Raw genomic sequence first — 72,089 nt, 5'->3', positions numbered from 1 at the left:
AGAGTACAAACAATGTTTATTCTTATGAGCTAACTTCCTTTATTTGAATAGCCATTTGTGATTTATAGCATGAAATAACAAATATCTTGTTGTTTGTTTCAAAATGATTCAACTATTCAATGTCAAAATATAAATAGTAGAAATAACAAACAAAATGTCAGCTACTGTCTTCTTGTAAAACAGCAATGAAAATGAAAGTTAGCATTTAGACAGGCTGTACTATAGCAAACATGTCTGCCACAATCATGTGTGTTCTTAAAGGTGTATTCCACCTCTTCCACTTTTAATTTTGGGCTTACATGGTAAACAAGTCAAATTAATGTTTTATCATACATTTGTCCAAATGTGGCCAACGTCGTGGGTTTCCTGGACGTGGTCTACATGGCTAACAGAAACATCTAAGGAAGAGAATCTCTCTGCCATCTTCCACTTGTTTTTTTAAGATATACATTTTGAATATTCCCTCTTCTCTTCTCCGACTCTCGTCGTCATTTGGGATGTTTGTTGTGCCCTATCTTGCCTCTGCTAATGTTTTGCCCTAATCTTAACCAATGGTGACTCATCATAGAAACAATCATGGATGTTCATATACGTAAACCAACCAATCATCATTGATGTATAGTTTGTCCCCATGTTCCATTTTTAACTTTATAATTTTTACTATGTCTGTTTCAGTCACTATATTATTTAGTCACTACAGTAGTTATGTTCACATCCACAGGAACCACATGGGTTAGCCTACTCTATACAGTATTTACAACCTTACTAGTGTCCACTTCACAGCCACAGATGGTTCATCTACTTATTGACATTATTTACACATTACTATGTCTGTTTCAGTCACTATGTTATTTAGTCACTACAGTAGTTATGTTCACATCCACAGGAACCACATGGGTTAGCCTACTCTATACAGTATTTACAACCTTACTAGTGTTCACTTCACAGCCATAGATGGTTCATCTACTTATTGACATTATATACACATTACTATGTCTGTTTCAGTCACTACAACTTGTGTTCACATCCACAGGAACCACATGGGTTAGCCTACTTTATACAGTATTTACAACCTTACTAGTGTTCACTTCACAGCCACAGATTGTTCATCTACTTATTGACATTATATACACATTACTATGTCTGTTTCAGTCACTATGTTATTTAGTCACTACAGTAGTTATGTTCACATCCACAGGAACCACATGGGTTAGCCTACGCTATACAGTATTTACAACCTTACTAGTGTTCACTTCACAGCCACAGATTGTTCATCTACTTATTGACATTATATACACATTACTATGTCTGTTTCAGTCACTATGTTATTTAGTCACTACAGTAGTTATGTTCACATCCACAGGAACCACATGGGTTAGCCTACTCTATACAGTATTTACAACCTTACTAGTGTTCAGTTCACAGCCACAGATGGTTCATCTACTTATTGACATTATTTACACATTACTTTTGTCTGTTTCAGTCACTATGTTATTTAGTCACTACAGTAGTTATGTTCACATCCACAGGAACCACATGGGTTAGCCTACTCTATACAGTATTTACAACCTTACTAGTGTTCACTTCACACCCACAGATGGTTCATCTACTTATTGACATTATTTACACATTACTTTGTCTGTTTCAGTCACTATATTATTTAGTCACGACAGTAATTACAACTTGTGTTCACATCCACAGGAACCACATGGGTTAGCCTACTCTATACAGTATTTACAACCTTACTAGTGTTCACTTCACAGCCTCAGATGGTTCATCTACTTATTGACATTATTTACACATTACTATGTCTGTTTCAGTCACTATGTTATTTAGTCACTACAGTAGTTATGTTCACATCCACAGGAACCACATGGGTTAGCCTACTCTATACAGTATTTACAACCTTACTAGTGTTCAGTTCACAGCCACAGATGGTTCATCTACTTATTGACATTATTTACACATTACTTTTGTCTGTTTCAGTCACTATGTTATTTAGTCACTACAGTAGTTATGTTCACATCCACAGGAACCACATGGGTTAGCCTACTCTATACAGTATTTACAACCTTACTAGTGTTCACTTCACACCCACAGATGGTTCATCTACTTATTGACATTATTTACACATTACTTTGTCTGTTTCAGTCACTATATTATTTAGTCACGACAGTAATTACAACTTGTGTTCACATCCACAGGAACCACATGGGTTAGCCTACTCTATACAGTATTTACAACCTTACTAGTGTTCACTTCACAGCCTCAGATGGTTCATCTACTTATTGACATTATTTACACATTACTATGTCTGTTTCAGTCACTATGTTATTTAGTCACTACAGTAGTTATGTTCACATCCACAGGAACCACATGGGTTAGCCTACTCTATACAGTATTTACAACCTTACTAGTGTTCACTTCACACCCACAGATGGTTCATCTACTTATTGACATTATTTACACATTACTTTGCTTCATTCACACATTACTTTGGCATTTTTGCTTCGATGGCTCTGACATGAGCAGCTTACATTTTCCTGTTTGTTTCTGCTTTACTGGATTCTGCCTTGGATTTTATAGCCAATTTCTGTCTCTTTGACTCCCTCTCCACTTTGAACTGCTCCAAATACAAAAATCTTAAAGAGTACAAACAATGTTTATTCTTATGAGCTAACTTCCTTTATTTGAATAGCCATTTGTGATTTATAGCATGAAATAACAAATATCTTGTTGTTTGTTTCAAAATGATTCAACTATTCAATGTCAAAATATAAATAGTAGAAATAACAAACAAAATGTCAGCTACTGTCTTGTTGTAAAACAGCAATGAAAATGAAAGTTAGCATTTAGACAGGCTGTACTGTAGCAAACATGTCTGCCACAATCATGTGTGTTCTTAAAGGTGTATTCCACCTCTTCCACTTTTAATTTTGGGCTTACATGGTAAACAAGTCAAATTAATGTTTTATCATACATTTGTCCAAATGTGGCCAACGTCGTGGGTTTCCTGGACGTGGTCTACATGGCTAACAGAAACATCTAAGGAAGAGAATCTCTCTGCCATCTTCCACTTGTTTTTTTAAGATATACATTTTGAATATTCCCTCTTCTCTTCTCCGACTCTCGTCGTCATTTGGGATGTCTGTTGTGCCCTATCTTGCCTCTGATTGGCCTGTTTCTAATGTTTTGCCCTAATCTTAACCAATAGTGACTCATCATAGTAAACAATCATGGATGTTCATATACGTAAACCAACCAATCATCATTGATGTATAGTTTGTCCCCATGTTCCATTTTTAACTTTATAATTTTTAATGGAAAACCTTACTTTTTACCACTGGATGATCAAAAACCCTACTAAATAGGGGAAAACCGTAGTCGTTGGCAGGTATGGCAAAGAGATGGATCAAGATTTTAAACACACATTGTAGGTCGGAAAAAACTAAAAATATTTTTTTCTATTTTTACAGAGGTAAAAAAGACGGATTTCCGACTTTCGACGGAAAGATCACATGCCTGGGATTGTGACGCCATTCATTTGTCTCACCTGAATATATTTTCTCTGCGTTTCATCGTTGAGGACGTGGGCCACATGCTTGGAGAAGATTTTCTCTCTCCCGGTACGGGCGTGGATCCCCACCATGGTCACGCCGATGGGCCACGGGGCGTTTCCTATAGCCATCTGCAGGTATGAGTCATTTGCCTTGACAGAGAAAACAAGCTTATTTAGATATTCAAAAACATGTGCTGTTGTGTGAGGGAAGAGGCAAGAAAAAAACTAACCTTGACGTATTCCCTCTCCAGCATGAATTTGATGATGTCAGTGATTGATTCTTTGATGTCAGCCGGTAAATTCTAAAGGACACAGCACAATTTCAATGAATAGTTAATGCAGAAATTATCGGAGGACTCTTGAGCAAAATTGGTTAATATTATACAATACAGCATTTCATAGCAATCCACAGTTAACATGAACATGTGAGATCTATTTGGATGATTATTTTTGTTAGAAAATATGACATTCTGTTCACAACTTAATTTTCCCATATCAATCGGCACCAATATATGCAGCAAACCAATGTCAGGTCACATCTCGCGTGATGATTGAACACCTGCTTCCTTTATTGTGATGCCACTCAATGCATTTCCATTAATAAACACTGTACAAAATAAGAAATACTGCAACGTAAAATAATCCTTTACAAAAATCATGACCAATGGACAACTAATTACATGTTCTCTTCCTATCAACAAGAAAGACTGGTTATTTTTGTAATACATTCATAAATTAGAATCCAATTGAATAAGATCGGAGATGTTCCAATACCGATCGTTCAAGAGTGACATCACATGTCCATCCAGAGTTTTATATGGCTTATCCTCACTAGGGTCACGGATAAGGAGAGGCTGCTTTCCGTGCATATTGTAAAAACAAGATAGCTGAAAAAAAGATCCGGCCAGAGAACATTATCAACATGGACGAGGTTCCACTGACTTTTGATATTCCTGTGAACCGCACTGTGGATACAACGGGAGCACGTACGGTGAATATTCGCACCACAGGGAATGAGAAGTCATCCTTCACTGTGGTTCTAGCTTGCCATGCTAATGGCCAGAAACTTCCACCCATGGTGATATTCAAAAGGAAGACCTTGCCAAAAGAGACCTTTCCAGCCGGCGTCATCATAAAAGCTAACTCGAAGGGATGGATGGATGAAGAAAAGATGAGCGAGTGGTTAAGGGAAGTTTACGCGAAGAGGCCGGGTGGCTTTTTTCACGCAGCTCCGTCCATGTTGATATACGACTCCATGCGCGCCCACATCACGCTGGTTTTTAATATATTATTAAAGTTTGACTGACCTATCTGACTGTTTTTTTGACATTCCTTTAGCGCAGTTAGATGCGGCTTATAACACGGGGCGGCTTATAGGTGGACAAAGTTTTGAAATATGCCGTTCATTGAAGGCGCGGCTTATAACCCAGGGCGCCTTATGGTGCGGAAAATACGGTACATTTAAACCAGTGTGGGTGGCACTCGGAGCAGCTGGGTAAAGTGCTTTGCCCAAGGACACAACGGCAGTGACTAGGTTGGCGGAAGCGGGGATCGAACCTGGAACCCTCAAGTTGCTGGCACGGCCGCTCTACCAACATGCAAACTCCACACAGAGATGCCCAAACGAAGCTCCTGACTTTGTGGCTTACATGCTAACTACTACACCACCGTCACATGTATGACCTGTATTTTCATTTTTGAATCTACAGTATTTGTGGTGAGTGCTAGTGACAATGTAACAACTTCAACACAATATTTAAACTAGGTCATTCAGCACAATTATAAACTAGGTGGACCGACACCAGCAGATGACATGGCACCCCAAACCATCACTGATGGTGGAAACTTTACACTAGACTTCAGGCAACGTGGATCCTGTGCCTCTCCTGTCTTCCTCCAGACTCTGGGACCTCGATTTCCAAAGGAAATGCAAAATTTGCATGGTTGGGTGATGGTTTGGGGTGCCATGTCATCTGCTGGTGTCGGTCCACTCTGTTTCCTGAGATCCAGGGTCAACGCAGCCGTCTACCAGCAAATTTTAGAGCATTTCATGCTTCCTGCTGCTGACCTGCTCTATGGAGATGGAGATTTCAAGTTCCAACAGGACTTGGCGCCTGCACACAGCGCAAAATCTACCCGTGCCTGGTTTACGGACCATGGTATTTCTGTTCTAAATTGGCCCGCCAACTCCCCTGACCTTAGCCCCATAGAAAATCTGTGGGGTATTGTGAAAAGGAAGATGCAGAATGCCAGACCCAAAAACGCAGAAGAGTTGAAGGCCACTATCAGAGCAACCTGGGCTCTCATAACACCTGAGCAGTGCCAGAAACTCATCGACTCCATGCCACGCCGCATTAACGCAGTAATTGAGGCAAAAGGAGCTCCAACCAAGTATTGAGTATTGTACATGCTCATATTTTTCATTTTCATACTTTTCAGTTGGCCAACATTTCTAAAAATCCCTTTTTTGTATTAGCCTTAAGTAATATTCTAATTTTGTGACACACGGAATTTTGGATTTTCATTTGTTGCCACTTCAAATCATCAAAATTAAATGAAATAAACATTTGAATGCATCAGTCTGTGTGCAATGAATAAATATAATGTACAAGTTACACCTTTTGAATGCAATTACTGAAATAAATCAAGTTTTTCAAAATATTCTAATTTACTGGCTTTTACCTGTATATCTCGATATTTTGCCTTAGCCTTGAATGAACACTTGATGCATATAATCACAGCAGTATGATGATTCTATGTGTCTACATTAAAACATTCTTCTTCATACTACATTAATATATGCTACTTTTAAACTTTCATGCAAAGAAGGAAATCACAACTAAAAAAAATCACTATTTTTTTCATACGGTGTTGATCTGGAAATGATTGCCTCGACATTTTGATGGTGTGGACGTGTGGCACCGAACAGAGGTATTGATGTGCGTAGTAAGCCCTCTTCCTTGTCTACCGGGTGACTTTTCAAATTATGCTACATACTAGCAGTGTAGCCGAGTGTCCTGGATTCGCCTATACAGTGTGCTTATCTAATAAAATAATAAACGGGAGACATTAGAGCAGGTTCGGTAGCCACCGCTTCTTTAATGTCAACATCACACACCTCCTTCCACAACCACACACACTCTACGTCACAGCCCTACGGCAACTCTGAAGGGACAAAACTCCTCCTCCTTACCTAACACACTCCGATAACTTGGGACACCCTGAACTGTTTGTTACAGCAGTAATGCTACTTTTTATAGCAACGCTTTTGCCCCACACTTGACAAATTACTGTTGTCTGTTCGACATATTCCCACTTGAAGCCAAACCACTGTCAGACGATGAAACCCTATGCTGTTTTTCTTAGGAATTGATTCTTCCTCCATTTGTTACCAGATTCGCACCTTCTTTCTCTTGTATTAGCGCTCGCACCACTCCGCTAGCACCACAGCTAATGTTACCTATGCTGCTACCTCTCTGCTCGGGGAGGGCGTATACGCATGTGACGTATGACGTGACAGTATGTGACGTGTGTAAGAAGCAGTGTTGGGTTAGTTACTGCAAAGCAGTAACTAGTTACAGTTACTAGTTACTTCATTTCAAAAGTAACTCAGTTACTAACTCAGTTACTTACACCAAAAAGTAATGCGTTACTGTGAAAAGTAACTATTTAGTTACTTCTTTTTTTCTTCTTTTTTTTTTTAAAGCTCCCATTAATGCCCTTTTAGCCTTCATTTCAGTACTGTTATTGCACTGGAGAATAATACAATGTGTTGATCAACTTGAAATACATTTGCATCACTGAACTCTGCTAAGCAATGTGGTCTACATACAACACACAAAGACAAAGATATGTTACAAAGGCCAATTTGTTTCTGGCCAGAACAAATTGACAAAACTATTTTAAATAGCTGCAACATAACGTACGTAAGTAACAAACAGCATAATAACAGCATAGATGTAAACCAAGAAAGGCACACACTACATACACAAAGCCTAACCAGGCATTTTCTTTACTGAGCAAAACTCTTTATTGTCGGCCATAAACACATCACCAAAACATTAGTAAAAAAAATGATATCTAGCAAAAGTGGTCATTTTCTGCAGTACAAACCAGACCAAAAGCAACTTTGTTATATCAACAGCAGCCGCTCGCTCTTTCTCACTTGCGCCAACACTTGCACATATGGCACTTAGCCAGTGATGCGTTTACAGCCACACAAAAAGTCGGACAACTCCAACACCACACATAAAGTGTAATTCCAGGTCGTTACACTATGATTTACCAATCAAATGTGTGCTTATTCTAGTGTCATTTATTAGGAATCTTAATTTATAAATATTAATCATTAAATGCTGTTAGTATATTAAATAAATACTAATACAAATATATTTTTTACAAACAGGAAGTTGCAGGAATGTACACATGATCCCCTGCTTACATCTCATTGTGCAACATGTGAATGTTTTAATGGGAACTAAATGAAAGGGGTACAAACTATTTCCAAAGCAGGACCTCCACCCAGACAAACAATACAAGTACACAGTTCATGAAAAACAATATTTGTTGTTATTGTCATTGTAAGTGGGCCTAAACACTTATATTAGAAATGGAAATGACTGCTGTCATTTGATTATAATAATAAGAGAATGTTGTCTGTCTATCTGTGTTGGCCCTGTGATGAGGGAGGGACTTGTCCAGGGTGTACCCTGCCTTCCGCCCGAATGCAGCTGAGATAGGCTCCTGCGACCCCGAAAGAGACAAGCGGTAGAAAATGGATGGATGGATGGAGATTTAACTTGTTATTTAGTCAGGTTTGGGACAGGTGTGCTGCTGGTGTAGCCACAGTGTGCACGTCTAAAGTTGCTCACATGGGCTCCACTCAATGCTCAGGGAGTTTTTGCGTTTGCTCACACACATGAAAAATTAGAGGGAACATTGATTGACAGAGTGTGTACCTTAATCCTTAAGTGGTGGAGGTGAAGTGGCATCAGAGTCTCTATCTCTCTTTACTAGCTTCGTCGAAGCATGTTGCTTATGTAGCTTGTTTCAGCAGATTTGAATTGCTGTTTTGGGCAGTAGATGGGATCTTTGATCCAAAGCACAATTTACATTTAACTAAAATGTTATTTTCTTTGTGCTCGACAAAAGAAAAGTAGTGAAAATATCTCCATGTTAGCAAACTCGACTTCTGGCTCCGCCATGATCAGACACGCCCCCCTCCCCTCCCTCCCTCCCTCTCCTCCCTCCCCACAGTCACACACACCCACACAGAGCGCATGTCTCTCTCTCTTCTCCGGCTTGTGACACAAGAAGAATCAGAACGATGACACAGCAGCGCTCCGATAAAACACACTTTATACTACATAAAAAGTAACGTAAAATAACGCAGTAACGCATCATGTAGTAACGGTAACTGAGTTACTGAATATAAAAAATAACGCGTTAGATTACTAGTTACCGCCGAAACTAACGGCGTTACAGTAACGCGTTACAGTAACGCGTTACTTTGTAACGCGTTAGTCCCAACACTGGTAAGAAGGTGTGCTTGCTGTCTGTGAGAAGGACAGACAAGACAGAGTGAGAAGAGCCTGTAGTGTAATGTCCGCAGCTAAAAGCAACTGCGTGAGAACGTATACTCGATATTGTAATTTTCTACATTGCACAGAGACAAACGCGCGATATATCGCGTATATCGATATATCGCCCAGCCCTAGTTTGATCATGTCAAGAATCCATACAATAGTTAATGTAGGATCATTATCGACACAACAAACACTGATATGATCTAACATGTACATTTAAATGCATTCATTATTGCCATTATATGCTAGCAATTATTTGACATCCTCACCGTGTTAGCGTCGTTCACAAACTCCCATTTGAAACCGAAACTGTAATATTTCAGCCTTGATAATTGATTACTTTTTTGGTACCTTCTTCCTGAGCTTCCTGAAGAGAGGTTTGAGGTAAGCCTCGGTCTGAGAGTGGGTGGCACTCGCCAGCTTGCCCTGAACGCTGCGCTTCACGTGGTCCTCACGACTGTTCAGATCTTTGGCCCACACGCCAAGAAGAAACTGGAAGCAAAGAGAGCGGCTGGTGACACCATCGACAAGAGGGCCCGAGCTATAATGAATAAAGCTGAAATAAGAGCACTCACACTGAGAAACTTGTCGATGACATCTTGGTCTCCATCGTCATCTCCTATGCCCAGAGCTCTGCCAAGAGTCTGCATGGACGACAATAAATAAATCATACAACATGTGAGTGTGCTTGACTTAAGTGTACCGCTTTAACTGGTTGACAACTAATAAGTTGTTAGGGTTTCCACTCGGGTTGTACGATATACCGGTACTAGTATAGTATCACGGTACTAATGAATCAAAAACGGTGCTATACTCTGTTTGAAAAGTACCGGTTTACCCATATTTTTTTAACGGTTATGACGGCGCACCATCGTCACGTCATGACATTGCTGGTTTTACGAGCAGAGGAGCATGTTCGGCAGCGCACACACAGAGTACTTACAAGCAGACACAGTGTGTAGACAGAAAAGGGAGAATGGACGCATTTTGGTCTAAAAATTTAAGATAAGGGTGAAGTTATAACACTGAAACACCCTCAGGAAGAGGGTGTTTCAGTGTTTCACTAGGCCACCTACTCAGTGGTTAGAGTGTCCGCCCTGAGACGGGTAGGTTGTGAGTTCAAATCCCGGCCGAGTCATACCAAAGACTATAAAAATGGGACCCATTACCTGCCTGCTTGGCACTCAGCATCAAGGGTTGGAATTGGGGGTTAAATCACCAAAAATGATTCCCGGGCGCGGCACCGCTGCTGCCCACTGCTCCCCTCACCTCCCAGGGGGTGATCAAGGGGACGGGTCAAATGCAGAGGACAAATTTCACCACACCTAGTGTGTGTGTGACAATCATTGGTACTTTAACTGAAACGCCCTCAGGAAGAGGTGCTTTAAGACATGGCTAGCTAGCTAGCAGCTAACATCCATCCACAGTATTTTAGCTACTTTTAAATCACTAATCCTTGTCTCCATGGCGACAAATAAAGTAAGTTTATTACAAGTATTATTATCACTGGAGGACAAGGAATAGCTAAACATGCTTCACTACACAACGTAGGAGGATACAATAGATCACCGGCGTCACCGCTAATAAAAGCTAGCGCTCCTAAATGTAAACAAATGCCATGGGTGGATCTACACCTGACATCCACTGTAATGATACCAAGTACAAGAGCATATCTAGTCGATACTACTATGATTACATCGATATTTTTTATCGTCACAAAATCTTTTTTCCTTTTTTAAAAATTCATATTATGTTTATAAAGTCCCAGGACACATGAGGACTTTGAATATGACCAATGTATGATCCTGTAACTACTTGGTATCGCATTGATACCTAAATGTGTGGTGTCATCCAAAACTAATGTAAAGTATCAAAGAAGAGAAGAATAAGTGATTATTACATTTTAACAGAAGTGTAGATAGAACATGTTAAAACAGAAAATGAGCAGATATTAACAGTAAATGAATAAAGTGGATTAATAATCCATTTGTACAGTTTGTCCCTCATAATGCAGACAAAATAATAGGTAGATAAATGACAATATGTTACTGCATACGTCAGCAGACTAATTAGGAGTCTTTGTTTGTTTACTTACTACTAAAAGACAAGTTGTCGAGTATGTTCACTATTTTATTTAAGGACTAAATTACAATAATAAACATACGTTTCATGTACCCTAAGATTGCTTGTTCAAATAAAGACAATAATGACATTTTTTGTGGTCACCTTTATTTAGAAGGGCTGCGAATCTTTGAGTGTCCTACGATTCGATTCAATATAGATTCTTGGGGTCACGATTCGATTATAAATCGATTTTTTCGATTCAACGCGATTCTCGATTCAAAAACGATATTTTTCCGATTCAAAACAATTCTCTACTCATTCAATACATAGGCTTTCAGCAGGATCTACACCCAGTCTGCTGACATGCAAGCAGAGTAGTAGATTTTTGTAAAAAGCTTTTATAATTGTAAAGGACAATGTTTTATCAACTGATTGCAATAATGTAAATTTGTTTTAACTATTAAATGAACCAAAAATATGACTTATTTTATCTTTGTGAAAATATTGGACACATTGTGTTGTCAAGCTTATGAGATGCGATGCAAGTTCATTTTTTATTTTTTTTTATTTTATGTCTAATGATAATGTCAATGAGGGATTTTTAATCACTGCTATATTGAAATTGTTACTAATATTGATACTGTTGTTGATAATATTCATTTTTGTTTCAACACTTTTGGATTGTTCTGTGTCGTGTTTGTGTCTCCTCTCAATTGCTCTGTTTATTGCTGTTCTGAGTGTTGCTGGGTCGAGTTTGGCTTTGGAATTGGATTGCATTGTTATGGTATTGCTGTGTATTGTTTTGTTGGATTGATTAATAAAAAAAATAAATAAATAAAATAAAAAGATTTTTGAAAAATGAGAATCGATACTGAATCGTACAACGTGAGAATGGCGATTTGAATTTGTATAGATTTTTTCCCACACCCCTATTAATTAGTATCGAAAAGTATCAAAATACATTTTGGTACCGGTACCAAAATATTGGTATTGGGACAACCCTATTTTGGAGAGGTCTTGAAGCTTCTTCTCCTCTAATCTTCCTGTTTTGTCCGCAACTCATACTTGCCAACCCTCCCGGATTTTCCGGGAGACTCCCGAAATTCAGCGCCTCTCCTGAAAACCTCCCGGGACAAATTTTCTCCCGAAAAACTCCCGAAATTCAGGCGGACCTGAGTGACAACACACAACAACAGTGTCTACCGTAAAGCAGTTCGTCTGCCGTAAACAGCAATGTTGTGACACTTTTAAACAGGACAATACTGCCATCTACTGTACATGCATATGTGACCCACCCATAATGTGTCACATTTTTGTGTTGATTTATTTATTTTATTTTGTGGTTTGAATTCGTTTTTGGAGCTGTCATTACACATTTATCAGTATTCACATTGGTCAGTAGGGGGCAGTAGGGCGTTTCTTCCCAATTGAATGCTATCACCTGCAGACCGGAAGTGTCTTGTCATTCTGATGAGCGCGACCAGTCTGTGAACAATTGAAACGTCCTGTGTGCTTTTTCCTCTTGTATAACAGGTTAGTTTTGGTGAATCAACTCACTGAATAATATCCATGTGATCTTTATAAGTTTAAGTACACTTTCTGATGGTGGAGCCTAACTCTAAAGTGTTTGTGAGTTGTAGTTTGTAAATGAACACTGAAATTCAAGTATTTATTTTATTTATATATGTATGTATGTATGTATGTACATATATATATATATATATATATATATATATATATATATATATATATATATATATATATATATATATATATATAGCTAGAATTCACTGAAAGTCAAGTATTTCTTATATATATATATATATATATCTTAACCACGCCCACAACCACGCCCCCCGCCCCACCCCCGACCCCCACCTCCCGAAATCGGAGGTCTCAAGGTTGGCAAGTATGCCGCAACTTGAAAAAATTGCTTAACTGTTTGCGTCTTTCGGGAAAAGTGAGGGTGGTCAATGGTGATATGCAGTACCTCCAGTTCTTCTATGGTGGTGTTCTCTTCATGCACTTTGAGGTCATGTTGCGTGTCCACCTCTCCAGGCTCTGTCCCGCCGACAATTTCATTTAAGTACTGCGCGTCAATCTTGTCCATGGCAGTCTTCAGGTCATTCCTCAAACCCTAAGAAACAGGAAGTGGCCAACAATACTGTGTAAGCTGATCAAAGGGGTTAACAGGAGTGGGGGGGGTTTTACGGAGAAAGTGGAACACTGCAAAGTGTCCTGAGGCCTACCTTGTTTACTTCCGGAGTCAGAATCTCAATCTTCCGCAGTCGTTGGAAGGCGTCATAGTCGGACTCTGCGTACAGTCTGACCGGCTCGCCTCGTTCTCTCAGTCGCCGAATGACCTAATCAAACACATTTGTTCACTGTTGACGACTAAACCATCTCACGTGGGACTGATTTTACAACCTTGACACCAAGATCCCGCCTTTAGGGATGACGTAAAGATAAACAGCATTAATGATAAATGCAGTACGTTTTAAATTAAAATGATCTAAAAAGTGATTGATATCACTTTGTAAACTCACGGACCAACTAAATTCTAACATGAATAAAAGACACAAAAATTCAAAAACATACCCCACGCTATACTGTTGGATAAGCTAAGAGCAATCTGATTTGATAAAACCTCATCGAGCTGGATGCAATCTTACTTGGAGGGGAGGTGAACGGAACCGTGCCCCCCCCCCCCTCTCAGTAAGCTGTGGAGTCCCCCAAGGCAGTATATTAGGGCCTTTACTGTTCCTAATATACGTAAACGACATGTCATCAGCATGCAACTGTGAATTGTTCCTGTTTGCGCATGACTCGGCCCTGCTGGTATCCGACAAGGACAAATGACAGGTGGAAAAAATACTCAGTGCCGAACTCTGTAGAATTTGCACCTGGCTCGCTGACGATAAGCTATCCATACACTTAGGTAAAACGGAATCCATCTTATTTGGGTCCCAAAATCAACCTTAAGAAAGTCAGTGACTTCACTGTTAAAGTGGGATGACATTGTTATCACCAGGAAAGATGAGGTCACCTACCTAGGCTCCATTCTAGAGGCTAATCTTTCCTGTGATAAAATGGCAACCAAGGTCATCAAAAAGGTCAACCAACGAACAAAATTTCTCAACAGAATCTCCTCTCTGGTCAACAAAAGCACCATGAAGATTCTAGCGGGAACTCTCATTCAACCCTCTTTCGACTACGCATGCACCTCCTGGTACCCTAGCACCTCCAAAACCCTCAAATCTAGACTCCAAACATCCCAGAACAAGCTAGTCAGATTACTTCTAGACCTCCACCCCAGATCACACCTCACTCCTACCCACTTCTCCAAAGTAGGCTGGCTCAGGGTGGAGGACAGAGTCAAACAACAATCTATAAAATTCGCTACACCTCCCTGATACCGAAGTACATGTCAAACTACTTCCATAACGTAAATGACCGCCATAACCACGACACCAGGGGGAGCTCCACAAACAACGTCAAGCCCAGATTCCGATCTAACAAAGGTCTTAACTCATTCTCCTTCTATGCCACATCAATATGGAATGCACTCCCAACAGGTGTAAAAGAGAGTGCATCTCTATCCTCCTTCAAAACCGCACCAAAAGAACACCTCCAGCCTAGCAACTACAACCCTAGCCTAACCCCCTCCTCCCACCACATCCACCTCCCCAGATTGTAAATAATCAAATGTAAATAATCAAATGTAAATACTTGTTCTTATGCTTTCTGAGCTCACTATGTTCACTGCTCGCTGTACATATCCTACAAAGTGAGACCTACACTGTTACAATGTCCATTTCTCTGATGATATAATTGTTGATGACTGAAGTATGCTGATAGCAACCCAACCCCTCCACTTCCCACCCCCCGGATTGTAAATAATGTAAATAATTTAATGTATATACTCTGATGATTAACTTGTGTGATGACTGTATTATGCTGATAGCATACCTGCCAACTTTTGAAATCAGAAAAACCTAGTAGCCAGGGTCTAGGGGCCGCAGGCCCCGGTAGGTCCAGGACAAAGTCCTGGTGGGGGGGTTCCTTCGCCCCCCGACGCAAAATGATTATTAGCATTCAGACAGGTTAAAATGTTGCTAAAACCATCACTTTTCTATCAGTCACAGTGACTTTTCAAAACAAAAATATTACAGCAAAAATCATATGGGTTGATTGACATGTTTATTCTGTAAGCTAACTTCAATAGTTTGAAATTATTTTGACAGTTAATGCCAGTTATCCTGTCAACCTTTCACAAGACTTAAATTTGTTAATTGAAAGTATAAACAGTATAAACACTTTTTACAGTAAACAAATGGTAAAACAGTACTAAACAATTCCATAAAAAAAAAATGGTGTCATTATTAACTTTCTGTCCAAGCTTGTATAATCTACTGCCTTGTTCAATTGTAAAAAATATTCTGTGCCTAAAATTCACATTTCTATCACAATTATCATACTGTAAACATGGTAAGCTAACTTCATTAAAATTAATAGTCCTGTCAATAGCATGGAATTACAATTCAAATGTAGTTTTTTTGTAAGCCTTTCAAAAGAATTCAAAATATGAAAAATGAATGAAAATTAATTTAAGCCATCAGACACTTGAAAAGTGGCACATCACATCTCTAATGTAATCATTTGAACTTTTCAACAGAAATAGCACTGCAAAAATATTAAGGACATACTTCTGTATTTTGGTAGTTATGCTGTCAACATTTAAGAAGAATCTGTTTGGGCGACGAAAAACGTTGAAAGTTTTCCACTTGTATCGCTAGCAACGGCATTAGACTTGTGTTTTTTTTTTGTCCCAACGTGGTCTTTTACATCGCTAATTCCTCCGTGTCCGATCGAAAAATCTTGTCTGCACAAGGTGCAATTCGCGTAGTTTTCACCCTTTTTGGAACGGATAATTATTCCCGGATAGGCTTTTGAATATTCTTCACGGAATGACTGCAGTTTTCTTTTCGGCTTAAGACTCGTTTGCGATTTTTCTCCGGCTGATTCCATGATCGTTCGCTCGTTTGGAAACAATGGCAACTGGTGCCTCGTGCTTGGCAGCGGTGCTATAAATAGCCTCGCGCATGGCATTCGGAATGGCTCGATAGGATGTTACGGGAAGCAGTGTCGATTGTCATTGTTGTTACGCGATTTCGTGAATAAAACTTTAAAAAAAAATTATTTTTTTTAATTAATGAAAAACTGTATTTTTTATCACTGCAACCGTAACCCGGAATAGGTTGATGAAAACCGTACTAATTACGGGAAAACCGGAGTAGTTGGCAGGTATGTGATAGTATATATTTGTACCATGAATTGATTAACATGAACCCCGACTTAAACAAGTTGAAAAACTTATTCGGGTGTTACCATTTAGTGGTCAATTGTACGGAATATGTTCTGTACTGTGCAATCTACTAATAAAAGTTTCAATCAATCAATCAAACCCACCCATCTGAAGTTGTATAAACATGTTGCTGTCTGAGAAAGTCAGCTATTCAATTGTGCTCTTTTAGCACAGACTGATTGTTAATCTCTCCTCAGAGGAATATGACACTAACAGAGGACGAAAACTCTCCTGACATCACTTCAAACAGAATCGTTTACCATTTTAAAAACACTCAAAAACCTTTACACATTAAAACAGAAAAAGAGAAAGATAATTAAACCACCCCACAAAAAAATAATAGGGCTCTTGAAGAGGAACTGCACTTTTTGGGGGGGAATTTTGTCTATCGTTCACAATCCTTACGTAAGACAAGAACATGTTTGTATTTCTTTTTTTTTACATATTCTAGATTGTAACTAAACGTTAGCAAAAGTCAGCTAACAATGGAGCCATTGAGAGTTGCTCTGTTAAATGCTCTAAATCAGTGGTCCCCAACCACCGGGCCACGGCCCGGTATTGGTCCGTGGATCGATTGGTACCGGGCCGCACAAAAATAAAAAATGAATAAATAAAATAAAAATATTTTTTATTTATTAAATCAACATAAAAAACACAAGATACACTTACAATTAGTGCACCAACCCAAAAAACCTCCCTCCCCCATTTATACTCATACACACTTATTCACACAAAAGGGTTGTTTCTTTCTGTTATTAATATTTCTGGTTCCTACATTATATATCAATATATATCAATACAGTCTGCAAGGGATACAGTCCGTAAGCACACATGATTGTATTTCTTTATGACAAAAAAAATAAAAATAAAAATAAAAATGTCAGTGTTTTTCAACCACTGTGAGACACAGTCTGGTGTGCCGTGGGAGAATATCTAATTTCACTTATATGGGTTAAAAATATTTTTTGCAAACCAGTAATTATAGTCTACAAATGATGTGTTGTTGTTGAATGTCGGTGCTGTCTAGAGCTCGGCAGAGTAACCGTGTAATACTCTTCCATATCAGTAGGGGCAGCCGTTAGCTAATTGCTTTGTAGATGTCGGAAACAGCGGGAGGCAGAGTGAAGGTAAAAAAGTGTCTAATGCTTTAACCAAAATAAACAAAAGGTGAGTGCCCCTAAGAAAAGGCATTGAAGCTCAGGGAAGGCTATTCAGAACAAAACTAAAACTGAACTGGCTACAAAGTCAACAAAAACAGAATGCTGGACGATAGCAAAGACTTACTGTGGAGCAAAGACGGCGTCCACAATGTACATCCAAACATGACATGACAATCAACAATGTCCCCACAAAGAAGGATAAAAACAACTGAAATATTCTTGATTGCTAAAACAAAGTAGATGCGGGAAATATCGCTCAAAGGAAGACATGAAACTGCTCCAGGAAAATACCAAAAAAAAGAGGAAAAAGCCACCAAAATAGGAGCGCAAGACAAGAACTAAAACACTACACACAGGAAAACAGCAAAAAAGTCAAAATAAGTCAGGGTGTGATGTGACAGGTGGTGACAGTACACCTAGTTTGACATAAGAGCTATATTGATGCATGCTTGGTTATGCTTTAAAGTCATATCCAACAATTGCGACAACGACTTTTTACTGTCAACTAAATTTCATTTTTTAATGATTTCTGCTGGTGGTGTGCCTCCGCATTTTTTCAACGCAAAAAATGTGCCTTGGCTCAAAAAAGGTTGAAAAACACTGCTGTATGTCATGTAGTACCGTATTTTTCGGACTATAAGTCGCAGTTTTTTTTCATAGTTTGGCCGGGGGTGCGACTTATACTCAGGAGCGACTTGTGTGTGAAATTATTAACACATTAGCGTAAAATATCAAATAATATGATTTAGCTCATTCACGTAAGAGACTAGACGTATAAGATTTCATGGGATTTAGCGATTAGGAGTGACAGATTGTTTGGTAAACGTATAGCATGCATACCTGCCAACTTTTGAAATCAGAAAAACCTAGTAGCCAGGGTCCAGGGGCCACAGGCCCCGGTAGGTCCAGGACAAAGTCCTGGTGGGGGGTCCAGGTTCGCCCCCCGACGCAAAATGATTGATTGCATTCAGACAGGTTAAAATGTTGCTAAAACCATCACTTTTCTATCAGTCACAGTGACTTTTCAAAACAAAAATATTACAGCAAAAATCATATGGGTTGATTGACATGTTTATTCTGTAAGCTAACTTCAATAGTTTGAAATTATTTTGACAGTTAATGCCAGTTATCCTGTCAACCTTTCACACGACTTCAATTTGTTAATTGAAAGTATAAACAGTATAAACACTTTTTACAGTAAACAAATGGTAAAACAGTACTAAACAATTCCATTAAAAAAAAATGGTGTCATTATTAACTTTCTGTCCAAGCTTGTATAATCTACTGCCTTGTTCAATTGTAAAAAATATTCTGTGCCTAAAATTCACATTTCTATCACAATTATCATACTGTAAACATGGTAAGCTAACTTCATTAAAATTAATAGTCCTGTAAATAGCATGGAATTACAATTCAAATGTAGTTTTTTTGTAAGCCTTTCAAAAGAATTCAAAATATGAAAAATTAATGAAAATTAATTTAAGCCATCAGACACTTGAAAAGTGGCACATCACATCTCTAATGTAATCATTTTAACTTTTCAACAGCAATAGCACTGCAAAAATATTAAGGACATACTTCTGTATTTTGGTAGTTATGTTGACAACATTTAACAAGATTTCTTCAACTTGGACTTGAAAGCATAAATAGTAGAAACACTTTTAACAGTATAACAGTAATAAACAATTCCAATAGATAACATTGGTGTCATTACCTTTTTGTTTGCTCAATTATTGCCTCCGTAAATAAAACTTTGGCATTTATCACATCCAAAGAATCTGTTTGGGCGACGAAAAACGTTGAAAGTTTTCCACTTGTATCGCTAGCAACGGCATTAGACTTGTGTTTTTTTGTCCCAACGTGGTCTTTTACATCGCTAATTCCTCCGTGTCCGATCGAAAAATCTTGTCTGCACAAGGTGCAATTCGCGTAGTTTTCACCCTTTTTGGAACGGATAATTATTCCCGGATAGGCTTTTGAATATTCTTCACGGAATGACTGCAGTTTTCTTTTCGGTTTAAGACTCGTATGCGATTTTTCTCCGGCTGATTCCATGATCGTTCGCTCGCTTAGAAACAATGGCAACTGGTGCCTCGTGCTTGGCAGCGGTGCTATAAATAGCCTCGCGCATGGCATTCGGAATGGCTCGATAGGAAGTTACGGGAAGCAGTGTCGATTGTCATTGTTGTTACGCGATTTCGTGAATAAAACTTTAAAAAAAAATTTTAAAAAATTAATTAATGAAAAACCGTATTTTTTATCACTGCAACCATAACCCGGAATAGGTTGATGAAAACCGTAATAATTACAGGAAAACCGGAGTAGTTGGCAGGTATGTAAGACGTATAAGATTTCATGGGATTTAGCGATTAGGAGTGACAGATTGTTTGGTAAACGTATAGCATGTTCTATATGTTATAGTTATTTGAATGACTCTTACCATAATATGTTACGTTAACATACCAGTTGGTTATTTATGCCTCATATAATGTACATTTATTCAGCCTGTTGTTCACTATTCTTTATTTATTTTAAATTGCCTTTCAAATGTCTATTCTTGGTGTTGGATTTTATCAAATAAATTTCCCCCCAAAATGCGACTTATATATGTTTTTTTCCTTCTTTATTATGCATTTTCGGCCGGTGCGACTTATACTCCGGAGCGATTTATACTCCGAACAATACGGTACATTCACAACCACATGTGTCATTTATACATTTTGCTCATTTTAATTATACGGCAGCGTATTCATTTCACACGCGTCACAAGGTTCGCTTTGTCCCTCACCTCTTGTCGCGACAGTGTCATTGGCAGCTTCTCTTCTGTCAGCTCCAGCTCCAGTCCTGGATTAGCTGAGGTGGACGCTTCGTCCTCTTCCTTTTTGTCAATCTTCGGGACAAATGGGGAAAACTCAAGTTAGTAGAGCAAAAGAGAGATTTTTATTAGGGTTCAATAATGCTTTCATTCAACAAAGTTCATTAAAAAGCAAATGTGTTCCCAGGATTGAAGAGGCCGTATTTTCCCAGTGATAAGTGGAACAGCACAGATCCACATGCATATCTTACCTGTCATGTCCAGTAGGAGGAGGACACAAAGTCCCAAATATTATAATGGTGTTTACAATGTCACACTTGTAGTCTTTTTACAGCACAAAGTACTTCATCATGCTTCTATAAATGCATGCATCACTGCTCTTTTAGCCAATCATGACAATTAAGGAACACAATCTCATTAAAAAAAAAAGCTTTTCAAATCAGATATATCAGTGTGTTTGCAAAGCGTGACATCCATCACAGGCTGAACATGGAGCAAAAGCACAAAAGAAAAAAAGCTGCAGTCAAAAAGTAGTTTTGTAACACAAATATGCCCCATTTCAATGTAGCACCCATGCTGAACAGCACACTGGAAATGTGTCCTCAGTTGGGTTTATGTCTTCTGTTCCTTGTTGTCTTTTTCATTGGTCTTCTTTGCATGTGCCGGGAAATAAGTTGTGTAATAATGTCAGCATCGTGTCACTAGCTCAGTACGAAAAGAATACACCAGACCTGGGCAAAGTAGGGCCCGCGGGCCACATGCGGACCATTAACATTTTCAATCCGGCCCGCCGGACGTTCTACATCATTTTTTTTTTTAGACCTTTAACATCAAAAAGTGTATTTGCCATTATGATGTTTTTAAATGACTAAGTCTTGAACTATAGAAAGTATTTCAATGGTTGAAATCTGCACTTTTGGGTGTTATAGGAGTTATTAGGGTAATCTAGCTCAGACCAGGACCAAAGCAGAGTGGGCGGGGCTTGTTTTCAGCCCCAAACACATGTGTCAGGAACAGATGTGGAAGCACATTTTTACAACTAATTTCTGCCTAATAGTGATAATATATCATATTGTTGGTGTTTATTACACATTGCATTCATATTTTGCTGTTTGTTACATTTTTGTTGCGTTTTGCTTGATTGTAAAAGATACCCAACTATGGAGGAGCTGGTCTGAGAAGTATAAGATGTTGTTAATATTCACTCTTTTATTGTTCATAGTTAATATCGTAAATCCCACTTCTTTATTTTAGTGTACATTTTGGGTGTTATTGGAGTTATTAGGGTAACGTAGGTCACAGCAGCTCAGACCAGGAACAAAGCAGAGTGGGCGGGGCTTGTTTTCAGCCCCAAACACATGTGTCAGAAACAGATGCGGAAGCAGATTTTTACAACAAAGTTCTGCATAAAAATGATAATATATCATATTGTAGGTGTATATTACACTTTGCGTTCATATATTGCTGTTTGTTACATTTTTGTTGTGTTTTGCTTGATTGTAAAATATGTCTATGGAGGAGCTGGTCTGAGAAGTAAAAGATGTTGTTAATATTCAGTCTGTTATTGTTCATAGTTAATATTGTAAATCCCACTTCTTTATTTTAGTGTACATTTTGGGTGTTATTGGAGTTATTCGGGTAACGTAGGTCACAGCAGCTCAGACCAGGAACAAAACAGAGTGGGCGGGGCTTGTTTTCAGAGCAGCCAGCCCCAAACACATGTGTCAGGAACAGATGCGGAAGCAGATTTTTACAACAAAGTTCTGCATAAAAGTGATAATATATCATATTGTAAGTGTTTATTATATTTTGCGGTTTGTAAAATTGTTGCTGTTTGTTACATTTTTGCTGTTTGTTGCATTTTTGTTGCGTTTTGATTGATTGTAAAAGATGTCTGGAGGAGCTGGTCCGAGAAGTAAAAGATGTTCATATGTTGTTAATATTCAGCGTTTTATTGTTCATAGTTAATCAGAATCAGAAATACTTTAATAATCCCCGAGGGGAAATTAAGATTTTCAAAATATTGTAAATCCCACTTTCTTTATTTTCATGTACATTTTTGGGTGTCCCGTTCAGTAAAAAACTGTAAAATTCAATTATGTTTTTTTGAGGTAGTCTGTCATAACTTTTGTAGAACTCTATGGGACATTGGGACTTTTGGTATTAGTGTTCCTGGAAAAAAAAGGGAGCCAAACACACATACTGTACAGTTAAATGTGTATATATCATTTATACACACATACTGTACAGCTAAATGTGTATACAGTAGGGGTGTAACGGTAAACAAAAATTTCGGTTCGGTACGTACCGCGGTTTAGAGGTCACGGTTCGGTTCATTTTCGGTACAGTAAGAAAACAACAAAATATACATTTTTTGGTTATTTATTTACCAAATTTGTAAACAATGGCTTTATCCTTTTAACATTGGTAACACTATAATAATTCTGCCCACGTTAATCAACATTAAACTGCCTCAAGTTGTTGGTCAGATTAAATAAAATGACAAAACTTTTCTTCTACATATAAAAAGTGCAACATTAGACAGTTTCAAGTCAACTCATCATGCTTAATTTATTACAGCATTTGGGAAGCCTGTAGTTGATTGTGATTATGTAAATGTTATATTTTTATCAACATGTGAGAGCAGGGACCCTGCCATTCAAAACTAGGCTGCTCCTATACTAGTGATTTATGTAACTATAGCTGAAAAATGGTACAGTAGCAATAGGAGAGACTATTCATCCCTGAACACCATGGAGTTCATATACCGGTAGGCTTTATGATGCACTTACATTATTATATCAACTATCAGAGACAGAAACTCTTCATTTAACATAATGTCATTTTTTGCTGCTTCAACACAGCTCAATCAACACAGAAAAAGGTAAAGTGAAATAACAGACAGACAGGGCTTTGCTGTCTGTAACACACACACACCTCAAAATGAGCTAACGTTACGCTAAGAGCGAATTAGCCTTCACCTCAAGCTAGGACTGCGAGCGAGCTGAGCTGCCGTTTTTGTTTCGAGAACGTCAACGGGCTCATAGTGATGTTACTAGTAGTTGACAGGGAGGTGTTTATTATAATTTGGGGAGAGTCCGCTACCTGATGCTTACCTGCTAAACACCTACCTGCTCGACACTGGAGCACTGACTCCATGCACTCTGAATATGCACTGCTGATTGGCTGTTACCGCTCTGTTTGTAACCAATCAGATGGTTGTGTGGGTGGGACAATGCTGGGTGCTGTGTAGAGGGCTGACAGAAAAAGAGGCAGAACGAAGCGGAGCAGCTTGTTAAGACTTCAGCTTATGCGGCTACTTAATATGTTCGTGTGGAAACTCGTTTGGTACACCTCCGAACGGAACCCAAACGCCCGTATCGAAACGGTTCTATACAAATACACGTACCGTTACACCCCTAGTATACAGTATATCATTTATACACACATACTGTACAGCTAAATGTGTATATATCATTTATACACACATACTGTACAGCTAAATGTGTATATATCATACCTGCCAACTTTTGAAATCAGAAAAACCTAGTAGCCAGGGTCCAGGTAGGTCCAGGACAAAGTCCTGGTGGGGGGTTGAGGCTTCGCCCCCCGACGCAAAATGATTATTAGCATTCAGACAGGTTAAAATGTTGCTAAAACCATCACTTTTCTATCAGTCACAGTGACTTTTCAAAACAAAAATATTACAGCAAAAATCATATGGGTTGATTGACATGTTTATTCTGTAAGCTAACTTCAATAGTTTGAAATTATTTTGACAGTTAATGCCAGTTATCCTGTCAACCTTTCACAAGACTTCAATTTGTTAATTGAAAGTATAAACAGTATAAACACTTTTTACAGTAAACAAATGGTAAAACAGTACTAAACAATTCCATTTAAAAAAAAAATTGGTGTCATTATTAACTTTCTGTCCAAGCTTGTATAATCTACTGCCTTGTTCAATTGTAAAAAATATTCTGTGCCTAAAATTCACATTTCTATCACAATTATCATACTGTAAACATGGTAAGCTAACTTCATTAAAATTAATAGTCCTGTCAATAGCATGGAATTACAATTCAAATGTAGAAATTATTTTTTATTTGATTTATTGTTTATGTAATAAAAGATTTACTTAAAATTGTATGTTTTGTGAGTTTTTGTATGCTACGAACTGTACTTACCGGCGATGTAAACCGAAGGAGACATTTCCGTAATGAAAGCTGCAACACCCTTTTTAGATCCCATCATCACTGCAGCATTATCGGCAGCAAAGCAAACCAAATTCTGCCAAGGAATTTCGTTTGAGTCTATTTCTTCCGCGAGTATTTTGTAAATGTTTTCGCCTGTGGAAGCCGTATTGCATTCCCTCAAAGACAGAAGTACTGACAATACTTTTCCAATGTCGTCATCGAAATATCGAACACAAATGGGGTACAGTTTTACATCGTCATAATCGGTGCTGCCGTCGGTCGACATGCTAAATGGTTCCGTCTTCATGACATCGGCGATACTTTTTGAGGATTCTGTTCCAAGACACTGAATAATGTTTGATGTTTTGGTTCGACCACATCCATATTTTTTGGCGATTTTCGAGTCGGGAAACATTTTCCGAAATAACTGTCCCATGTGATCAGCCAGTGCGATTGGAAGTCCATGCTCAATTATTGCCTCCGTAAATAAAACTTCGGCATTTATCACATCCAAAGAATCTGTTTGGGCGACGAAAAACGTTAAAAGTTTTCCACTTGTATCGCTAGCAACGGCATTAGACTTGTGTTTTTTTGTCCCAACGTGGGACATCTTGTCTGCACAAGGTGCAATTCGCGTAGTTTTCACCCTTTTTGGAACGGATAATTATTCCCGGATAGGCTTTTGAATATTCTTCACGGAATGACTGCGGTTTTCTTTTCGGCTTAAGACTCGTTTGCGATTTTTCTCCGGCTGATTCCATGATCGTTCGCTCGTTTGGAAACAATGGCAACTGGTGCCTCGTGCTCGGCAGCGGTGCTATAAATAGCCTCGCGCACAGCATTCGGAATGGCTCGATAGGAAGTTACGGGAAGCAGTGTCGATTGTCATTGTTGTTACGCGATTTCGTGAATAAAACTTTTTTTAAAAAAATTTTTTTTAATTAATGAAAAACCGTATTTTTTATCACTGCAACCGTAACCCGGAATAGGTTGATGAAAACCGTACAAATTAAAGCTGCAAGCAGCATTGGTCGGGCCCGCGTATTTGGCAGGTGCTAGTCCTAAGTGTCCCAATACTTTTGTCAAGTTTTAGTCCCAAGTGTCCCAATACTTTTGTCAAGTTTTAGTCCCAAGTATCCCAATACTTTTGTCCAGTTTTCGGCCTAAATGTCCCAATACTTTTGTCCAGTGGTAGTCATAAGTGTCCCAATACTTTTGTCTACTTTTAGTCCGAAGTGTCCCAAGACTTTTGTCTAGTGTACCTACCTTGTCTGCATTGTGTGGGCACGCTGGTGCTTCCTGCTTTTAAGCAGCCATCTTGAGAAAAGAGCAGCGCAGCAGCATCAGCGCAGCAGCATCAGCGCAGCGGATCTTTGAAGGCTCATAAAATCAAAACCGGAGCAGTTATAAAAATTATTTCGATAACTTTTATTTGGAAGGGTTCAATCTCTCTCCTGTGTTAGTTTGAAGCCGAAACGACAAACACGCTCAGAGGAGATAATGTTTGAAGAGAAGTGACCGGTTTATAAAAAAAATGTGTTTTTAAAGGGAAATTGCAAACTTCCTGTTGATTTTTGCTGAGGGTTGTCAATCTATGAAAAGTAGGTCTAAGTGAGACCTACATAGAGGTTTTTGTTTCATGTCTCTCTGACTTTCCCAGTGGGAGTTACAGGGAGTTTTGTCATGTTTTTCTTCCGAGGAGCAGTTTTTTCTGCGTTTTATTAAAAAATTGCGGTAGAGCACAATTTTGAGATTTGGGGTTAGGTTTTTTCATTAAATCACAATTTTAGCCAGTCCTGATGTGTGTGTTCAGTTTAGTGAGTTTTGAAGCATGTTAAGGGGGTCAAATTACAGCTCAAAGAGGCAAAAGTGACTGTTTTTAGTACTTTTTTGTCTTGAAGGGGGAATTGCCAACTTCCTGTTGATTTTTGCCCGAGAATATACTATTATGAAATCTAGGTCTAAGTCACACCTACATAAAGGTTTTTGTTTCATGTCTCTCCAACCTTCCTAGTGGGAGTTACAGGCAGTCTAGTTTTTTTTTTCGTAGGGGGCGCTAGAGCGCAATTTTGAGTTTTGAGGTTTGGTTTTTTTGATAAAAAAATTTGCCGTATATTACTGATGTGTGTGTAAAATTTGGTGAGTTTTGAAGTATGTTAAGGGGGTCAAATTACAGCGTAAAGTTGCGGAAAAATAATAATAACTCGTTTTTTTTTCTTCTAGGGGGCGCTAGAGCGCAATTTGGGGTTTTGAGGTTTGGTTTTTTGATAAAAAGTTTTGCCGTATATTACTGATGTGTGTGTAAAATTTGGTGAGTTTTGAAGTATGTTAAGGGGGTCAAATTACAGCGCAAAGTTGAGGAAGAAAAATAATAATAAAGAATAAAACCTTACAAATTCAATAGGCCCTTATGTCCCATTGCATAAGGACTCCCACAGGGAGTCCTTATGCAATGGGCCATGCGGGCCCTAATAATAATAATAATAAGAAAGAATAAAACCTTACAAATTCAATGGGTCCTTATGTCCCATTGCATAAGGACTCCTGCAATGGGCCATGCGGGCCCTAATTACGGGAAAACCGGAGTAGTTGGCAGGTATGATATATCATTTACACACACAGACTGTACAGCTAAATGTGTATATATCATTTATACACACATACTGTACAGCTAAATGTGTATATATCATTTACACACACATACTGTACAGCTAAATGTGTATATATCATTTATACACACATACTGTACAGCTAAATGTGTACCGTATATATCATTTATACACACATACTGTACAGCTAAATGTGTATATATCATTTACACACACATACTGTACAGCTAAATGTGTATATATCATTTATACACACATAGGCCCCCCCAGACACTTTTTTTCTCTCAATGTGGCCCCCCCGAGTCCAAATATTTGCCCAGCTCTGGTATACACACTGACATTGGTGGGCTTCCAGGGGGAAGACAACATTCTTACACTGTCTGTTGCAGGTGGAAAAAAGGCACCAAGGAAGTAGAAGCATTAGGACATACAGTGTGAGGGGGGAAAAAGAAAAATCATATTTTTGTATTCATGCAATCCTGTCGGCTACTTTCACTGTTGCAAGCCCATACCTGGCTGTCAGGAGACTCTCTCTGAACCTACAGGTGCAGGCGGCAGGTTGAGGAGAAACAGCACAGTGAAGACAGAAACAAACACTAAGGTCTGAACTTGTCACCTCCTTCCCTATGCGTGGCTCAAATGTGACATCACACTGAACACAAGTGAAATGTATTTGTGTGTAAAGGAAAGCAAAATGAAGCCATCAACCTTATAGCCACATCTTTTGTAGTAGTCCTCCTGCTCCTTGCGTGCGAGGTCGGCTCTCTTGAAGAACTTTTTGGAGCCCTGGAAACAAAACACGGGAACAGAAAGGGTCATTCTTCGTGTCACAGGGGCATGTATACTCACTGGACACTTTATTAGGCACACCTGAACAACCCACTGGGGTTTTTTTTTGCTTGTATCAAATATCTTTCACACACAAATGTGTGCGCCGTTTAGTCAAAACAAAGAGCAGAAGAATATTATTACATAGTGTCAGAATAATTGTACCTAAGTTATCACAAAACTTTGTGTTTCCATGAGTTCCCGGTGAGCAGACAAAAGCTGTCTTTGATCTTACCAAGGAAAAGGCTTGTAAAGCTCCACTGTGTACGATGGGAAGCGACATGAAGGTGTCGGTTTCTTTGATCTATTGTAATCCACAGGGAGATCTTGTCTTGACCCGAGATCTACAAAGCGGAGAGGAAGCAGGACCTGACGCAAGCTCCAGGCATCTTTTCTTTGAACTGTTTTGTGACCGAAGGCAACAGCTGTTTACGACCCCCCCTCCTTTTAGAAACAGCTAATGCTATGTTATCAGGGAAAGTCCAAATAAAAGAGGAGGCGTAGAATTCTCTTGTCAGAGCGTGGTGGAAGACTGTACAAGAGTACAGCCCAGACGTTTCTCCTCATTGAGCTAAATTGAATCCTGTCTCTGTTTAATTCCTTGCTTCTTGTCTGTTTAATAGATGTCATCGGTGTTTGAACATGACATAAAGCGACTCAAAATGGCGGTCACAACAAACCCCCACCTTTGGGTAAATCTCTTGACGGTCACTTAAAGGGCATACTTGCCAACCCTCCCAGATTTTTCGGCAGACTCCCGAAATTCAGCGCCTCTCCCGAAAACCTCCCGGGACAAATTTTCTCCCGAAAATCTCCCGAAATTCAGCCGGAGCTGGAGGCCACGCCCCCTCCAGCTCCATGCGGACCTGAGTGAGACAGCCTGTTTTCACGTCCACTTTCCCACAATATAAACAGCGTGCCTGCCCAATCACGTTATAACTGTAGAATGATCGAGGGCGAGTTCTTGGTTTCTTATGTGGGGTTTTTTTGTTAGGCAGTTTCATTAACGTCCTCCCAGCGCGGTAACAACACACAACAACAGCAGTCACGTTTTCGTCTATCGTAAAGCAGTTTGTCTGCCGTAAACAGCAATGTTGTGACACTCTTAAACAGGACAATACTGCCATATACTGTACATGCATGTGACAATAACATCTACGGCTTTTAGAGAGTGCAGTGCACAACTGCGCACACAACAAGGAGACGAAGCAGAAGAACGAGGAAGATACAGCCGTGGCGACGCCGACGACGAGTAAGATGAAGAAATACGCTTGTAAGTTCCAAGCCGCAGCTGCGATTGGACCTGGATAGCCTCCGGGAAGAAGCAGTGGACTACCAAGTGCTTGGCAGTGAAGATCTTCCTCAGGAAGCAAAGATTGACCAGTTTTGGGCCATGCTAGGGAGAGATGGAAGATTCCAGACTCTAGTGCATTTGATGAAAGCACTTTTGTGCGTGCCACACAGCAATGCATCGTCAGAGAGGGTGTTCAGCATGGTTAAAAAAATAGTGACAGAGAATAGAACAAGGATGGACAATTCAACCCTTAACTCAACAATGAGTAGATGAGTGTTATGTGTGTGTATATGTGTAAATAAATGAACACTGAAATTCAAGTATTTATTTTATTTATCTATATATATATATATATATGAAATACTTGACTTGGTGAATTGTAGCTGTAAATATACTCCTCCACTCTTAACCACGCCCCTGCCCCACCCCCGACCACGCCACCCCCCCACCCCCCGAAATCGGAGGTCTCAAGGTTGGCAAGTATGCTTAAAGGGGCCGCACCGTATTACTCACTCTTAAGTGCATGTATGAATGTAAAGAAGAACAACATTGTTATGTGCACAATAGCATACTTGCCAACCTTGAGACCTTCGATTTCGGGAGATGGTGGGGGTGGGGGGGGCATGGTTAAGAGGGAAGGAGTATATTTACAGCTAGAATTCACCAAGTCAAGTATTTCATATATATATACATATAAGAAATACTTGACTTTCAGTGAATTCTAGCTATATATATATATATATATATATATATATATATATATATATATATATATATATATATATATATAGCTAGAATTCACTGAAAGACCAGTATTTCTTATATATATATATATATATATGTATATATATATATATACATATATATATATATATATATAAGAAATACTGGTCTTTCAGTGAATTCTAGCTATATATATATATATATATATATATATATATATATCCATCCATCCATCCATCCATTTTCTACCGCTTATTCCCTTTGGGGTCGCGGGGGGCGCTGGAGCCTATCTCAGCTACAATCGGGCGGAAGGCGGGGTACACCCTGGACAAGTCGCCACCTCATCGCAGTATATATATATATATATATATATATATATATATATATATATATATATATATATATATATACATATATATAAGAAAAATACTTGAATTTCAGTGTTCATTTATTTGCACATATACACACACACATAACACTCATCTACTCATTGTTGAGTTAAGGGTTGAATTGTCCATCCTTTTTCTATTCTCTGTCACTATTTTTCTAACCATGTTGACCACCCTCTCTGATGATGCATTCTGCTTCGTCTCCTTGTTGTGTGCGCAGTTGTGCACTGCACTCTCTAAAAGCCCGAGATGTTATTGTCACATATGCATGTACAGTAGATGGCAGTATTGTCCCGTTTAAGAGTGTCACAAAATTGCTGTTTACGGCAGACGAACTGCTTTACGGACGTGAAAACAGGCTGTCGACACGTCACTCAGGTCCGCATGAATTTCGGGAGAAAATTTGTCCCGGGAGGTTTTCGGGAGAGGCGCTGAATTTCGGGAGTCTCCCGGGAAATCCGGGAGGGTTGGCAAGTATGACAATAGAACAATGGCAGTAAATAATGACCACCAAGTCAAGTAAACAGGGGTGGTGAATGATGTCCTTAAAGCGGGGGTCGGCAAGCCGCAAGCGGCTCTTTAGCACCGCCCTAGTGGCTCCTTGGAGCTTGTTTCTGTTTCCGACATCTACAAAGCAATTAGCTACCTGCTGCCACCTACTGACATGGAAGAGTATTACACGGTTACTCTGCCGAGCTCTAGACACTGTCTAGACCAGGGGTCGGCAATCCAAAATGTTGAAAGAGCCATATTGGACCAAAAATACAAAAAAAAAATCTGTCTGGAGCCGCAAAAAATTAAAAGCCATATTACATACAGATAGTGTGTCATGAGATATAAATTGAATTAAGAGGACTTAAAGGAAACTAAATGACCTCAAATATAGCTACAAATGAGGCATAATGATGCAATATGTACATATAGCTAGCCTAAATAGCATGTTAGCATCGATTAGCTTGCAGTCATGCAGTGACCAAATATGTCTGATTAGCACTCCAACAAGTCAATAGCATCAACAAAACTCACCTTTCATGCACAACCTTAAAAGTTTGGTGGACAAAATGAGACAGAAAAAGAAGTGGCATAAAACACGTCCTCGAAAGTCGGAGAAAGTTATACATGTAAACAAACTACGGCGAGTTCAAGGACCGCCAAAATTAGTAGGACAAAACGGCGCTCGCCAAAAACTCGAATCAGTGAAGCATGTTTAATACAAACAGTGTGCTTTTTAACAATTAGGGAGGTTTGTGTCATGTTTGTCCTCCTACAGAAACCATATTAAAACAAAAAATTGAAATTAGAAAATCTCCCACGGCACACCAGACTGTATCTCACGGAACACTAGTGGTTGAAAAACACTGTGGTATATCATCAGTGTCTGACCGTTATCGACTACTAAACCACATGATTTATTTACTTTAATGTTATTGTTTTTTTTTAAAAAGTGTCTAAAGAGAGTTAGTAGAAAGACTGGCCGCTGCTCTAAAGAACATTCTAGAAGGTGAGCTAAGTAGCGAACACAAACATCCTCCATGGCGACAAACTTACGTCAACCAGCTGGTTTTCTTCGAGGAGTTTTCTCTTCCTGGCAATCTCAGCTTTAAGGATGTCCATGTTTAGCACATAATATCAAACAAATGTGAGGTTATTCGGATAAGACAAACATTCTAGTAAAGGTTTGTTCGTCTGAGCAGCGCTACTTCCACCGGAAGTTAGTCTTCTTCTGCTGTTTAATGGCGGTTGGCAAACAGATTTGAGGTGCATTACCGCCACCTGCCGGAATGGAGGGTGAATCTGTAAGACCCACACCTTCCCGGGTCCCCTAAGTATTGGCCCGGGGGCCAGATGTGGCCCGTCACTTCATTTTAATTTGCCGGGAAATAATATGCATCAATAAAGTAGTGTAACTTTTCTTACTAAATGTTTTCTTTCTTTATATTTTGGGAGGAAACAAGTATATGTACTCCATGTAATCACAAATGATGTTAACTTAAATATTGTCTAATTATACAGGTAAAAGCCAGTAAATTAGAATATTTTGAAAAACTTGATTTATTTCAGTAATTGCATTCAAAAGGTGTAACTTGTACATTATATTTATTCATTGCACACAGACTGATGCATTCAAATGTTTATTTCATTTAATTTTGATGATTTGAAGTGGCAACAAATGAAAATCCAAAATTCCGTGTGTCACAAAATTAGAATATTACTTAAGACTAATACAAAAAAGGGATTTTTAGAAATGTTGGCCAACTGAAAAGTATGAAAATGAAAAATATGAGCATGTACAATACTCAATACTTGGTTGGAGCTCCTTTTGCCTCAATTACTGCGTTAATGCGGCGTGGCATGGAGTCGATGAGTTTCTGGCACTGCTCAGGTGTTATGAGAGCCCAGGTTGCTCTGATAGTGGCCTTCAACTCTTCTGCGTTTTTGGGTCTGGCATTCTGCATCTTCCTTTTCACAATACCCCACAGATTTTCTATGGGGCTAAGGTCAGGGGAGTTGGCGGGCCAATTTAGAACAGAAATACCATGGTCCGTAAACCAGGCACGGGTAGATTTTGCGCTGTGTGCAGGCGCCAAGTCCTGTTGGAACTTGAAATCTCCACCTCCATAGAGCAGGTCAGCAGCAGGAAGCATGAAGTGCTCTAAAACTTGCTGGTAGACGGCTGCGTTGACCCTGGATCTCAGGAAACAGAGTGGACCGACACCAGCAGATGACATGGCACCCCAAACCATCACTGATGGTGGAAACTTTACACTACACTTCAGGCAACGTGGATCCTGTGCCTCTCCTGTCTTCCTCCAGACAGGAGAGGCACAGGATCCAAAAACGCAGAAGAGTTGAAGGCCACTATCAGAGCAACCTGGGCTCTCATAACACCTGAGCAGTGCCAGAAACTCGACTCCATGCCACGCCGCATTAACGCAGTAATTGAGGCAAAAGGAGCTCCAACCAAGTATTGAGTATTGTACATGCTCATATTTTTCATTTTCATACTTTTCAGTTGGCCAACATTTCTAAAAATCCCTTTTTTGTATTAACCTTAAGTAATATTCTAATTTTGTGACACACGGAATTTTGGATTTTCATTTGTTGCCACTTCAAATCCATCCATCCATCCATTTTCTACCGCTTATTCCCTTTGGGGCCGCGGGGGGCGCTGGAGCCTATCTCAGCTACAATCGGGCGGAAGGCGGGTACACCCTGGACAAGTCGCCAGTTTGCATGTTCTCCCCGTGACTGCATGGGTTCCCTCCGGGTACTCCGGGTACTCCGGCTTCCTCCTCCCACTTCAAATCATCAAAATTAAATGAAATAAACATTTGAATGCATCAGTCTGTGTGCAATGAATAAATATAATGTACAAGTTACACCTTTTGAATGCAATTACTGAAATAAATCAAGTTTTTCAAAATATTCTAATTTACTGGCTTTTACCTGTATATGATCAAACATTCAAACCATGTTTTAAATAGAAATAAAAACCAATAATAATGATTTCCAAGCAAGTTATCGATCAAATTGTGCAATGTAAAAGTAGCAATAGATTTCATGGTCAAACTATGCTTTTTCCAGCATTTTTCTCTAAATGAAAAAAAAAAAACAGTACTTTTTTAGATAGCGTTTTAAAGTAAAGTCGTAACGGCAATAGCAATTTTTTTTATTTTTTTTAATAATTAATTTTTTTCTTTAATTTTCTTTTCCTTTTTTATTTATTTTATACATTTTCATTTTTTTTTTGCAATAGCAATTCTTTGTATCTTTGGCAGACTGCGCATGACTTCAGAGTTGGCGGAGCTATGTTGAGATAAAAGACAGAAAAAGAAAGGCATCACTTTTGTGTTTGGAAGTTGCTTATTAGCAAAAGTAATGATACACAATGTGGATTGTTACGCTCATGTCGAGATTGTCAAATATGTTGTCGGTAATGTAACCTGTTGAAAATTATTTTCTGTTTTTATTTGCCATTTACACAACATGGCAACTTCACTGCTTTTGTGTGTATGTATATATATATATACACACAGGTAAAAGCCAGTAAATTAGAATATTTTGAAAAACTTGATTTATTTCAGTAATTGCATTCAAAAGGTGTAACTTGTACATTATATTTATTCATTGCACACAGACTGATGCATTCAAATGTTTATTTCATTTAATTTTGATGATTTGAAGTGGCAACAAATGAAAATCCAAAATTCCGTGTGTCACAAAATTAGAATATTGTGTAAGGGTTAAATTTTGAAGACACCTGGTGCCACAAACTAGTCAGCTGATTAACTCAAAACACCTGCAAAGGGCTTTAAATGGTCTCTCAGTCCAGTTCTGAAGCCTACACAAACATGGGGAAGACTTCAGATTTGACAGCTGTCCAAAAGGCAACCATCGACACATTGCACAAGGAGGGAAAGACACAAAAGGTTATTGCTGAAGAGGCTGGCTGTTCTCAGAGCTCTGTGTCCAAACACATTAATGGAGAGGCAAAGGGAAGGAAAAACTGTGGTCAGAAAAAGTGTACAAGCGATAGGGATCACCGCGCCCTGGTCAAGATTGTGAAAAAAAACCCATTCAAAAATGTGGGGGAGATTCAGAAGGAGTGGACAGCTGCTGGAGTCAGTGCTTCAAGATCCACCACCAAGAGACGCTTGAAAGACATGGGTTTCAACTGCCGCATACCTCGTGTCAAGCCACTGTTGACCAAGAAACAGCGCGAAAAGCGTCTCACCTGGGCTAAGGAAAAAAAGAGCTGGACTGCTGCTGAGTGGTCCAAAGTCATGTTTTCTGACGAAAGCAAATTTTGCATTTCCTTTGGAAATCGAGGTCCCAGAGTCTGGAGGAAGACAGGAGAGGCACAGGATCCACGTTGCCTGAAGTCTAGTGTAAAGTTTCCACCATCAGTGATGGTTTGGGGTGCCATGTCATCTGCTGGTGTCGGTCCACTCTGTTTCCTGAGATCCAGGGTCAACGTAGCCGTCTACCAGCAAGTTTTAGAGCACTTCATGCTTCCTGCTGCTGACCTGCTCTATGGAGATGGAGATTTCAAGTTCCAACAGGACTTGGCGCCTGCACACAGCGCAAAATCTACCCGTGCCTGGTTTACGGACCATGGTATTTCTGTTCTAAATTGGCCCGCCAACTCCCCTGACCTTAGCCCCATAGAAAATCTGTGGGGTATTGTGAAAAGGAAGATGCAGAATGCCAGACCCAAAAACGCAGAAGAGTTGAAGGCCACTATCAGAGCAACCTGGGCTCTCATAACACCTGAGCAGTGCCAGAAACTCATCGACTCCATGCCACGCCGCATTAACGCAGTAATTGAGGCAAAAGGAGCTCCAACCAAGTATTGAGTATTGTACATGCTCATATTTTTCATTTTCATACTTTTCAGTTGGCCAACATTTCTAAAAATCCCTTTTTTGTATTAGCCTTAAGTAATATTCTAATTTTGTGACACACGGAATTTTGGATTTTCATTTGTTGCCACTTCAAATCATCAAAATTAAATGAAATAAACATTTGAATGCATCAGTCTGTGTGCAATGAATAAATATAATGTACAAGTTACACCTTTTGAATGCAATTACTGAAATAAATCAAGTTTTTCAAAATATTCTAATTTACTGGCTTTTACCTGTATATATATATATATAGATATAGTCGTGCTCATAAGTTTGCATACCCTGGGAGAATTTATGATTTCTTGTCCATTCTTCAGAGAATATGAATGATAACACAAAAACTTTTCTTCCACTCATGCTTAATGGTTGTGTGAAGCTATTTATTGGCAAACAACTGTGTTTACTCTTTTTTTAAATCAAAATGACAAAAGAAAGTACCCAAATGACCCTGATCAAATGTTTACATACCCCAGTGACTGCATGGCCGAGTCGCCAGAAGAAAGCCATTTCTGCGCAAATGTCACAAAGTATCCCGCTTACATTACGCCAAACAGCACAGAGACAAGCCTCAAGACTTCTGGAACAAAGTAATTTGGAGTGATGAGACCAAAATTGAACATTTTGGCCACTCGACCATGCAGCCCATTTTTCTTCAAGTGCCTCCTTATTGTGCATCTTGAAACAGCCACACCACCATTTTTCAGAGAGTTCTGTATTTCAGCTGAAGTTATTTGTGGATTTTTCTTTGCATCTCGGAACAATTTTCCTGGCAGTTGTGGCAGAAATCTTTGCTGGTCTACCTGAATCCCTCATTTTCCACTTCTTAATCAGCGTTTGAACACTGCTGATTGGCATTCTCAATTCCTTGGATATCTTTCTATACCCCTTTCCTGTTTTATGCAGTTCAATTACCTTTTCTCGCAGATCCTTTGACAATTATTTTGCCTTCCCCATGACTCAGAATCCAGAAACATGTGTGCAGCACTGGATGAAAGATGCAATGGTCTGTCAGAAGAAAACTCACTGACCTTTTATACACACACATTAATTACAAACAAACAGATCACAGGTGAGGATTGGAACCTTGATTAGCCATTCAAAACTGTTTGTGTCAACTTTTGTGCATGTTATCAGATCAAAGTCACTGGGATATGTGAACTTTTGATCAGGGTCATTTGGGTACTTTCTTTTGTTATTTTGACTTAAAAAGAGTAAACAATTGTTTGCCAATAAATAGCTTCACACAACCATTAAGCATGAGTGGAAGAAAGGTTTTTGTGTTATCATTCATATTCTCTGAAGAATGGCCAAGAAATCATAAAATCTCCCAGGGTATGTAAACTTATGAGCACGACTGTATATATATATATATATATATATATATATGCATGTACCGGGTATATGTATATATATATATATATATATATTTATGTATACACATATAGGGATGACCCGATCCGATATTTGGATCGGATCGGCCGCCGATATTTGCCAAAAAATGCGTATCGGCAAGGCATGGGAAAATGCCGATCCAGATCCAGTTTTTAAAAAAACTCCGGTCCGTGTTTTTCAACGCACCGATTTAAATAATACATTCCACTTTTCTGCTGCTCCGTAATTTCCGTTCCGCATTTTCCAGCACACCTTCAACACATCCACATGTCTGTGGATTCTCACGCAGTTGCTTTTAGCTGCTGGCATTACACGACAGGCTCTTCTCACTCTTTCCTGTGTCTCCCTCTTACAGACAGCGAGCGCACCTTCTTACACATGTCACATACTGTCACGTCATACGTCACATACGTATACGTCCTCCCCGATCAGAGAGGTAGCAGCATGGCTAACGTTAGCTGTGGTGCTAGCGCAGCCGCAAAGGTGCGCGCCTGCTCAAACGTCCTCTGCGCACGCAAATCTATGCCACGCACAAAATCAAATAAAAAAATAAGCGCATAACAATTTTCGACACACGGACACGACAGAGAAAACCGTTTTCGTCATCATTGTTCAAATATTGTAATGTCTGTCGAGACGCTTATCTCCATTCGGTGCCACACGTCCACACCATCAAAATGCTGAGGCAAAAATTTCCAGATCAACACCGTATGAAAAAATTAGTGATCTATTTAGTTGCGATTTCCTTCTCTGCATGAAAGTTTAAAAGTAGCATATATTAATGCAGTATGAAGAAGAATGTTTTAATGTAGACATGCAAGCCTTGAAAGAAAATTTTGAAAATCAAGACTACATTTCCTGCAAATGGGTGCATTTCTACCCTATATTTTAACTTTAGATTTATTCTCATATCAAACTCTTTTGGCTGTCTTTTTGACACTTACATCCGGCGCCCCCCTCCACACCCCGGATTATAAATCATGTAGATAATTCAATGTGATTATCTTGTGTGATGACTGTATTATGATGATAGTATATATCTGATAGTATATATCTGTATCATGAATCAATTTAAGTGGACCCCGACTTAAACAAGTTGAAAAACTTATTGGGGTGTTACCATTTAGTGGTCAATTGTACGGAATATGTACTTCACTGTGCAACCTACTAATAAAAGTCTCAATCAATCAATCAAAACACATAGAATCATCATACTGCTGTGATTATATGCATCAAGTGTTCATTCAAGGCTGAGGCAAAATATCGAGATATATATCGTGTATCGCAATATGGCCTTAAAATATCGCAATATTAAAAAAAGGCCATACCGCCCAGCCCTAGTTCAATGATGCCATTTCTGTTTGTCATGTATAATTTTGTCTATTTTGTGTTTATCCTTGAATAAACAGGTCAGTTTCTTGTTACCAACCATTGTGTATTATTCAAACTCCCCTAATTCAGCTGGTTAGTTGTTATCAAGAGTACTAAAACTCTTTTCAACATGATTCTGACAACTAAGTAGGCTAAATAACTTTAAACTTGAATACATGCTCGGATAGGCCAGTATCGGTCAGTATCGGATCGGAAGTGCAAAAACAATATCGGTATCGGATCGGAAGTGCAAAAACCTGGATCGGGACATCCCTATACACATATACATATACCGTATTTTCCGCACTATAAGGCGCACCTAAAAACCACACATTTTCTCAAAAGCTGACAGTGCGCCTTATAACCCGGTGCGCTTTATATATGGATTAATATTAAGATTCATTTTCATAAAGTTTCGGTCCCGCAACTTCGGTAAACAGCCGCCATCTTTTTTCCCGGTAGAACAGGAAGCGCTTCTTCTTCTACGCAAGCAACCGCCAAGGTAAGCACCCGCCCCCATAGAACAGGAAGCGCTTCTTCTTCTACTGTAAGCAACCACCCGCCCGCGTAGAAGAAGAAAAAGCGCGCGGATATTACCGTACGTTTCATTTCCTTTGTGTGTTTACATCTGTAAAGACCACAAAATGGCTCCTACTAAGCGACAGGGATCCGGTTCATGAAAAGACGCAATCTCTCCATCCGCACACGGACTACTATTTCACAGCAACTGATATTCCTGTGAACCGCACTGTGGATACAACGGGAGCACGTACGGTGAATATTCGCACCACAGGGAATGAGAAGTCATCCTTCACTGTGGTTCTAGCTTGCCATGCTAATGGCCAGAAACTTCCACCCATGGTGATATTCAAAAGGAAGACCTTGCCAAAAGAGACCTTTCCAGCCGGCGTCATCATAAAAGCTAACTCGAAGGGATGGATGAAGAAAAGATGAGCGAGTGGTTAAGGTAAGTTTAAGTTTACGCGAAGAGGCCGGGTGGCTTTTTTCACGCAGCTCTGTCCATGTTGATATACGATTCCATGCGCGCCCACATCACGCTGGTTTTAATATATTATTAAAGTTTGACTGACCTATCTGACTGTTTTTTTGACATTCCTTTAGCGCAGTTAGATGCGGCTTACAACACGGGGCGGCTTATAGGTGGACAAAGTTTTGAAATATGCCGTTCATTGAAGGCGCGGCTTATAACCCAGGGCGCCTTATGGTGCGGAAAATACGGTACATGCATATGAGGTAGATCAGCGGGACTTGGTCATTTGACAGTTTGCTGATGTCTGGACAAAATCAGACCTCCAGTCAGTCACATGTTTGAGTATTTATTGATTGTGGTGGGCGGGCGATACAAAAAGTCAAATGAATAATAAAAAAAGCATTCTGGTCACGTCAGTTTCTTTCAAGGCGTCGGCGAAGAACTAAAAGTGGGCTTTCTAACTGTACAAAGTGGGGAAGGAAAAAAAGGAGATGGATGTTTTGCTTGAGGAGAGATGCAAAAATAATCTCTAGTGCCAGATTGTGGTCACGATTGTTGTTGTGGGACCTTTTCTTTTGTTGCATGAGGACAGTCGTTGTGATGGCGTGGTGGACCACCAGGTGGAGCTGTTTCTTACCGTGTGTGTGTGTGTGTTGACAAAGGATTAGGAGGTAGCACTGGGCGTGGGGTTGATGTTCTGGTTGACCACCTGCGGCGCCACCTCGATGATCCGCGGCTTGTCGATGATGCGCGCCGTGCGGTTGCCTTTCTCCACGATGCCGATGATCCACGCCTGGTGGCCCTCGCCGTATTTGGGGGATTTGATCTCGGCGCAGAAACGGGCGGCTTGTTCGCGGGGGAGACAGATGAGCAGGCCGCCTGGCGAGCAGAGCGACAACATTGAGAAGGTGAAAAGTCCGGCCGGGCGGGGCTCCGCCTACCTGATGTTTCCGGGCAGGTGCCGTGCATGAGGCCGAACATGTTGCCGCAGGCCTTGGACACGGCGGCCATCTTGGCCAGCACGGGCAGGTTGTGGATGACGAAGGACACCTCGCTCCTCTGCTGCTTGGCCAGCGTCTGGGCGTGGCCCAGGATGCCGAAGCCCGTGATGTCGGTGGCGGCGTGGGCGTTGAAGGTGTGCATGAGGCTGGCCGCTGCGGAGGAGCAAACCTCATTATCAGCCACACCACTCTTTTTTGGTACAACAATGCACTCTCCTAATAGTTCATTCTCCAGTCAACACCACTCCTTTTTTGGTACAACAATTCACTCTCCTAATAGTTCATTATCCAGTCAACACCACTCCTTTTCGGTACAACAATGCACTCTCCTAATAGTTCATTCTCCAGTCAACACCACTCCTTATTTGGTACAACAATTCACTCTCCTAATAGTTCATTATCCAGTCAACACCACTTCTTTTTTGGTACAACAATGCACTCTCCTAATAGTTCATTCTCCAGTCAACACCACTCCTTTTTTGGTACAACAATTCACTCTCCTAATAGTTCATTATCCAGTCAACACCACTCCTTTTTTGGTACAACAATTCACTCTCCTAATAGTTCATTCTCCAGTCAACACCACTCCTTTTTTGGTACAATGAAACTTTTTCTAAACAGATGGAAAAAGCTCCTTCTGGTTGCATGGAAATTGCCTAAAATGTATTTTTATTTAAAAATTCAAACATTTTCATAGCATAAAAAAAAAAAAAGATGAATTAATTTAGAATCAGGGAAAAATAAAAATTGGGATTCTGACGTGAATTGATTTGTGTACCCGGGTCATTAAAAATAATTCCCTACAACTACTGTGGAGAATGCATATATTTTTAAGAGTTATTTCTTTATTCATAGTCATAATAATAGATTTTATTTGTAAAAAAAAAAAAAAGAAAAAAAAAAGCACTTTACATTGAGCGAACAACCTCCAAAGTGCTACAGTGTATTAAAAAAATAATAAAAAGATAAAAATAAATAAAAATAAAAACTAGGACAGTCTAGTAGCTAGAGCTAGTATGCATATAACTAAAAAAAAAAAAGGCTTTTTAAAAAAGAAGGGTTTTAAGCCTTTTTTAAAAGCATTCACAGTCTGTGGTACCCTCAGGTGGTCAGGGAGAGCGTTCCACAGACTGGGAGCGGCGTCTCCCATTGTTCATAGCTTTGTCCTCGGAGGTTGGAGGAGGCTAGTCTGTCCAGAGCAGAGGATTTGGGGGTGAGTAGTTCTTTGAGGTAGAGGGGGGCATTTCCATGGAGGCACTGGTGGGTTAGTAGAGAGACTTTGTATGCAATCCTGAGTGGAACAGGAAGCCAGTGAAGGGATTTGAGAATTGGTGTGATGTGGTCGTATTTCCGCACTCTCATCAGTCATGTTTAAATCAGCTAATATTTTCCCATGTGTACTCTTTATGCTTGTATCTTATGTCAGCAAGTAAACTCTGTGCTTTACCTTGAAGTCGTTGGAATGTGGGAGTATGACATACTACCTTTTTACCTTATCAGTATTAGAACAATTAGAACAGGGTGGGGGCTGTTCTCGTATTCAATAAGTTGTCTCTTCCCGTTTGTTTTTCAGACCGCTTCTAGATGCTGGTATTAGCACACTGTAGGACTGGTCTCCTAAAGCTTTAGTAAAACTTGATAATATTCCTATTCTGTCTTGGTGGTCCTTCTTACTCAACATATATGTCATCTGAAAGAACTTGGGATTGACCAGTGACTTTTATTCCCTGAGAGGAAGACTGGTCAGATACAACACTACTGAGGACTCGAATCAAAATAATGTCAAAGAGAAAAAAGCAAAACAAAAAAAAGTTGAGGAGCTTTCTTCTGTTTTATCATCTTTTTGTGTGGTTTCCTAATAAATAAACAATTATAATGACCAATTCACCTGTAACAAAAACCTTTTTCTTCTTTTTTCCATTTAAATAAATATAATAAATATAGATATTCCCATGGTAAAAGTGCAATTTCAATAGTAGGTGCATATATGAGAAGAATAACTAGAGGTCATCAGTCAAATTGTTATTTAAACTGTTTTCCTTAAAATAGGCATTGAGGCTCTAAAGTGGCCTTGTGGCTAGAGTGTCCGCCATAAGATGGGTAGGTTGTGAGTTCAAAGACTATAAAAATTGGAGCCATTACCTCCCTGCTTGGCACTCAGCATCAAGGGTTGGAATTGGGAGGTTAAATCACCAAAAATGATTCCCGGGCGTGGCCACCGCTGCTGCTCACTTCTCCCCTCACCTCCCAGGGGGTGAACAAGGGGATGGGTCAAATGCAGAGAGTAATTTCACCACACCTAGTGTGTGTGTGACTATCAGTGGTACTTTTTAACTTTTATTCCATCTATCCATGAATCCAACAGATGAATGGATAGATGCCTGCTTCCTGTACTTTAAACAAAAGTCTGGATGAACAAAAAAGTCATCCCAAACTTGAAACTAGGGCTGGGCGATATATGGAATATACTCGATATATCGCGGGTTTGTCTCTGTGCGATATAGAAAATGACTATATCGTGATATTCGAGTATACGTTCTCACGCAGTTGCTTTTAGCTGCGGGCATTACACTACAGGCTCTTCTCACTCTTTCTTGTCTCTCCTTCTCACAGAGACTTAAAACAAGCGCACCTTCTTACATACGTCACATGCGTATACACCCTCGCTTAGCAGAGAGGTAGCGGCATGGGTAACGCTGGCTGTGGTGCGAGTGTTAATACGAGAGAAAGAATATGCGAATCTGGTAACAAATGAAGGAAGAATTCAATCCCAAGAAAAACAGCAGGGGGTCCATCGTCTGGCGGTGGTTTGGCTTCAAGCGGGAAGATGTCGAACAGACAAACGTAATTTGTCAAGTGTGGGGCAAAAGCGTTGCTACAAAAAGTAGCATTACTGCTAATATGTAGCATCATTTGAAAAGTCACCCGCTAGAGAATGAAGAGTGCATGAAACTCCGCATGTCAACATCTACGTTGGGTGTCACACCAACAAAATGCCCAAACTACCATTTCCACATCAACACCGCATGAAACAAATAGAGAAGGAGATAACGTCTGCAGGAACCTACCACATAGCGAAGGACATACCGTATTTTCCGCACTATTAGCCGCACCTAAAAACCACAAATTTACTCAAAAGCTGACAGTGCGGCTTATAACCCGGTGCGCTTTATATATGGATTAATATTAAGATTCATTTTCATAAAGTTTAGGTCTCGCAACTACGGTAAACAGCCGCCATCTTTTTTCCCCGTAGAAGAGGAAGCGCTTCTTCTTCTACGGCAAGCAACCGCCAAGGTAAGCACCCGCCCCCATAGAAGAGGAAGCGCTTCTTCTTCTACTGTAAGCAACCACCCGCCCCCGTAGAAGAAGAAAAAGCGCGCGGATATTACCGTACGTTTCATTTCCTTTGTGTGTTTACATCTGTAAAGACCACAAAATGGCTCCTACTAAGCGACAGGGATCCGGTTCATGAAAAGACGCAATCTCTCCATCCGCACACGGATTACTATTTCACAGCAACTGATATTCCTGTGAACCGTACTGTGGATACAACGGGAGCACGTACGGTGAATATTCACACCACAGGGAATGAGAAGTCATCCTTCACTGTGGTTCTAGCTTGCCATGCTAATGGCCAGAAACTTCCACCCATGGTGATATTCAAAAGGAAGACCTTGCCAAAAGAGACCTTTCCAGCCGGCGTCATCATAAAAGCTAACTCGAAGGGATGGATGAAGAAAAGATGAGCGAGTGGTTAAGGTAAGTTTAAGTTTACGCGAAGAGGCCGGGTGGCTTTTTTCACGCAGCCCCGTCCATGTTGATATACGATTCCATGCGCGCCCACATCACGCTGGTTTTAATATATTATTAAAGTTTGACTGACCTATTTGACTGTTTTTTTGACATTCCTTTAGCGCAGTTAGATGCGGCTTACAACACGGGGCGGCTTATAGGTGGACAAAGTTTTGAAATATGCCGTTCATTGAAGGCGCGGCTTATAACCCAGGGCGCCTTATGGTGCGGAAAATACGGTACTTCCAAAGCTTTGAAACCTCGTGATCCATAGTCAATATTATCATGACACCACGTGCACAAAACCTTTCCGGGACGATCGATTTTCCGAATAAAATCACCAAACAAAGTCGTAACTTCCTTCTTCCCAACAGAATCAGTGATTTCCTTTTCCATCCAGTCCCATCGAAACTTATTTTTGACATGTTTATCAATTTCTTTTACTCGTAAAGCGTCCTTTCTCTCGAGAACCGACATCGTTTACATATGTCCTGATTGGTCACAAGGAACATATCGACCAATCAACTACGGCGTAATATAAACTACGTCTCGAATCTTGATTTAGGGTCGGAAAAAAAAACGGAAAAACGGGAGATTTTTTTTTTTCCCCCCCGAGATTAAAAAAGACGGAATTCCGACTTTAGACGGAAAAATCACATGCCTGCATCATGCACAAAAGTGCACTTATAGCTTGTTTTAAAATGTCTCTGACAATCTTGCACTTTCTGTTTGGAAATGACATGAATGTTTGTGCCACTGCTTAATAACTGTTTAATAAATACACTTTTGCTAAATTGACTTAGTTGGGATTTCCCTCTCTGCATGAAAGTTTAAAATGAGCATATATTAATGCAGTATGAAGAAGAATGTTTTAATGTAGACACATAAAATCATCACACTGCTGTGATTATATGCATCAAGTGTTCATTCAAGGCTAAGGCAAAATATCGAGATATATATCCTGTATCGTGACATGGCCTAAAAATATCGAGATATTAAAAAAAGGCCATATCGCCCAGCCCCTTGAAACCCTCTAATAGAGACTGCAAGTTCCTAGGAGCCTTTGGAAGGATGCATAAAGACAAAGTTGCCCGACTTTAAAAAGGATGAAAATGGCGTACATTTTTCAATATCTCCGACACGTCTTTTGCTGCTTTCTTGTGTCATTTGTATTGTGTTGAAAATCCCCTTCAAGTCCCGATATGGATGGTTTGTAAGATTAATGTATTGATTACCTGTCCTGTTGAGGCGTGACATGTTCATCATTGCTTCGTGGTACGCCAGCTCCACGTCTTCCTGCGTCACCACCAGCTTGATCTTATTCCACTTGTCAGCCTGACAGAAATACACAACATGAGTGTCCTGCCTTTCTTCTTGTATATCTAGCCTTCTTGAGACACTGAGAAAGAAAAATATCTTCCATATGAGGAGGTGACATAAATCATGGTCCCAATAACATTGCATCTAATAGAGCAGGGGTGCTCATTACGTCGATCGCGAGCTACCGGTCGATCTCGGAGGGTGTGTCAGTCGATCACCAGCCAGGCATTAAAAAAATAGTCCTAAAAATGAGCGATCATAAATCTTCACTATGACGTCACTTTCGTCACTTGATTGACATTTACAGCACCCGAGGGTCTTCTGAGATGACGCTGGCTGCTGCCAGCTCCTTAAAATTACTGACTGGAAGGCAAGAAACACTTTATTTCAACAGACTCTGGCGCCGTACCTGTCGTCAAAACTCCAAAGACCGACTGCACAGTTGCGCTACCAAAATAAGAGTCTCAGAAAGCTGGCGTGCACAAGCTAGCAAGCTACGGAGTTTGCCGACAATGTATTTCTTGTAAAGTGTATACAAAGGAGTACGGAAGCTGGACAAATAAGATGCCAAAAACCAACCACTTTCATGTGGTATTGGACAGAAAGGAGGACTTTTTTTCTCCTCCATTCGAAAATGCGGACGTTATCATCACCACTGTCTGATTCCAATCAATGCAAGTCATCACAATCAGGTAAAACACCAACTTATGAACTTCATGAAAGAAAGGAATCTATATGTGTTAAACATGCTTGTATTATCTTTAAACACCTTTAACTTATTAACAATATTAACTATATGTGTTAAACATGCTTGCATTATCATTAAACACCTTTAATTTTTTAACAATATTAACTGTGTTAAACATGCTTGTATTATCATTAAACACCTTTAACTTGTTAACAGTATTAACTATATGTGTTAAACATGCTTGCATTATCTTTAAACACCTTTAACTTGTTAACAATATTAACTATATGTATTAAACATACTTGTATTATCATTAAACACCTTTAATTTTTTAACAATATTAACTGTGTTAAACATGCTTGCATTATCATTAAACACCTTTAACTTGTTAACAATATTAACTATATGTATTAAACATACTTGTATTATCATTAAACACCTTTAATGTATTAACAATATTAACTATATGTGTTAAACATGCTTGCATTATCATTAAACACCTTTAACTTGTTAACAAAAACATATATTTCATAAATAAGTAAATATAAATTATATATATGAATGAGGTAGATCCCCACGACTTGATCAATTGAAAAGTAGCTCGCCTGCAGAAAAAGTGTGAGCACCCCTGTAATAGAGAATGTCTCATTTGCACCCCTGCTGGTCAAAATGAGGCTGGTCCCAAAAAGAAGGGATTTTTCACATTGACTGTGTGTCGCTTTTAAAAGTGCTCCCCCTCTGGTCAACATATGAAATAACAAGTGTGTGTAAACATTTGAAGTGCTCCCCCTATGGTCAACATATGAAATAACAAGTGTGTGTAAAAATTTGAAGTGCTCCCCGAATGGTCAACATATGAAATAACAAGTGTGTGTAAACATTTGAAATGCTCCATCTATGGTCAACATATGAAATAACATGTATGTGTAAAAATTTGTAGTGCTGATTAAGAGGAATGATTTGATGGTGGAACAGTTGAAAAATGTAGGGAAGAGTAGTCGACAGAAAAAAGGGTTTGGAAAAAAACGGAATTCCGGGAATTCCTGGAATATTTTTGGACAAAATGATAGTTTGAGTGTCCAGGATGAGTGGAATGTGTTTAAAGTGGAGTGAGATAGGCTCCAGCGACCCGCCGCCACCCCGAAAGGGACAAGCGGTAGGAAATGGATGGATGGTTTGAATAGGTTGAAAAATGTGGAAATGATGGAAGTTTGAAAAATGGCCAATTCATTTTGAATGGGAAAACTGTCCCGGAATACCTGGAATTCTGGGAATTTGTCAAGAGAAAGCCCTCGATTCCCAAATAGGCTGAACAGTTTGACGCTTTAAATCTGGTGAAAAATGTGGAAGGTAGAGCGTGCCAAAATCTGAAGAATATTAATAATAATAATGATAAATAGATGAATTTGGAGTAGAAAACATGTGTGTGTGAATGTTTTGGAGCATTTACACAATAAGGCAACAAGAGAAGTCGCCACCTCATCACAGGGTCAATATATATATATATATATATATATATATATATATATACAAATATAAATATTTTTGGATTAAAAATCATCACAAGTAAGAATCACGATTCATTTGAAAATCTATTTTTGACAGCCCTAATACAGATATATATATATATATATATACATATATATATATACATATATATATACCGTATATACACACATATATATATATATATACACATACATATATATATATATATATATATATATATATATATACATATACATACACATACATATATATACAGGTAAAAGCCAGTAAATTAGAATATTTTGAAAAACTTGATTTATTTCAGTAATTGCATTCAAAAGGTGTAACTTGTACATTATATTTATTCATTGCACACAGACTGATGCATTCAAATGTTTATTTCATTTAATTTTGATGATTTGAAGTGGCAACAAATGAAAATCCAAAATTCCGTGTGTCACAAAATTAGAATATTGTGTAAGGCTAATACAAAAAAGGGATTTTTAGAAATGTTGGCCAACTGAAAAGTATGAAAATGAAAAATATGAGCATGTACAATACTCAATACTTGGTTGGAGCTCCTTTTGCCTCAATTACTGCGTTAATGCGGCGTGGCATGGAGTCGATGAGTTTCTGGCACTGCTCAGGTGTTATGAGAGCCCAGGTTGCTCTGATAGTGGCCTTCAACTCTTCTGCGTTTTTGGGTCTGGCATTCTGCATCTTCCTTTTCACAATACCCCACAGATTTTCTATGGGGCTAAGGTCAGGAGAGTTGGCGGGCCAATTTAGAACAGAAATACCATGGTCCGTAAACCAGGCACGGGTAGATTTTGCGCTGTGTGCAGGCGCCAAGTCCTGTTGGAACTTGAAATCTCCATCTCCATAGAGCAGGTCAGCAGCAGGAAGCATGAAGTGCTCTAAAACTTGCTGGTAGACGGCTGCGTTGACCCTGGATCTCAGGAAACAGAGTGGACCGACACCAGCTGGACTGCTGCTGAGTGGTCCAAAGTCATGTTTTCTGACGAAAGCAAATTTTGCATTTCCTTTGGAAATCGAGGTCCCAGAGTCTGGAGGAAGACAGGAGAGGCACAGGATCCACGTTGCCTGAAGTCTAGTGTAAAGTTTCCACCATCAGTGATGGTTTGGGGTGCCATGTCATCTGCTGGTATCGGTCCACTCTGTTTCCTGAGATCCAGGGTCAACGCAGCCGTCTACCAGCAAGTTTTAGAGCACTTCATGCTTCCTGCTGCTGACCTGCTCTATGGAGATGGAGATTTCAAGTTCCAACAGGACTTGGCACCTGCACACAGCGCAAAATCTACCCGTGCCTGGTTTACGGACCATGGTATTTCTGTTCTAAATTGGCCCGCCAACTCCCCTGACCTTAGCCCCATAGAAAATCTGTGGGGTATTGTGAAAAGGAAGATGCAGAATGCCAGACCCAAAAACGCAGAAGAGTTGAAGGCCACTATCAGAGCAACCTGGGCTCTCATAACACCTGAGCAGTGCCAGAAACTCATCGACTCCATGCCACGCCGCATTAACGCAGTAATTGAGGCAAAAGGAGCTCCAACCAAGTATTGAGTATTGTACATGCTCATATTTTTCATTTTCATACTTTTCAGTTGGCCAACATTTCTAAAAATCCCTTTTTTGTATTAGCCTTAAGTAATATTCTAATTTTGTGACACACGGAATTTTGGATTTTCATTTGTTGCCACTTCAAATCATCAAAATTAAATGAAATAAACATTTGAATGCATCAGTCTGTGTGCAATGAATAAATATAATGTACAAGTTACACCTTTTGAATGCAATTACTGAAATAAATCAAGTTTTTCAAAATATTCTAATTTACTGGCTTTTACCTGTATACCGTATTTTCCGCACTATAAGGCGCACCTAAAAACCACAATTTTTCTCAAAAGCTGACAGTGCGCCTTATAACCCGGTGCGCTTTATTACGATTCATTTTCATAAAGTTTCGGTCTCGCAACTTCGGTAAACAGCCGCCATCTTTTTTCCCGGTAGAACAGGAAGCGCTTCTTCTTCTACGCAAGCAACCGCCAAGGAAAGCACCCGCCCCCATAGAACAGGAAGCGCTTCACCCGCCCCCGGAAGAAGAAGAAAAAACGCGCGGATATCACCGTACGTTTCATTTCCTGTTTACATCTGTAAAGACCACAAAATGGCTCCTACTACGCGACAAGGATCCGGTTCATAAAAAGACGCAATCTCTCCATCCGCACACGGATTACTACCGTATTTCACAGCAACTGATATTCCTGTGAACTGCACTGTGGAACGGGAGCACGTACGGTGAATATTCGCACCACAGGGAATGAGAAGTCATCCTTCACTGTGGTTCTAGCTTGCCATGCTGACTTCCACCCATGGTGATATTCAAAAGGAAGACCTTGCCAAAAGAGACCTTTCCAGCCGGTGTCATCATAAAAGCTAACTCGAAGGGATGGATGGATGAAGAAAAGATGAGCGAGTGGTTAAGGGAAGTTTACGCGAAGAGGCCGGGTGGCTTTTTTCACACAGCTCCGAAGGCGAACACACCTTCACTAAGACGGGCAGATAGCGCCGGTCGACATACGCCAACATCTGCCAGTGGATCGTAAATGCCTGGGCAGATAGTTTCGGTCACAACTGTGGTCCGAGCTTTCCGGAAGGCAGGATTCACAGAACTGCTGCACAACAACAGCGACACTGAATCCGATGACTTCGACGAGGCGGAGCCGGCCATTTTTGGATCCCACGCTTGCGCAACTTTTCAATTCGGACACCGAAGACGAAGAATTCGAAGGATTTACGAATGAAGAATAACTTCAGAAGGTGAGCGCTATGTTTATTTTGTGTGTTGTGACATTAACGTTCGAGCAACATTATGTTGCTATTTATTGCTCTACACCATTTTGAATTTTACTATGTTTGTGATTGCACATTTGCGTACATTTTGGGACAGAGTTGTTAGAACGCTGGTTTTCAATATATTATTAAAGTTTGACTGAACTATCTGACTGTTTTTTTGACATTCACTTTAGCGCAGCGTTTTTTTGACATTCACTTTAGCGCAGCGTAGGCGCGGCTTATAGTCCGGGGCGGCTTATTGGTGGACAAAATTATGAAATATGTAATTCATAGAAGGTGCGGCTAATAATCCGGTGCGCCTTATAGTGCGGAAAATACGGTATATATATATATATATATATATATATATATATATATATATATATATATATATATATATATATATATATACATATATATATATATATATATATATATATATATATATATATACATATATATATATGTATATATATGTATATATATATATATATATATATATATATATATATATATATATATATACCGGTATATATATATTTTTTTTTTGTTTTGTTTTGAAAAAATATAGCCTGAAGACATATTTTTAAAAATGGATTCTTAAAAAAAAAAAAAAGGTTTTCTTTAAAAAAGGAGCCATATGTAATAATTTCATGTCAAGACATCATTAAATGTCCCTGATGTCAAAATGCATTAATAAATCATCTTCTTTTCCAATACCTCCATAACTGATAACAGTAGTTCATATGATCATTTCACAATTAGATATACAGCCCCGAAATCTTGTTATTGTTTTCATTTCGATGCCCCGCCCTCCACCGTTTGACCAATTAGAAAGTCTGTGAGTGTGTCACATCCAGGTTGCCATCTTGGTCTGGCTACTGCCACTGGTAAAGTTACTAAACATGTCAGATCTTAGTCCATCTAAAAGTTACTATTCTCAACTTATTCATGACTAAAGCAGGATTTGGCTTGCCATGAAAGTAGGCGTATGCCATATATAATATATATAATAATTTGGATGGTGGTCCGTGCGGTCAAACTAGACATTTTAGCAGGGTAAAGTCAACAATCTGTCTTGACTCCCGACTAAAATATTGCTGCGTAACTTTACAAATACATTTGGCTAATGAGTAAACCATCTTGCAAGAAGCATAAACAAGAGAAACCTACAGTGTAGGACTTGTCATTTGAAGTTCCTTGGAATAGGATTCATATCTGGCAACCTCAGTCATGGAGAGGGGGAGGGGATATGGCTCCTTTAACATACGTTTTTTTTTTTTTAAATTATGTATCGATTTTAAATCAAAATGAATAAGAATGGTGATTGGGATGTGACGTACCATGTCCAGCCACTGGTGCACTGCGACGGCAACTTGTGTGCCCAAGGGTTTGGTCAGCACCAGGACGTCTCCTGGCACGGCGTTGTCTGGCCTGCGACATGCAATGTTGTATTTATTAGAGAAGTCACAGTTGTATTTATTAGAGATGTCAATGTTGTATGTTCTAGAGAATTCAGTTATATTTCTTAGAGAAGTCACAGTTGTATTTCTTAGAGAAGTCACAGTTGTATATATTAGCAAAGTCACAGTTGTATTTATTAGAGAAGTCAGTTATATTTATTAGATGTCACAGTTGTATTTATTAGAGATGTCAAAGTTGCATTTATTAGAGAAGTCACAGTTGTATTTATTAGAGAAGTCAGTTATATTTATTAGATGTCACAGTTGTATTTATTAGAGATGTCAAAGTTGCATTTATTAGACAAGACAAAGTTGTATTTATTAGAGAAGTCACAGCTGTATTTATTAGATAAGTCAGTTGTATTTATTAGAGAAGTAACAGTTGTATTTATTAGAGAAGTCACAGTTGTATATATTAGACAAGTCACAGTTGTATTTATTAGAGAAGTCAAAGTTGTATTTATTATAAATCACAGTTGTATTTATTAGAGAAGTCAAAGTTGTATTTATTAGAGAAGTCACAGTTGTATTTATTAGAGAAGTCACAGTTGTATATATTAGACAAGTCACAGTTGTATTTATTAGAGAAGTCAAAGTTGTATTTATTAGAAATCACAGTTGTATTTATTAGAGAAGTCAAAGTTGTATTTATTAGAGAAGTCACAGTTGTATTTATTAGAGAAGTCACAGTTGTTTTTATTAGAGAAGTCAGTTGTATTTATTAGATGTCACAGTTGTATTTATTAGAGATGTCAAAGTTGTATTTATTAGACAAGTCAGTTATATTTATTAGATGTCACAGTTGTATTTATTAGAGATGTCAAAGTTGCATTTATTAGACAAGACAAAGTTGTATGTATTAGAGAAGTCACAGCTGTATTTATTAGATAAGTCACAGTTGTATTTATTAGAGAAGTAACAGTTGTATTTATTAGAGAAGTCACAGTTGTATATATTAGAGAAGTCAGTTATATTTATTAGATGTCACAGTTGTATTTATTAGAGAAGTCAGTTATATTTATTAGATGTCACAGTTGTATTTACCGGTATTAGAGATGTCAAAGTTGCATTTATTAGACAAGACAAAGTTGTATTTATTAGAGAAGTCACAGCTGTATTTATTAGAGAAGTCACAGTTGTATATATTAGAGAAGTCACAGTTGTATTTATTAGAGAAGTCAGTTATATTTATTAGATAAGTCACAGTTGTATTTATTAGAGAAGTCACAGTTGTATTTATTAGAGAAGTCAGTTATATTTATTAGATAAGTCACAGTTGTATTTATTAGAGAAGTCACAGTTGTATTTATTAGAGAAGTCAGTTATATTTATTAGAGATGTCACAGTTGTATTTATTAGAGAAGTCACAGTTGTATTTATTGGAGAAGTCTGTTTTGTTTATTAGAGAAGTCACAGTCGTATATATTAGAGAAGTCACAGTCGTATATATTAGAGAAGTCACAGTCGTATATATTAGATAAGTCACAGTTGTATTTATTAGATAAGTCACAGTTGTATTTATTAGATAAGTCACAGTTGTATTTATTAGATAAGTCACAGTTGTATTTATTAGAGAAGTCAGTTGTATTTATTAGAGAAGCCAAAGTTGTATTTATTAGAGAAGTCAGTGTTGTACGTATTAAAGAAGTCAGTGTTGTATGTATTACAGATGTCAATGTTGTATTTATTAGAGAAGTCACAGTTGTATGTATTAGAGAAGTCACAGTTGTATGTATTAGAGAAGTCAGTGTTGTATGTATTAGAGAAGTCAGTGTTGCAGTGCAGGTGTGGATGACGTACATGATGAACTCATTGGGCTGGCACACGGTGGTGGCCACTCCCCCTAACACCACCCAGGGATTGAGCACAGTCTGTCCTCCTGTCACGGATGTGCCCGCCTCTTCTGCGGCGTCTTTGAAGCCCTGGATGACCAGCGGCATGACTTTGTCTCGCTCCTGTCAACAACAACAACAACAACGACAACAAGGAGGTAAGCCAACAACTTCCCTGTGCAAGAAAAGTCACTCTCACCTTCTCCGACATTTTGTTGCTCACGCCCAGCAGCATCAGCATGTTGTCGCACTCCGTCACCCCCATGGCGTACAAGTCACTGAGGACGTTGGCACACGTGACACGACCCTGCAAGAGGGGAGACATTGAAACTGAAACCAGCTAAAAAGTATCACAACAACCCTGAGATACAGTTGCTTTTGTGTTGTTATTTGCTAAATAACATCAGTCAGGTTCAAACACTGATGACATCTATTAAACAAGACAAGAGGCAAAGAATTAAACACAGACATAATTCAATTTGGACTCAATATATTGAGGAGAGTCGCCCGGACATTGTATCCTTCTACAATCTCCAGCACGCTCTGCCAAAAAGATTGTATGCCTCCTTCTTTTATTTTGGACCCTCGCCGACCACACGGCTGTTTCCAAAGGACAAAGGTCGCAAAAAGTTCCCAGAAAAGGTCGTAAACAATTCACAGAAAAGGTCAGTTCAAAAAGAGTTTGTAAAATAGTTCAAAAAGAGTTCGTAAAATACTTCAAAAAAGAGTTCGTCTGGAAATTGGGCAGATTCTGTCATCTCTCCGCTTTGAAATCCTTGGACCAGAACAACATCCTTCTGTTGATTACCATACATGACAGAAAACAGAAAACCCTTCATGTGGCTCTCCCCCTTACACAGTGGAGTTTTACGAGCCTTACTCTTGGTAGGCCTCAAAGACAGCCCCCTGTCCTTTTGCCTGGAACTCATTTCAACACAAAGTTTTTTGTGATAAATTACAAACAATTATCCTAACAACATCAGTCCATGTTGACAGCCATACCATCATGTAGGGGTCGTCCACTATAGGGTAGATGTAGTCTGTTGTCTGGACAAGGGAAAGGCCTCCATGTCGGAGCGGGATGACGCAGGTGTCCATGCCGATGCCTTCAAAATAAGATAATTCTGCCATGTTACCAGGACTAATGTACACACCCCATAAGCAGTGAAGTTGTCACGTTGTGTACCGTATTTTCCGCACTATAAGCCGCACCTAAAAACCACAAATTTTCACAAAAGCTGACAGTGCGGCTTATAACCCGGTGCGCCTTATATATGGATTCATATAAATATTTATTTTCATAAAGTTTCGGTCTCGCAACTACGGTAAACAGCCGCCATCTTTTTTCCCCGTAGAAGAGGAAGCGCTTCTTCTTCTATGGTAAGCAACTGCCAAGGTAAGCACCCGCCCCCGTAGAAGAGGAAGCGCTTCTTCTTCTACGGTAAGCAACCACCCGCCCCCGGTATTACGTTTCATTTCCTTTGTGTGTTCCATGTTGATATACGACTCCATGCGCGCCCACATCACAGATGGTGTCAAAAAACAAGTGAAGCACACAAATACAACACTCGCCGTCATTCCGGGTGGATTAACCAAAGAACTCCAACCGCTCGATATTGGTGTCAACAGGGCATTTAAAGCACGACTGCGAACGGCGTGGGAACAATGGATGACCGAAGGCGAACACACCTTCACTAAGACAGGGAGACAGCGCCGGACGACATACGCCAACATCTGCCAGTGGATCGTAAATGCCTGGGCGGATATTTCGGTCACAACTGTGGTCCGAGCTTTCCGGAAGGCAATGACTTCGACGAGACGGAGCCGGCCATTTTGGATCCTGTATTCGCCCAACTTTTTAATTCGGACACCGAAGGAGAAGAATTCGAGGGATTTATGAATGAAGAATAACTTCAGAAAGTGAGCGTTATGTTTATTTTGTGTGTTGTGACATTAACGTTCGAGCAACATTAAGTTATTGATGCACTATTTTGAATTTTACTATGTTTGTGATTGCACATTTGCGTACATTTTGGGAGTGAACAGAGTTGTTAGAACGCTGGTTTTTAATATATTATTAAAGTTTGACTGACCTATCTGACTGTTTTTTTGACATTCCCTTTAGCGCAGTTAGATGCGGCTTATAACACGGGGCGGCTTATAGGTGGGCAAAGTTTTGAAATATGCCGTTCATTGAAGGCGCGGCTTATAACCCAGGGCGGCTTATGGTGCGGAAAATACGGTAAATGGTAAATAAAAACAGAATGCAACAAATCCTTTTCAACTTATATTCAACAGAATAGACTGCAAAGACAAGATATTTCATGTTCAGACTGAGAAACTTTGTTTTTTTTGTGTGCAAATATTAGCTCATTTAGAATTTGATGCCTGCAACATGTTTCAAAAAAGCTGGCACAAGTGGCAAAACAGACTGAGAAAGTTGAGGAATGCTCATCAAAGACTTATTTGGAAAATCCCACAGGTGAACAGGCTAATTGGGAACAGGTGGGTGCCATGATTGAGTATAAAAGCAGCTTCCATGAAATGCTCAGTCGTTCACAAACAAGGATGGGGCGAGGGTCACCACTTTGTCAACAAATGCCTGAGCAAATTGTTTAAGAACAACATTTCTCAACCAGCTATTGCAAGGAATTTAGGGGTTTCACCATCGACGCTCCGTAATATCATCAAAAGGTTCAGAGAATCTGAAGAAATCACCGCATGTAAGCCATGATATTACGCACCTTGGATCCCTCAGGCGGTACTGCATCAAAAAACCACATCAGTGTGTAAAGGATATCACCACATGGGCTCATGAACACTTCAGAAAACCACTGTCAGTAACTACAGTTGGTCGCTACATCTGTAAGTGCAAGTTAAAACTCAACTATGCAAAACCAAAGCCATTTATCAACAACACCCAGAAACGCTTTGCCGGGCCCAAGCTCATCTAAGATGGACTGATGCAAAGTAGAAATGTGTTCTGTGGTCTGATGAGTCCACATTTCAAATGGTTTTTAGAAACTGTGGATGTCGTGTCCTCCGGATCAAAGAGGAAAAGAACCATCCTGATTGTTTTAGGCACAAAGTGTAAAAGGCAGCATGTGTGATGGTATGGGGGTGTATTAGTGCCCAAGGCATGGGTAACTTACACATCTGTGAAGGCGCCATTAATACTGAAAGGTACATACAGCTTTTGGAGCAACATATGTTGCCATCCAAGCAACGTTATCATGGACGCCCCTGCTTATTTCAGCAAGACAATGCCAAGCCACGTGTTACAACAGTGTGGCTTCATAGTAAAATAGTGCAGGTACTAGACTGGCCATTGAAAATATGAAGGCTAAAATAGCAGAAGGGAGACTGTTGAACAACTTAAGATGTACATCAAGCAAGAATGGGAAATAATTCCACTTCAAATATGTGTCTCCTCAGTTCCCAAACCTTTACCGAGTGTTATTAAAAGGAAAGGCCATGTAACACAGTGGTAAAAATGTCCATCTGACTACTTTTTTGCAATGTGTTGCTGCCAATAAATTCTAAGGTCATGATTATTTGCAAAAAAAAAAAGTGGTTTCTCAGTGTGAACATGAAATATCTTGTCTTTGCAGTCTATTCAATTGAATATAAGTTGAAAAGGATTTGTTGTATTCTCTTTTTATTTACCATTTACACAACTTCACTGCTTTTGGGGTCTGTAATAATACATCACTTTTATGTCTCTCTTATGTTTGCAAACATACCAATACATTTTGAATTGTGCATGTTTTCCCACTATTGTTTTCAAGACACTTGGTACTTTTTAACTTCCTTAACCAACAATAAGTTAATACGGTGCCAAAGAGCGCTTATAAATACCTAATCGAGGCATGACCGCTCCCAGGAACTCTTCATCTTCTTGGTAGTGGTTCTCTTGTAGATTCTCTAAAAGCTTCTGTAAAACCTCCTGGGGCACCTGTGTCCACAACCAAAACATTTGCATCATCTTTAATAATGTACACCGTATTAGAGAGCCACATTATTGGCGCCCATATTTAGCATTTTGACGTATATCGGTATCAACCTTTTTTTTTATTTATTGGTATCAGTCTTTTTTCCCCCCAACTATATCGTATCGGCCCTGAAACCAACACATCGGTCGATCTCTAGTTTGCGCAGGTTTGAAAAGGACCAACCTTGCAGCCTGTGCCTTTGAGCTCTGCGAAGCGCGTGAGCCGGAAGTTCTTGTCCAGCTCGTAGCTTTCGGGATTGAAGGACTCCCTCACGGACATGTCTGTAGAATCTGTGGGCCCTAAAAGATGAAGGGGACATTATCAATTGCTCATACAGAAACAAGCCTGAAGATCAATTTGGCCACAACATAAGGAATGTCTGCAAATCTCAATCCAACACATATAAAAGATTTGCACTAGTGTTTGCTGTTCAAAAACTATTCATTCACATGTACTGTAGAGGTAGGGTTAGGATTCCATTGAAAATTGATGCATCTTTAATTTATGTATATTTGGGGTTGTACGGTATAGCGGTACTAGTATAGTATCGCGGCACTAATTAATCAAAAACGGAACTATACTCTGTTGGAAAGGTACCGGTTCCCAGGCATGGCGGCACGTCGTCACGTCATGACATTGCTGTTTTTAGAAGCAGAGGAGCATGTTCGGCAGCGCGCACACACGGAGTACTTACAAGCAGACACAGTGTGTAGACAGAAAAGGGAGAATGGACGCATTTTGTTGTAAAAAGTAAAGATAAAGGTGAAGTTGTAACACTGAAACACCCTAAGGAAGAGGTGCTTTAAGACATGGCTAGCTAGCTAGCGGCTGACATCCATCCACAGTGTTTTAGCTACTTCTAAATCACTAATCCTGGCCTCCATGGCGACAAATAAAGTACTTTTCGTACAAGTAGCATTATCACTGGAGGATGAGGAATAGCTAAACATGCTATTAATTTCAGGGTCCTACAGTACTATGAATGTAGAAAGTAATCTTTCAACACTGAATATACAGATATTTGATCCATGACAAAATGGCATATACATGTTACACATCTAAAGTGATGACAATACAAGTAAAATATTAATTTCAGGGTCCTACAGTACTGTAATCATTGGAGAAAGTAACCTTTCAACACTGAATATACAGATATTTGATCCATGACAAAATGGCATATACATGTTACACATCTAAAGTGATGAGTCTGATGACAATACAAGTAAAATATTATTAATTAGTAATATTAATTTCAGGGCCCTACAGTACTGTGAACGTTGTAGAAACTAATTCTTCAACATTGAATATACAGATATGTGATTTGTGACAACATGGCATATAAATGTTACACATCTAAAGTGATGGCAATACAAGTAAAATCATATTAAAGTAAAATCATATTAATTAGTAATAATAATTTCAGGGTCCTACGGTACTATGAACGTTGTAGAAAGTAATCCTTCAACACTGAATATACAGATATTTGATCCATGACAAAATGGCATATACATGTTACACATCTAAAGTGATGACAATACAAGTAAAATATTAATTTCAGGGTCCTACAGTACTGTAATCATTGGAGAAAGTAACCTTTCAACACTGAATATACAGATATTTGATCCATGACAAAATGGCATATACATGTTACACATCTAAAGTGATGAGTCTGATGACAATCAAGTAAAATATTATTAATTAGTAATATTAATTTCAGGGTCCTACAGTACTGTGAACGTTGTAGAAACTAATTCTTCAACATTGAATATACAGATATGTGATTTGTGACAACATGGCATATAAATGTTACACATCTAAAGTGATGGCAATACAAGTAAAATCATATTAAAGTAAAATCATATTAATTAGTAATAATAATTTCAGGGTCCCGCAGTATTATGAACGTTGTAGAAAGTAATCCTTCAACACTGAATATACAGATATTTGATCCATGACAAAATGGCAAATACATGTTACACATCTAAAGTGATGACAATACAAGTAAAATCATATTAATTAGGAATATTAATTTCAGGGTCCTACGGTACTATGAATGTTGTAGAAAGTAATCCTTCAACACTGAATATACAGATATTTGATCCATGACAAAATGGCATATACATGTTACACATCTAAAGTGATGGCAATACAAGTAAAATATTATTAATTTCAGGGTCCTACAGTACTATGAATGTTGTAGAAAGTAATCCTTCAACACTGAATATACAGATAATTGACCCATGACAAAATGGCATATACATGTTACACATCTAAAGTGATGACAATACAAGTAAAATATTAATTTCAGGGTCCTACAGTACTATGAACGTTGTAGAAAGTAACCTTTCAACACTGAATACACAGATATTTGATCCATGACAAAATGGCATATACATGTTACACATCTAAAGTGATGAGTCTGATAACAATACAAGTAAAGTATTATTAATTAGTAATATTAATTTCAGGGCCCTACAGTACTGTGAACGTTGTAGAAAGTAATTCTTCAACATTGAATATACAGATATGTGATTTGTGACAACATGGCATATAAATGTTACACATCTAAAGTGATGGCAATACAAGTAAAATCATATTAATTAGTAATATTAATTTCAGGGTCCTACAGTACTATGAACGTTGTAGAAAGTAATCCTTCAACACTGAATATACAGATATTTGACCCATGACAAAATGGCAAATACATGTTACACATCTAAAGTGATGGCAATACAAGTAAAATCATATTGATTAGTACCGTTTTTTTCGGACTATAAGTCGCAGTTTTTTTCATAGTTTGGCTCCAGTGCGACTTATATATGTCTTTTTCCTTCTTTATTATGCATTTTCGGCAGGTGCGACTTATACCCCGGTGCGACTTATACTCCTAGTCCTACAGTACTATAAACGTTGTAGAAAGTAATCCTTCAACAAACTTACCATACACAGTAACGCATTACTTTTTGGTGTAAGTAACTGAGTTACTTTTGAAAAAAAAGTAACTAGTAACTGTAACTAGGAACTGGTTTTCAGTAACTAACCCAACACTGTTGAATATACAGATATTTGATCCATGAAAAAATGGCAAATACATGTTACACATCTAGAGTGATGACAATACAAGTAAAATCATATTAATCAGTAATATTAATTTCAGGGTCCTACAGTACTATGAACGTTGTAGAAAGTAATCCTACAGCAAACTTACTTTACACAGTAACGCATTACTTTTTGGTGTAAGTAACTGAGTTACTTTTGAAATAAAGTAACTAGTAACTGTAACTACGTACTGGTTTTCAGTGACTAACCCAACACTGTTGAATATACAGATATTTGATCCATGACAAAATGGCATATACATGTTACACATCTAGAGTGATGACAATACAAGTAAAATCATATTAATCAGTAATATTAATTTCAGGGTCCTACAGTACTGTGAACTAAGGCTGAAACGACGCGTCGACGTCATCGGTTACGTAAATACGTCGACGCCGTTTTTGTGCGTCGGCGCGTCGCATATTTACGTCACACTACTGTCATGGCGGAGCGCAAAGCAGACGATGCGAGCGAGGGGAAAAAAGCACGCCAAAAGTCGTCAAAAGTGTGGGAGTATTTCAATAAACGGCCTAATAATGTTGTTGTATGCACACTGTGTCGAGCGGAAATGGCCTAGCATAGCAGCACAACGGCTATGAACGAACATTTGAAAAGAAAACCCCCGACAGCGTTCTTGCCATCACCATCAACTAGTCATTCGTCCGCGTGCGTATACGTTGTCATTATTACACAAAAAAATGAATGTGTCATTTGCATCTGCGTTGTAAATTCATAAACTAAAGCACCGTTTGCTCTGAGAGGCGCGTTTGGCGTGCCTGTTCAGTGTTTACAAAGACGCGCTCCTCTTTAACGCTGTGGAGAGGCGGCGGGGGCGAGCGAGCGGCGAGGCGGGGCGCGCCGCAAGAGACAGGGTACGACGAGCGAGCGAGGAAGAGGAGCTGAAAAGCGAGGAAAGAAAGAGAAAAGAGTTGGAAGAGAAAAGACTTTGTGTAAAATTAAAAGATTGTAAACCTGGCAAAGCCGTCTGGCGTTCAGTCTGTCGGTCCTGAAAGAACCCCACGGCACAAGACGTGTCACAAACGCTAACGTTAATTAGTTGTGCAAATACCTTTTACAACATTAACAGTTACATATACTATGTACAAACCAACAATTAACTTTCACTTTAATCATACTATCATTGTTGTGTTATTAAGCAAAATAAGCAATACTTTTACTTTTGTTGAAATGTTTACACTGTACACTTTTTTGTATTGGATATTTAGCTTTATTTTTGCACATTTTAGCAAATAAGCAATACTTTTACTTTTGTTGAAATGTTTACACTTGTTACAGGATATTTCCGTTTTGCACTTTTTTGTATTGGATGTTTATCTTTATTTTTGCACATTTTAAAGCAAAATAAGCAATACTTTTACTTTTTAAATGCTTATACTATTCCAGAATATTAAGATTTGCACTGGATGTTTACTTTTATATTTGCACATTAAAAAGCAAATAAGCTACTTTTAATTTTGTTAAATGTTAAAAGTTTTAAATGTTTACATTGTTACAGAATATTTTGTCATGTTGTTGTCAATGTTGACTGACTAGTGGCCATACTTTTTTTTTTGTAAATAAAAGCCATGCCTTTTGAAAAAACTGGCCTACATTTATTTTTTCCTCTTCATTTTAAATTTAAAAAAAAATCGGTAAAAGGAAAAATAATCTATAGATTAATCGAAAAAATAATCTATAGATTAACCGATTAATCGAAAAAATAATCTATAGATTAATCGATAGAAAAATAATCGTTAGCTGCAGCCTTAATACAGATATTTGATCCATAACAAAATGGCATATACATGTTACACATCTAAAGTGATGACAATACAAGTAAAATCATATGAATTAGGAATATTAATTTCAGGGTCCTACGGTCCTATGAACGTTGTAGAAAGTAATCCTTCAACACTGAATATACAAATATTTGATCCGTGTCAAAATGGCATATACATGTTACACATTTAAAGTGATGAGTCTGATAACAATCAAGTAAAATATTATCAATTAGTAATATTAATTTCAGGGTCCTACTGTACTATGAACGTTGTAGAAAGTAATCCTTCAACACTGAATATACAGATATTTGATCCATGACAAAATGGCATATACATGTTACACATCTAAAGTGATGACAATACAAGTAAAATCATATTAATTAGTAATATTAATTTCAGGGTCCTACAGTACTATGAACATTGTAGAAAGTAATCCTTCAGCAAACTTAATTTACACAGTAACGCATTACTTTTTGGTGTAAGTAACTGAGTTACTTTTGAAATAAGGTAACTAGTAACTGTAACTAGGTACTGGTTTTCAGTAACTAACCCAACACTGTTGAATATACAGATATTTGATCCATGACAAAATGGCATATACATGTTACACATCTAAAGTGATGACAATACAAGTAAAATCATATTAATTAGTAATATTAATTTCAGGGTCCTACAGTACTATGAACATTGTAGAAAGTAATCCTTCAGCAAACTTAATTTACACAGTAACGCATTACTTTTTGGTGTAAGTAACTGAGTTACTTTTGAAATAAGGTAACTAGTAACTGTAACTAGGTACTGGTTTTCAGTAACTAACCCAACACTGTTGAATATACAGATATTTGATCCATGACAAAATGGCATATACATGTTACACATCTAAAGTGATGACAATACAAGTAAAATATTAATTTCAGGGTCCTACAGTACTGTAATCATTGGAGAAAGTAACCTTTCAACACTGAATATACAGATATTTGATCCATGACAAAATGGCATATACCGTATTTTCCGCACTATAAGGCGCACCTAAAAACCACAAATGTTCTCAAAAGCTGACAGTGCGCCTTATAACCCGGTGCGCTTTATTACGATTCATTTTCATAAAGTTTCGATCTCGCAACTTCGGTAAACAGCCGCCATCTTTTTTCCCGGTAGAACAGGAAGCGCTTCTTCTTCTACGCAAGCAACCGCCAAGGAAAGCACCCGCCCCCATAGAACAGGAAGCGCTTCTTCTTCTACCCGCCCCCGGAAGAAGAAGAAAAAACGCGCGGATATCACCGTACGTTTCATTTCCTGTTTACATCTGTAAAGACCACAAAATGGCTCCTACTAAGCGATCCGGTTCATAAAAAGACGCAATCTCTCCATCCGCACACGGATTACTACCGTATTTCACAGCAACTGATATTCCTGTGAACTGCACTGTGGAACGGGAGCACGTACGGTGAATATTCGCACCACAGGGAATGAGAAGTCATCCTTCACTGTGGTTCTAGCTTGCCATGCTAACTTCCACCCATGGTGATATTCAAAAGGAAGACCTTGCCAAAAGAGACCTTTCCAGCCGGCGTCATCATAAAAGCTAACTCGAAGGGATGGATGGATGAAGAAAAGATGAGCGAGTGGTTAAGGGAAGTTTACGCGAAGAGGCCGGGTGGCTTTTTTCACACAGCTCCGAAGGCGAACACACCTTCACTAAGACGGGCAGACAGCGCCGGACGACATACGCCAAAATTTGCCAGTGGACCGTAAATGCCTGGGCAGATATTTCGGTCACAACTGTGGTCCGAGCTTTCCGGAAGGCAGGATTCACAGAACAACAGCGACACTGACTCCCGATGACTTCGACGAGACGGAACCGGCCATTTTGGATACCACGCTTGCGCAACTTTTCAATTCGGACACCGAAGACGAAGAATTCGAAGGATTTACGAATGAAGAATAACTTCAGAAGGTGAGCGCTATGTTTATTTTGTGTGTTGTGACATTAACGTTCGAGCAACATTATGTTACTATTGCTCTACACCATTTTGAATTTTACTATGTTTGTGATTGCACATTTGCGTACATTTTGGGACAGAGTTGTTAGAACGCTGGTTTTCAATATATTATTAAAGTTTGACTGAACTATCTGACTGTTTTTTTGACATTCACTTTAGCGCAGCGTTTTTTTGACATTCACTTTAGCGCAGCGTAGGCGCGGCTTATAGTCCGGGGCGGCTTATTGGTGGACAAAATTATGAAATATGTAATTCATAGAAGGTGCGGCTAATAATCCGGTGCGCCTTATAGTGCGGAAAATACGGTACACGTTACACATCTAAAGTGATGAGTCTGATAACAATACAAGTAAAATATTGTTAATTGTTAAAATTAATTTCAGGGCCCTACAGTACTGTGAACGTTGTAGAAACTAATTATTCAACATTGAATATACAGATATGTGATTTGTGACAACATGGCATATAAATGTTACACATCTAAAGTGATGGCAATACAAGTAAAATCATATTAAAGTAAATCATATTAATTAGTAATAATAATTTCAGGGTCCTACGGTACTATGAATGTTGTAGAAGGTAATCCTTCAACACTGAATATACAGATATTTGACCCATGACAAAATGGCATATACGGTACATGTTACACATCTAAAGTGATGACAATACAAGTAAAATATTAATTTCAGGGTCCTACAGTACTGTAAACATTGGAGAAAGTAACCTTTCAACACTGAATATACAGATATTTGATCCATGACAAAATGGCATATACATGTTACACATCTAAAGTGATGAGTCTGATAACAATACAAGTAAAATATTATTAATTACGGGTAGTAATATTAATTTCAGGGCCCTACAGTACTGTGAACGTTGTAGAAACTAATTATTCAACATTGAATATACAGATATGTGATTTGTGACAACATGGCATATACATGTTACACATCTAAAGTGATGAGTCTGATGACAATCAAGTAAAATATTATTAATTAGTAATATTAATTTCAGGGTCCTACAGTACTATGAACGTTGTAGAAAGTAATACTTCAACACTGAATATACAGATATTTGATCCATGACAAAATGGCATATACATGTTACACATCTAAAGTGATGACAATACAAGTAAAATATTAATTTCAGGGTCCTACAGTACTGTAGAAATTGGAGAAAGTAACCTTTCAACACTGAATATACAAATATTTGATCTATGACAAAATGGCATATACATGTTACACATCTAAAGTGATGAGTCTGATGACAATCAAGTAAAATATTTATAATTAGTAATATTAATTTCAGGGTCCTACGGTACTATGAATGTTGTAGAAAGTAATCCTTCAACACTGAATATACAGATATTTGGTCCATGACAAAATGGTCATATACATGTTACACATCTAAAGTGATGACAATAAAAGTAAAATATTAATTTCAGGGTCCTACAGTACTGTAAACATTGGAGAAAGTAACCTTTCAACACTGAATATACAGATATTTGATCCATGACAAAATGGCATATACATGTTTCACATCTAAAGTGATGAGTCTGATGACAATCAAGTAAAATATTTATAATTAGTAATATTAATTTCAGGGTCCTACGGTACTATGAATGTTGTAGAAAGTAATCCTTCAACACTGAATATACAGATATTTGATCCATGACAAAATGGCATATACATGTTACACATCTAAAGTGATGACAATACAAGTAAAATCATATTAATTAGTAATATTAATTTCAGGGTCCTACAGTACTGTGAACATTGGAGAAAGTAAACTTTCAACACTGAATATACAGATATTAGATCCATGACAAAATGGCATATACATGTTACACATCTAAAGTGATGACAATACAAGTAAAATCATATTAATCAGTAATATTAATTTCAGGGTCCTACAGTACTGTGAACATTGTAGAAAGTAATCCTTCAACACTGAATATAAAGATATTTGATTTATGACAAAATGGCAAATACATGTTACACATCTAAAGTGATGACAATACAAGTCAAATATGGGAGGTGTTCAAGAAGCCAAAACGCTGCTAAATTCATTCAACCCCCAAAACAATGGCGTTAGCTTGCTCTTTAGGGTTCGTTCGCAAGCTCTTAATAAAAAAATACACATCTTATGTTAAATAAGGACTCCGCTGTCAGCAGAGTCAAGTTTAAAAAGATGTTTTGGCCAGTGTTTATATTTGGATGCTAACCCTAGCTAGCCACATATGCTAACATAGTGCTAACAATGTCTACCAGCGGCCGTAAAACAGGAAGGAACGTAATAAAGTACTAAAAGCGTCTGCCAGGACGCAAACGTTGAACATTGTGCGCGGCCAAAGTTGACAAAGTTGCTAATAAACAAGACAAGTCCCAACAAAAAAAATGTCGGCGGCGGAAAAAATTAACCCTTTGCTGTCCCGCCGCCATGCGACCTGCGCACCGCCAACAGACACACACACACACACGCAACATTCACCGTCACGTCGGCAGCGGCGCGGCGCGCTATGGCCGCCTACCGTCGCCACACTCGCACTTCGAGCAAGGCAGCGGAGTTTGATTCCCGCAACGTTTCCCCTTTAATTGCAAGAGCGCGTCCATGCTTACCGGCCTCGACTCGCGCCACATCCGACTACGAGGGGCGGGGACAGCGGAGGTCCTTCGGCGAGGGCGGCCTCGGACGGCGCCTGATAGAAAGTAGCCCGGGCGTGTTCACTCGGCGGGCGATGCGTGGGGATGAATGTCGCGCGCGTGATTAGACGTGACAGATATTCATATTCACAATTACTCGCTCGCAGCGGTTATCGTTTAAGAATGTATTTGGGAGGAAATGTCATAAGGACATTTACGCGGTAGCCGCGGGTCCTTTGTGCGCAATGTGGCGGCTGCAACATCCCCTTTAACACACCGGAGAGTCCGGAGTGTACCTTTAATGCACACTTTTTCATGCAGAGTGTACCTTTAATGCACACTTTTTCACACAGAGTGTACCTTTAATGCACACTTTTTCACACAGAGTGTACCTTTAATGCACACTTTCTCATGCAGAGTGTACCTTTAATGCACACTTTTTCATGCAGAGTGTACCTTTAATGCACACTTTAATGCAGAGTGTACCTTTAATGCACACTTTCTCACACAGAGTGTACCTTTAATGCACACTTTCTCACACAGAGTGTACCTTTAATGCACACTTTTTCACACAGAGTGTACCTTTAATGCACACTTTTTCATGCAGAGTGTACCTTTAATGCACACTTTTTCACACAGAGTGTACCTTTAATGCACACTTTCTCATGCAGAGTGTACCTTTAATGCACACTTTTTCATGCAGAGTGTACCTTTAATGCACACTTTAATGCAGAGTGTACCTTTAATGCACACTTTCTCACACAGAGTGTACCTTTAATGCACACTTTTTCACACAGAGTGTACCTTTAATGCACACTTTCTCATGCAGAGTGTACCTTTAATGCACACTTTTTCATGCAGAGTGTACCTTTAATGCACACTTTAATGCAGAGTGTACCTTTAATGCACACTTTCTCACACAGAGTGTACCTTTAATGCACACTTTTTCACACAGAGTGTACCTTTAATGCACACTTTTTCACACAGAGTGTACCTTTAATGCACACTTTTTCACACAGAGTGTACCTTTAATGCACACTTTCTCACACAGAGTGTACCTTTAATGCACACTTTTTCACACAGAGTGTACCTTTAATGCACACTTTTTCACACAGAGTGTACCTTTAATGCACACTTTTTCACACAGAGTGTACCTTTAATGCACACTTTCTCATGCAGAGTGTACCTTTAATGCACACTTTTTCATGCAGAGTGTACCTTTAATGCACACTTTAATGCAGAGTGTACCTTTAATGCACACTTTCTCACACAGAGTGTACCTTTAATGCACACTTTCTCACACAGAGTGTACCTTTAATGCACACTTTTTCACACAGAGTGTACCTTTAATGCACACTTTTTCATGCAGAGTGTACCTTTAATGCACACTTTTTCACACAGAGTGTACCTTTAATGCACACTTTCTCATGCAGAGTGTACCTTTAATGCACACTTTTTCACACAGAGTGTACCTTTAATGCACACTTTCTCATGCAGAGTGTACCTTTAATGCACACTTTTTTACACAGAGTGTACCTTTAATGCACACTTTCTCATGCAGAGTGTACCTTTAATGCACACTTTCTCATGCAGAGTGTACCTTTAATGCACACTTTCTCATGCAGAGTGTACCTTTAATGCACACTTTCTCATGCAGAGTGTACCTTTAATGCAGACTTTAATGCAGAGTGTACATTTAATGCACATTTTTTCATGCAGAGTGTACCTTTAATGCACACTTTCTCATGCAGAGTGTACCTTTAATGCACACTTTTTCATGCAGAGTGTACCTTTAATGCACACTTTAATGCAGAGTGTACCTTTAATGCACACTTTCTCACACAGAGTGTACCTTTAATGCACACTTTTTCACACAGAGTGTACCTTTAATGCACACTTTTTCACACAGAGTGTACCTTTAATGCACACTTTCTCACACAGAGTGTACCTTTAATGCACACTTTTTCACACAGAGTGTACCTTTAATGCACACTTTTTCACACAGAGTGTACCTTTAATGCACACTTTTTCACACAGAGTGTACCTTTAATGCACACTTTCTCATGCAGAGTGTACCTTTAATGCACACTTTTTCATGCAGAGTGTACCTTTAATGCACACTTTAATGCAGAGTGTACCTTTAATGCACACTTTCTCACACAGAGTGTACCTTTAATGCACACTTTCTCACACAGAGTGTACCTTTAATGCACACTTTTTCACACAGAGTGTACCTTTAATGCACACTTTTTCATGCAGAGTGTACCTTTAATGCACACTTTTTCACACAGAGTGTACCTTTAATGCACACTTTCTCATGCAGAGTGTACCTTTAATGCACACTTTTTCACACAGAGTGTACCTTTAATGCACACTTTCTCATGCAGAGTGTACCTTTAATGCACACTTTTTTACACAGAGTGTACCTTTAATGCACACTTTCTCATGCAGAGTGTACCTTTAATGCACACTTTCTCATGCAGAGTGTACCTTTAATGCACACTTTCTCATGCAGAGTGTACCTTTAATGCACACTTTCTCATGCAGAGTGTACCTTTAATGCAGACTTTAATGCAGAGTGTACATTTAATGCACATTTTTTCATGCAGAGTGTACCTTTAATGCACACTTTCTCATGCAGAGTGTACCTTTAATGCTGACTTTTTCATGCAGAGTGTACCTTTAATGCACACTTTCTCATGCAGAGTGTACCTTTAATGCTGACTTTTTCATGCAGAGTGTACCTTTAATGCACAATTTAATGCAGTGTACTTTTAATGCACACTTTAATGCAGAGTGTACCTTTAATGCAGAGTGTACCTTTAATGCACACTTTAATGCAGAGTGTACCTTTAATGCAGAGTGTACCTTTAATGCACACTTTAATGCAGAGTGTACCTTTAATGCAGAGTGTACCTTTAATGCACACTTTAATGCAGACTGTACCTTTAATGCAGACTTTAATGCAGAGTGTACATTTAATGCACATTTTTTCATGCAGAGTGTACCTTTAATGCACACTTTCTCATGCAGAGTGTACCTTTAATGCTGACTTTTTCATGCAGAGTGTACCTTTAATGCACACTTTAATGCAGAGTATACCTTTAATGCACACTTTCTCATGCAGAGTGTACCTTTAATGCTGACGTTCTCATGCAGAGTGTACCTTTAATGCACAATTTAATGCAGAGTGTACCTTTAATGCACACTTTAATGCGGAGTGTACCTTTAATGCACCCTTTAATGCAGAGTGTACCTTTAATGCACACTTTAATGCAGAGTGTACCTTTAATGCAGAGTGTACCTTTAATGCAGACTTTAATGCAGAGTGTACTTTTAATGCACACTTTAATGCAGAGTGTACCTTTAATGCAGACTTTTTCATTCAGAGTGTACCTTTAATGCACACTTTTTCATGCAGAGTGTATCTTTAATGCACACGTTCTCATGCAGAGTGTACCTTTAATGCACACTTTTTCATGCAGAGTGTATCTTTAATGCACACGTTCTCATGCAGAGTGTACCTTTAATGCACACTTTTTCATGCAGAGTGTATCTTTAATGCACACGTTCTCATGCAGAGTGTACCTTTAATGCACACTTTTTCATGCAGAGTGTATCTTTAATGCACACGTTCTCATGCAGAGTGTACCTTTAATGCACACTTTCTCACGCAGAGTGTACCTTTAATGCACACTTTCTCATGCAGAGTGTACCTTTAATGCACACTTTCTCACGCAGAGTGTACCTTTAATGCACACTTTCTCATGCAGAGTGTACCTTTAATGTACACTTTCTCATGCAGAGTGTACCTTTAACGCTCACTTTCTCATGCAGAGTGTACCTTTAGTGCACACTTTCTCGTGCAGAGTGTACCTTTAATGCACACTTTCTCATGCAGAGTGTACCTTTAATGCACACTTTCTCATGCAGAGTGTACCTTTAATGCACACTTTCTCACGCAGAGTGTACCTTTAATGCACACTTTCTCATGCAGAGTGTACCTTTAATGCACACTTTTTCATGCAGAATGTACCTTTAATGATGACTTTCTCATGCAGTGTACCTTTAATGCAGAGTGTACCTTCAATGTACACTTTCTCATGCAGAGTGTACCTTTAATGCTGACTTTCTCATGCAGAATGTACCTTTAATGATGACTTTCTCATGCAGTGTACCTTTAATGCTGTCTTTAATGCAGAGTGTACCTTTCTTTAATGCACACTTTTTCGTGCAGTGTTCCTTTAATGCCGACTTTATCATGCCGACTTTTTAATTCAGAATTTTTAATGCAGTTTTTCATGCAGACTTTTTAATGCAGACTTTTAACACAGACTTTTTCATGCAGACTTTTTAATGCAGACTTTTTAGTGTACCTTT

The 72,089-nt window shown here is 38.9% G+C and overlaps 2 protein-coding genes across 5 annotated transcripts in view; both read right to left on the bottom strand.

Annotated features, from left to right (window-relative positions):
• The window catches only part of prpf18 (PRP18 pre-mRNA processing factor 18 homolog (yeast)), a 36,407-nt gene extending 4,094 nt beyond the window's left edge, over positions 1 to 32,313 (bottom strand). The window contains exons 1-10 of one of the 2 annotated variants that reach the window (XM_061969157.1): positions 32,136 to 32,313; positions 28,062 to 28,139; positions 27,866 to 27,892; positions 20,522 to 20,623; positions 13,458 to 13,571; positions 13,199 to 13,345; positions 9,720 to 9,788; positions 9,496 to 9,636; positions 3,790 to 3,861; positions 3,554 to 3,709 (exon numbers count right to left, since the gene is read on the bottom strand). In XM_061969157.1, the coding sequence (XP_061825141.1) occupies positions 3,554 to 3,709; positions 3,790 to 3,861; positions 9,496 to 9,636; positions 9,720 to 9,788; positions 13,199 to 13,345; positions 13,458 to 13,571; positions 20,522 to 20,623; positions 27,866 to 27,892; positions 28,062 to 28,139; positions 32,136 to 32,201 (972 nt within the window). In that variant the 5' untranslated portion in view covers positions 32,202 to 32,313. The remainder of the gene's footprint in view (positions 1 to 3,553; positions 3,710 to 3,789; positions 3,862 to 9,495; positions 9,637 to 9,719; positions 9,789 to 13,198; positions 13,346 to 13,457; positions 13,572 to 20,521; positions 20,624 to 27,865; positions 27,893 to 28,061; positions 28,140 to 32,135) is intronic. The other variant, XM_061969158.1, reaches the window with a different exon arrangement.
• Positions 32,314 to 40,340: 8,027 nt separating this feature from the next.
• sephs1 (selenophosphate synthetase 1) lies at positions 40,341 to 67,840 on the bottom strand. Of its 3 annotated transcripts, none has more exons than XM_061969153.1 (10): positions 67,686 to 67,840; positions 58,368 to 58,483; positions 58,051 to 58,147; positions 55,195 to 55,298; positions 54,392 to 54,499; positions 54,161 to 54,315; positions 52,241 to 52,331; positions 45,781 to 45,880; positions 40,691 to 40,903; positions 40,341 to 40,628 (listed from the first exon to the last, which is right to left on the bottom strand). In XM_061969153.1, the coding sequence occupies exons 2-10, from the start codon at positions 58,461 to 58,463 to the stop codon at positions 40,414 to 40,416; spliced, it is 1,179 nt and encodes a 392-aa protein (XP_061825137.1). In that variant the 5' UTR covers positions 58,464 to 58,483; positions 67,686 to 67,840; the 3' UTR covers positions 40,341 to 40,413. The 3 variants fall into 3 exon arrangements, with proteins under 3 accessions (XP_061825137.1, XP_061825138.1, XP_061825139.1); XM_061969154.2 differs by lacking the exon at positions 67,686 to 67,840 and adding an exon at positions 67,598 to 67,641; XM_061969155.1 differs by lacking the exon at positions 67,686 to 67,840 and adding an exon at positions 67,488 to 67,509.
• Between the last annotated feature and the right edge of the window lie 4,249 nt (positions 67,841 to 72,089).

This window comes from Nerophis lumbriciformis, linkage group LG08, assembly GCF_033978685.3.
Source record: "Nerophis lumbriciformis linkage group LG08, RoL_Nlum_v2.1, whole genome shotgun sequence".
NCBI lineage: Eukaryota > Metazoa > Chordata > Actinopteri > Syngnathiformes > Syngnathidae > Nerophis > Nerophis lumbriciformis.
The sequence above is the reverse complement of the archived record's forward strand: the minus strand, read 5'-3'. Positions and strand labels throughout refer to the sequence as shown.

What these genes read in the sequence shown, in the direction of transcription:
- sephs1 (XM_061969153.1), bottom strand. Translation starts at nt 58,463, where the DNA reads ATGTCCGTGAGGGAGTCCTTCAATCCCGAAAGCTACGAGCTGGACAAG. An exon ending in GCAACAAAATGTCGGAGAAG is followed by an intron (nt 54,316 to 54,391) that starts GTGAGAGTGACT and finishes TGTTGTTGACAG; the next exon opens with GAGCGAGACAAAGTCATGCC. An exon ending in TGCACCAGTGGCTGGACATG is followed by an intron (nt 45,881 to 52,240) that starts GTACGTCACATC and finishes TATTTCTGTCAG; the next exon opens with GCTGACAAGTGGAATAAGAT.